Source organism: Lissotriton vulgaris, chromosome 3_1, assembly GCF_964263255.1.
Source record: "Lissotriton vulgaris chromosome 3_1, aLisVul1.2, whole genome shotgun sequence".
NCBI lineage: Eukaryota > Metazoa > Chordata > Amphibia > Caudata > Salamandridae > Lissotriton > Lissotriton vulgaris.
In genome coordinates, this window is record NC_141689.1 from 694,131,349 (window position 1) to 694,203,437 (window position 72,089).

Sequence of the window (72,089 nt, forward strand, 5' to 3'; positions counted from 1 at the left end):
GTAATTAAAAAAAGAATAGGGGATTAGGTTTCCTTTACTGCGTTGTGTTTCCAGCTTTCCAAGGACAGGCAGGAACCACACACACATCCTCCACAAGCAGGCTCTCTAATTTAAGTTGTGTCTGGCATCTGTGCACAGATTTGGATGGGCGCCAGGCTCTGGTGCCTGACAGTGCACTCTAACATCTAGTCCCACTCTCCAGATTAGGTAGATCTTAGTTCTTTGTCCCTATTACGCAGTGAGGTTCTCCTTTTCACAGCATCTTCATGTCATGTCACTCTGATAGCACCTCTTTTCCACATTGGATTGGCCTCTCCCTCAAGGCAGGTACAGTTCCTGCAGCAGGTGTAAGGTATAAGACCAAACACCCTTGCAGAGATGCTTAGTCACTAGGCAGCTGGCCTGTTTATTCAACAAAGCAGGCTTCCCCTCTGGGAAAGTAGTCCCACAGACCCCTCTGTCTAGCAGACTGTTCCTCCTTTTCATCAGTAAGTCTACAGCATTCCTTGGTTGTACCCAACTCGAAGGAAGACATAAATCCTAGATCTGATGCTCATCTAATTCACACTCATCCTACTGGATGAGTCGTGTTACTGTCCATGAGAACAGTAATAAAAGAGGAAGAGATGTCCTCACTCAGCTACCTCTACGTCTCGTAGGAGTAACTACTGTGGGGGAAGAATGAAAGAGGAAGCAGCAGGGGCTGCCCCAACACTTCAAAGGGGCACATTTCTCCGTCTTTCCTTTCACAGCCTAGTTCATTTAAAGGACCTCAGGAATATACCTATAATCTACATCAGGCTCTCTCCATTCTCCGCCTTGTGTTCCATGCACACACAGGGGATCCAACATGGATTTTGTCCCCTCACAGTAAGGCTCTACAGATACACTCTGTGCTTGCCATAATTTACACACACACATGTACAGCGTACTTGCACTCTCCATACATGTTCCCTTCCACTTACCCAAAGCCCCTCAGTCTATCTGTCAGCAGGCATCTGGCTTTATATTAAAATAAAGGGCAAGTCTGTGAGATTGCTGCTTCTAACCTTATTTAAACAGAGGCTGCAGTATATTAGACTTCATTATAGAGGCTCACTGCACAGCAGACATCCATAAACTGGAGATCAGAAAGCAAAAATACAAAGGGCCTAATCACAAAAGCAAACTTACATGTGAGTAAATTTACACATTAAAGTTTACTCATATACTTTAGAGTAACTTTTCTAGTTTTGGCCATTCACCATTTACCAGTGTAAAATTACTAATAAGTGCAGGCTTACATGTCTCCATCTCTTGTGACAAGTCAGTAAAAATGTGATATTCCACTATAAAGTTACTACTAGTAGTGACTTTACAACCATTCAACGTTCTGCATATTGGCAGAGACCTTCGCTAACAGGGCCGAGATATCTCTATGGAAAAGTACAGGGTAATTTATAAAAGTTTATTAAAGAAAAAAATTTTTTAATGTTAAATGTTGATGGAAATTAATTTTGTATATGTATTTTAAAAGTAGGACACTTTAAAAAAAACTCCTACAGCATTATTAACCTGAAGTGTGTATTTAATTATTTAAATATATCAAACTAAAATAGTTTTATAAGATTATTTTTAAATCCAACAAAAGTAAAATGTTTATATTTATCTATTATGGGGCCGATTCTGATCCTGGAAAAAAAACGTCCGTACGATTTTCATCCGGAGCCATCGCCGTACGATTCATACCTGTCTGCCGAGTCGCGTAGTACGATCCGTATTCCGTCAATCTGTCCGAATCGTCGCGATCCGTACGTATTGCAAGGCTGAAAAAGTGAACCGAACGACTCGTACACATGCCGTACGACCCAACGAGAACGATCCGGACTGGAGGACGCGATTCGTACGGTCCACGTCAGGTAAGGGCGGTGCTTACGGAAAAGCACACAATCCCTTACACACCGTACGGTGCGTACACCCCATGATAGCGGGTGTAAGGTGCGTACCCCTGCGATCTTGGGGTGTACGCACCATACCCCGCGATCACAGGGTGTACGTACTGTACACCCAGCGAGCATGGGGTATGGTGCGTACACCCCAAGATCACGGATTACGGTGCGTACACCCCGTGATCGCAGGGGTGATGTGATGTGTGATGTGATTGACTGTATCGTAGAGCTATACTGCTCACTGCCGCTTATTATTTATTTATTTATTTTTTTTTTTTTGGAAGACCTTTATTGCACATTGTTCATATACACAGCGGAGTGCCTACAACCCACTGCTGGGGCCGGCCGCCATCGGAGTACCACAGATATCATACAAGCTTGAGACCATACGCCAGAGGCACGTGTGCCGAAGTCCTGAATTCTCAGCTCATGTAGGCACCACAGTAGATCCATATACAGTAAGTTCAGCACTCCCCTTGAGTGCGGTCGTTACGCCCCCATGTGATCTCGGTCTAATTTTCAGTTTTTATAAAGAAAGATAATGCCAACAAATCCCACCCCCCCCCCCAACTTATCCTGATCATAATGAGTAGTCCAAGTCCAAAGGTCATAATGCGATAGGGTAAGCAATATTGCAGAGGTCTGACAGGGCATCCCAAGATAGGAAACCTTCACCACCCTCTCAGACCTTCCCAGAAGCCCCAGCGAGGAATAGTAAAGCATACCTGCGTGCCTGCCTCTGCAGACCAAGACACTCCCACTCACACGACCATCGTCTAGTCATTCCACACAGTACAAATACTGAACGCCATCTCATAAGGAAATCTCACTCAGCTCCATCCCCTCCGTCAGACAAAGCAGTAGCCACACTCTCGTCGCTGTCAGTTTCAGTCAAGGACAGCATGTAAAGTGTGAACGGAGCCCATACATCCCTCGGGCGGGCCGCAGCAGGCAATTCGTCATAGTAACAGTTCAGTTGGTCCCTGCAATAGGCCATATCCTTCAGCCACAAATATACCTCAGGCGCTCTCCTCCCTCCCCAAACCATGGCAACCCTCCTCTTGGCCAACTGAAGCGCCAGCACCACCAGTCGGCGCGACGGAGCCGCCACTCCAGAAGCAATGCCCAAAAGACACAAGCGCACATCCAGCCTCACCTCAATTGAAGTGATGACCGTCAACCTTTCAGTCACCTCCCTCCAGAAATCGTAGACACGGGGGCACCCCCAGGCCAGGTGTATAAAGTCGGCCTCCTCTGCCCCGCATCGGACACATTGAGCAGTGGACCTAAGGCCATATCTTACCAGTTGGGTAGGTGTATAGTACCATTGTTGCAGATATTTATAATGTAAAAGGCGGAAGTTGCCATTGATCACATACCCCCCGGTCATAGCACAGCATTCATTCCACTCGTCGTCACTCAGCGGTTCCGGGAGACTCCTATCCCAACGCGCCCTAGCCAGTGCCGCCCCCCCGCCCTCATCTTCTTGTGCAGCCTTGTATAGTTTAGATAATAATTTGGCCCTGTCCTTGACTGTATAGAGCAACTGCAGGGCACCCAGGGCCAGAGGTTCCTCCGGATAAGTAGGGTATAGGTCTCGCACGGCTGCCCGCAACCTAACATACACAAAGGTGGACATAGTGGCATTCGTCGATTGGGCCGTCATCTCCTGTGAGGAGAGAAACGATGCTCCCGGAAACAGGTCTCCCATAGTCTGTAGCCCAGCTTCCCGCAGGATCTGCAGCCCTCCCGGTTCTCCCGACACAGAAATATCCGAGTGATACAGTAGCGGCATAGCCGGGGCGTAAAGCGGCAGTCTGGCAGCCCGTTTGCCCAGGCTGTGCCACGCAGTCGCAGTGAGTCGCACGGTGTCAATCTCCCCCTTCTCAAACACCGAATGCTTATTGGCTATCATAGCCCTCAATGGGTACGGCAGGACCGCGCTTGCTTCCAGCGCTACGTGCGGAGTGTATGGCGGAGCAGCTATCCAGTAACTCGCGAAGTGCGCCTGCGCACACAGATAATAAAGCCTCATATCCGGCAAGGCAAACCCACCCAGATCGTATGGCTTGACCAGCACCTCCCAAGTCACTTGCGGTCTCTTGCCAGCCCAGGTGAGAGATATTAATAGAGACCTGAGCCTCGCAAAGAAGTGAGACCTCAGTATAACTGGTATGTTTGTGAAGAGATAAAGAAATTTCGGAAGTACTACCATTTTAATCAGCGACACTCTGTCCGCCAGGGTCAGTGGTAACCGAGTCCATCTCGCCACCTGATCTTCCAGTTTGGAAATGGCTACGCCGTAGTTAGCCCGTATGACTTCCTGACAATCCCTATGCACCCAGACGCCCAGGTACCTAACTGACTCCGTCGCCCATTCCAACGGGAATTCCAAAGGGACCCGGTGGGTCACATCCGTGAGAGGCAGCACCACCGACTTGTCCCAGTTAATGGTTAGTCCCGAGTGTCGGCCGAATTTAATGAACTCACGCAGTATGTTTTCAAGGTGGAGTGAGGGATCCCTGACGTATAGAACCATGTCGTCGGCGTACATTGATACAGCCAACGATCTGAGTGGAAACTTCAATGCTGCGTCCGCATATTTTTGCCGCAAGATACAGGCCAGTGGCTCCATCATGATGGCAAAAAGCAGGGGTGAAAGAGGGCACCCCTGTCTTGTCCCCCTCTGTATCGGAAAGGAGGAAGAGACATGCCCATTAACCCTGACTCTGGCCGTGGGCGCATTATACAACAGGGCGATCAGGGATGTGAAAAAGAAAGGTACCCCCATCCGATGTAGTACCGCTAGCATATACTTCCATGCTACCGAATCAAAGGCCTTGGCGGCATCGAGCATAACCGCCACCGCAGCCAGCTCCGGCTTTAGGAGATGTAGGGCGGCGAACAGGGTCCTCAGGTTGTGAGTGGTGGATCGGAGGGGGATAAACCCCGACTGATCAGGTAAAACCATGACCGGCAGGAGTAGACGCAGTCTCGTGGCTAATACTTTAGCAATGATTTTGACGTCAGTGTTCATCAGTGACAGTGGGCGGTATGACTCACATTTATCCAGGGGTTTACAGGGCTTGGGGAGCGCCACCAAGAGCGCCTCTCTCATGGTCCCCGGAAGCCGTCCACATTCAAAAGCCTCCTCCAATACCATTGCCAATCGTGGAATGAGCAAATCTGCAAAGGTTTTATAGAATTCGGCGGGTAAGCCATCTGTGCCAGCCGCCTTCCCGTTCGGGAGTGCTGCAATTGCATCTCTGAATTCGGCCTCAGTGACATGGTGCATTAAGAATTCCTGTTGGCCCCTGGAGAGCCACACTAGGGCCACATCTTCCAAATACTGCGTTATGTCTGCCTCCTCCGCCGTTTCCCTATGTTCATAGAGTTGTGCGTAATGTCTCGAGAAGCAGGCGAGTATACCACCCGACGTAGTCACCACTTCTCCCTGATCCTCAATTTCCAACACAGTACAGTGCCGTGCCCAAGGATCTCGGATTCTATCAGCAAGCCCCTTACCCGGCCTACCCCCTTCTCCATAGTACCTGGCTGTAGCTCGTTTGGACAGAAATTTCACCTCCTGGTCAGCTAACTCATTGTATTCCGTGACCTTCGCCCTAATATCCGCTAATAGTGCGATTTCCGCCCCCTCCTCCAGTCGGCGCTCTAGAGCCAGCAGCTCCCTTTCTAGTCTGGACATAGAGTCTCTGATGGACGTGAGGACCCCGGACCGCAACCCAATACACGCGCCACGCACCGAGACCTTAAAGGCCTCCCACACCGTGAGCATACTATCAACAGATCCCACATTGATCTCAAAAAATTCCTCAATCACCTGCCGCAGACGTTCACTCAACACTTGATCCGTTAATACTCCAGGTGAGAGTCGCCAAGTAAATGGAGCAGGAGCATGCGTAGGTATCCGCAGCATTAACTCAACAGGAGCATGGTCCGAAAGCGTGCGGGGCAGATGTTCCACATTCATCACCCATCCGCTCACATCTCGGGTCAACAGCCAATAATCCAATCTCGACCACGTATCATGCGCTGACGTGTAGCAAGTTCCCTCTCGCCTGCCAGGATTCCGCAGTCGCCAGACATCCAACAGTTGCAAACCATGCATTCCCTCACACACTGCATCCATCGCTCTCTTACGGTCACAGGGCCGATCATGCCTCCTATCCAACTCAGAATCCAGTGTAACATTCCAGTCCCCCCCACAGAGGATAGCCGAAGGCGGTAGGATATACAGCTTGTTCCAAAGTGCGACGAAAAAATCAGGGTCATCTATATTAGGGCCATAGACATTGAGAAGAGTGACCATCGTGCCACACAATTTACCCTGCACAATAATATATCTGCCATCCTGGTCCACCTCCTCATGCAGCACCTCAAACGGAACATTCTTTTTTATCAGAACCATCACCCCCCGGGCATAGGAAGAATATGACGTGGCCCACCTAGCCCCCGCCCACTGTTTGCCCACCATATCAGCTGCCGTGCCCTTGAGATGCGTCTCCTGCAGAAACACCACTTGTGCTCCGTGTCTGTTGAGAAAGGCAAGCATTTGACGTGTTTTCTGCGGCTTATTCAACCCTCGCACATTCCATGTAACACACTTTATGTTGCCCCCCCTATCCATCTCGCCAAAGGTGTAAGCAGCCCAGCAGTGATGTCGTCCTCAGCAGCCCCCCCTTATCAGACCATCCCTCCTCCCGCGCCAACCCGGATACGGCACCAGGAATGCTGGTAAGGTTCCCGTACACCCTACTGTGGCCCCGCTCGCCTCCCATGAAAGTCTCAGACTCATTCTCTTTGATCAGGAATAACAACGACAACCCAACAAGTCTCAACATCCCGTCCCCCAACCCGCCACCCACTTCAGCTCCCCCAATTTGCCAAAGGTTCCCCGCGTCCCCCCCCTTTGCAACCCCCAACAATGCAAACAACCACAGTTTGGGGATCTCCCTTATCTGGGGGCGTAGTGGCGCCCCACTCTCGCCAGAACTGACGAGAGCGCAGACCATTGTCGTTAACAACATCCCCAGAACCCCCACCCACACCCACGGTCAGAGCATCAGACATGGTATTATTCGTGTAACAGTACATTGCACCGGGCGCCCTAGAAGCGTCCACACCCAAAGCGCAGCACCAACAGCCCAGGGGCGCCACTGTATCCAGCGTGGGAACACATAATGCACAACTGGATCTCAGTCAGTCAAGTCGAACCAGTATAGAGCCCCCAGTGAGGCGATAAAGCGACAGCAACAGGAATGGCGGCAGCCTGAGTGTCGCACTCCCGCAACTTGCAAGGCAACAGTACCAAGTGGATCATGTGCCGCAGCGCCCCTGCAGCTCTCGTTCAGTAAAGAACACACCATATTAGAGGCAGCCCAGTGCAAAACCACGCAGTTCCCCCTACACCAAGGCTAGCAGTGCAACTCATTTCAATCCTCCTCTCCCAGTCTTTCGTCATCTCCCTCATGGCGCCCCGGCGGGTCCTTAGCACGTTTTTTCAGCTTTTTGGCATAGTCCATGGCCGCCTTGGGTGAGGAGAAGATCTTGTTATCCGAAGGAGGCCCAATCCGAAGGCGCGCAGGGTACAACATGGCATAAGCTATGGACTCGGCCCTCAGTAGCTGTTTCACCGCAGCGAATTCCTTTCTTGCCGTCTGAACAGCCATGGTGAAGTCGGGATAAAACTCCAGCTTATTGCCCTGATATTCAATGGAGCCCTTCTCCCTGGCAAGCCGCAGGATAGTGTCCCGGTCCCTGTAATTCAGGATCCTAGCCACGATAGGCCGCGGTGGCGCACCTGGCGGAGGCTTCTTGGCCAGAGAACGATGCGCACGCTCCACAATGAAGACCCGAGAAAGGTGGTCAGCGCCAAAGATATCGACAATCATGCGTTCCATGTAGTCCTCCATGCGCCCCACATTTGTGGATTCCGGCTGACCTGTAACGCGAACGTTGTTCCTCCTGGACCTCCCTTCCAACTCCTCATTTTTCGCTTGTATGACCGCCAGGACTCTTTCCATACTGAACACCTTGGATGAGACCGTGGCCAGGCCATCCTCCGTGGCTGAGACACGCTGCTCCACTTCCCCCATCCGTTCGTTCTGGCGGTCAAATTGTGTCGCCATTTGATCAAGACGATGATTGACTGATTCCATAGTGCCCTCAATGGATTGTAGAGTCTTCTGCATCGCCACCAGTGTGGATTCCAAATTAGGCGTACCCCCAGCAGCCCCACCTTGGTCAGAGTCCACGGGCGCCTGGGAGGATGTGTGCGCAGTCTTTTTCGCTTCAAAATTAATTTTAGGCTGGTTCCTTTCGGTCCTGCCCATGGCTGCGATTGAGGTCAAAGCGGTATCTGGCGCAGCCTTGCAGGGTGGTGTGTCCAGTGAAGCCTTTCAAAATGATGTTGTAGCCTCCACCTGTCGCCGCACGCCCTGGCGTTCGTCCAGTCCCAGGCCTACAGGCACCCCCGGTCTAGGCCAAAGAGATCCTCCACCCCAGCGGGCAAAGCGCGCCAAAACAATGTCTACGCAGCAACACAGGTCCGGTGTAGTCAGTTGCATACAGAGCCCAAAGCGATGGTCCAACAGCACCGGAGTGCCCCCCCACAGCGCCGATGTGAAGACGCTGAAAGAGGATCAACCGTCAGAGCTCAGTGTCCAGCAGCCATAGAGAATAAAGGCCCAAGATGGCGGGCGCTCCGCAGTTCCGCGACCCTCAACGCCTCAGGCCCTCCAGGGAGCCCGTGTGCCGATAAGCGCTCCTCCAGGTAGGCCAATGTGTGTTTCCGCCCCTGCTCCCGACCGTCCCGGCCACTCCGTACCCCAGCCGACCCTTCCTCCAGCCCCCCCGGCCCCGGCTCGCGCGGCGCGGGCTAACGCGGCCCAGCACCACCTCCGCAGCACCGAGCTAGCGCTGCACCCCGCCCCACTCACCAGTACCAGCAGGGCCAAGTCCAGGCCGTCCGGCGCATCAAAGCCGCTCCAGGGGGTCCGCTGTCAGCTCTGCCTCGGCGCTGTAGCGGTCTCGAAGCTCTGTCTCCCGGGCTCCGTTCCCACAGTCAGCGTCCAACGCCCAGGTCTCCTCGAGGTCTCCGCTCCGCAGCTACCAGGGCCGCCGTCCTCTGCGTCCCCGCCTGGGGCCGGTCCGTGTCAGGCGCTCTCTGCACAGCCACAATTCACTCGTAGAGCGTCCCAGGGGGTCTCCGTCGATAGCGAAATCAGCTCATCCGGGGTGCAGGACTATAATTCCGGGGAAAACAGGATAAATTAGCGGATTTTGAAATGGTCAGGACGGAGCCTCACACAAGCGCGGCCATCTTGTCCGGCGCCCTCTAGCGCCCCCCCACTGCCGCTTATTATTATTAATTGTGCATTGCTCGCATTGACTGTATCGTAGCGCTATACTCTTCACTGCTGCTATTAATTAATTGCATTGCTCGCATTGCTTATATTAATCATCTGTGCCTGATTGTTCGGGTGCCACTGCCCATATTATAGCGATATTACAGATTGTGCCCCAATCTCGTCCTGTTTCGCTTTTGTTTTTGCTGCCATCTTGTTGTTGTGCCTCCTAGCCCATCTCTCCACCCCGCTCCCGCCTCCCAGCTGCTCCTCCCTCCCACTGAAAGTTAAGGATCAACCCGTGTGGTTAAGCGCTGTGACTGTCCTGACTTGTTCATAAGCGGTCGCTCCTCACGCTCCCTGGTCATCTGGGTATCGTAGCGCTACACTGCTCACTGCCGCTTATAATTTATTGTGCCATGCTCGCATTGACTGTATCGTAGCGCTATACTGCTCACTGCTGCTTATTATTAATTGTGCATTGCTCACATTGACTGTATTGTAGCGCTATACTGTTCATTGCTGCTATTAATTTATTGCATTGCTCGCATTGCTTATATTAATCATCTGTGCCTGATTGTTCCGGTGCCACTGCCCATACTATAGCGATATTACAGATTGTGCCCCAATCTCCTCCTGTTTCGCTTTTGTTTTTGCTGCCATCTTGTTGTTGTGCCTCCTAGCCCATCTCTCCACCCCGCTCCCGCCTCCCAGCTGCCCCTCCCTCGCCCCGCCCCCCTCCACTATCCATTTATGTCAGAGCAACATATGTGTAGCGGTCACACGCAGCGGGCGCGCACTATGCACGCCGAAGGCACGCCAAAGGTAAGCCCGTCTACGCCCATCCGCTCCTGGACCACGCCCAGCGCCAGGCCCCCTGGCCCCCGCAAAGTCCACTCCACCCGCATAACGTACGATGTCGCAACCCTCTCTGCACTCTACTCCGGCCGTCTCCCAGACTGCCACCTAGCTGTCCCTGGACACACCCATGGACCCTTCACCTGCCACTCCTGTAAGTTCGACGGCATCAGGACCCACACTAAATCCACAAACGCCAAACAGAGCTCCAACACTAACCACCTGAAGTGCATCCTGCTCAACACCCGCTCTGTCCACAAACACGCCACTGAATTATGGAACCAACTAGACACCACTACGCCGGACGTCGCCTTTCTTACAGAAACCTGGATGAATGCCTTATCAGCGCCTGACATCGCCATAGCCATCCCGGATGGTTACAAGATCATTCGAAAGGACCGCATCAACCAAACAGGAGGAGGCATAGCCCTCGTCCATAAGAACACCATCCGCATCACAACCAGTTCCGACGACAACCTCGCAGCCGCCGAACACCTTCACTTCCAGATTCACACCGACCCTAAGACCACACTCAGATGCACCCTCATCTACAGACCACCAGGACCCCGCACACAATTCAGAGAAGACATCACCGACTTCATCAGCCCACACGCCCTCCCCTCCGAGGACTACATTCTACTAGGAGACCTCAACTTTCACCTGGAAAAGAACAACGACAGCAACACCACTACCCTTCTGGACAATCTCGGACTCAAACAACTGGTAAACACCCCCACCCACTATGCCGGTCACACGCTCGACCCAATCTTCTCCTCCAGCAAGCATATCTCCTTCAATCACGCCACAGGACTCCATTGGACGGACCACTGCTGCGTCCACTTCAATTACAGAAAGACCACGACCCACCACCACCCACAACAAATCCCCCATAGAAACTGGAACAAAATTACCACCGACCAGCTCACCGCATCGCTTTACCAAAACCCTCCCGCCAAATCATTGGACCCAAATCAAGCAGCCATCAACCTCACACAATGGATCACCCACAGCGCTGATAAATTAGCACCCTTGAAAAACAATCAAAACAAGCCAGGCATCAAAAAAGCCCCCTGGTTCAATGACGAACTCAAGAAATCCAAAAAGATCTGCCGCACCCTCGAGAAAGCCTGGCGAAAAAACCCAACCATAGACAACATGACCACCCTCAAGAACGCCACCCGCAAACACCATCAGCTGATCCGATCCACCAAGAAACCAGCATTCAAGAATCGACTCGACAACAACGCCCCCAACAGAAAGGAACTCTTCAACATCGTCAAAGAGTTTACCAATCCCAGCGCCGGCACCAACGACATCACTCCCTCTCAAGACCTCTGCGACTCTCTAGCCTCGTTCTTCCACAGCAAAATCACTGACATACATAACAGCTTTGACGACCAATCCACCCCCCTTACCTCCGAATCAAAGCCCCCCACCACCAACCTTTGCGCCTGGAACCAAATCAGCACTGAGGACACCATCCGCTTGATGAACTCCATCCACTCCGGATCGCCAACCGACCCATGCCCCCACCACATCTTCAACAAAGCCGACTCCATCATCGCACCCCATCTCCGAGATATCATCAACTGCTCCCTCAATACCGCCACCTTCCTGGAAAGCTGGAAACATGCCAAACTCAGCGCCCTCCTGAAGAAACCCACAGCAGACCCCACCGAACTTAAGAACTACCGCCCCATTTCACTCCTCCCATTCCCTGCCAAAGTCATTGAGAAAACCGTCAACAGTCAGCTCGCCGCCTTCCTCGAGTCTAACGGCTCCCTCGACCCATCACAGTCCGGCTTCCGAGCCAAACACAGCACCGAGACCGCCCTCATCGCAGCTACAGACGACATTCAAACACTACTTGACAACGGAGAAACAGCTGCCCTCATCCTACTGGACCTCTCCTCAGCGTTCGACACGGTCTGCCATAGCACCCTCATAAAACGCCTCAGCAACATCGGGATACAAGGAAAAGCATTGGACTGGATCATCTCGTTCTTCACCGGAAGAACCCAGAGAATCCGCCTCCCCCCTTTTAAATCAGAGGCCACTGAAGTCATCTGCGGAGTACCACAAGTTTCATCGCTCAGCCCCACCCTCTTCAACGTCTACATGAGCCCCCTCGCATCCATCGCGCGCCAACACAACCTCAATATTATCTCCTATGCTGACGACACACAGCTGTTCATCTCCCTCACCAAAGACCCAAACACCGCCAAAACCAACCTACACGAAGGGATGAAAGACGTAGCCGAGTGGATGAAGAACAGCCGTTTAAAACTAAATTCAGACAAGACGGAAGTCCTCATCCTAGGATCATCCCCCTCTTCCTGGGACGACTCATGGTGGCGCCGGCCCTGGGCAGCGCACCCAAACCAACGGACCACGCACGCAACCTGGGCTTCATCCTGGACTCCTCCCTCTCGATGACCAGACAAGTCAACGCCGTCTCATCATCATGCTTTAACATCCTACGTATGCTCAAAAAGATCTTCCGTTGGATCCCCACGGAAACAAGAAAGACGGTCACCCATGCACTTGTCACAAGCCGACTGGACTACGGAAACACCCTCTATGCCGGAACCGCAGCCAAATTACAGAAAAAACTCCAACGCATTCAGAACGCCTCCGCCAGACTCATCCTTGACATCCCCTACCACAATCACATATCCGATCACCTAAGAGACCTCCACTGGCTCCCCGTCAACAAGAGAAAAACGTTCCGTCTCCTCACCCACGCACACAAAGCCCTCTACGACCTAGGACCCGAATACCTCAACATGCGCCTGACCTACACCCCCACCCGCCAACTACGATCGTCCAATCAAGCCCTCGCCGCGATTCCACGCATCCAAAGATCCACCATGGGAGGAAGATCTTTCTCCTACTTAGCGGCCAAAACCTGGAATTCTCTCCCCACCCACCTCCGCCTTACACAGAACCACCTCTCCTTCAGAAAACACCTCAAAACTTGGATATTTGATAAATAACGTACCCCCCCTCCCTCAAGCGCCTTGAGACCCTCTGGGTGAGTAGTGCGCTATACAAATTTTAACTTGACTTGACTTGAGAGCTGGAAAGGATCATATTAGGGTTTGACACACTGTGTCTGGTAGTGAGTAAATCCAGGTTTTTAGTTGTTTCCTGAGACTTATTTCTGTGTTGGCAGCACAAAGAGATTAGGGTAGTTTATTCCATGCTTTCGAGCCAATCACAGATAAGGATTTGCCACCTTTCGTCATCAGCCTGAACTTTGGGACGGTAAGCAGATTTAATGATGATGATCTCAGTTCACGTATAGGATGGTATTGTTTAAAGTATTTTTTGTAGATAAGCTGGGTCTTGGTGGTGAAAAGCTTTGAAGGAAATTGTCAGGACTTTGAACAAAATGCGCTTTTGTATTGGGAGCCAGTGTAGTGCGTCTAGCGCGGCAGAGGCTGAAGATGTTCTTGCCCAGCCTAGAACTAGTCTAGCTGCGGCGTGCTGTACCATCTGCAGTCTATGGAGGGCAGATTTTTTTAGCCCTGCATACTGACTGTTGCAGTAGTGTAACCGGGATGTAATCAGTGCCACTGCAACAGTCCGTCTGGCACTCAGAGGGAGCAGTTTGAAAAATGTTCTCAGACCTCTGATAATATTAAAACAGTTGCCAGCTACTTCTCTGGTTTGTTGGTTAAAAGACACAGTGTTATCGAATTTAACCCCTAGATTTCTTGCTGCATTGATAGTATTGGGTGGAGCCTCTGCCTCCTTGGGCCACCAAGATTGAGGGGAGGGGGGGGGCGTTCCGTACCTGTTTCGGGGTGAACTCTGCTTTTATGGCTGTTTTCAGCTCCCATAGAAAAAGGGGCGTACGGTGCGTACCCCACACGAATCGTACTTGCCGGGTCAGAAAAAGCAGCCGCGAACCATACAGATGTCGCGTACAGCGGGTTCCGAGGGAGATTCGTATGGGGATTTGATTTGTACGGTCTCTGTATGATTCGTACGGAGTCCAGTTCCTGGTATGAATCGTACTTCGTCTTACGTACGGGGGACGTTGCAGGGTACGATTCGTACAGGAAAAACGCTCCGAACAGCTATTCGGAGCGTTTTTTCCCAAATCGGAATCGACCCCAAAGTGTTAAAAGTGACTACATGTTATGTACATGTTAATTTTAAATAAGTTAATTGAGTTTAAAAATATGTTTACATTTCTTATAAAATTAAAAGGTAATTAAAGGTATTTAAAAACAAAAAAATATTTTTTAGAATTTCTATTTAATTTTTGAACAATAAACTGAATTAAAATATATTTTTAGAAAAGCTCAAATAATTTAATGTAAACATTAGTTTCAATAGTCTTTCATTTTCTGTCCTTGCGTTCATTATTTTGTATGAAAGGGTGTTGCAGTATCAGGGGTTGGCCATATGTGGTGCTGGACTTACTCCAGCTCTGAGCTGAAGTACATTTACAACTATTTGGGGGCTTTTTTGTCTATAGTAACTATTGAAGTGCAGGTTGTGAATTGGAATGGGGTGGTCCTCCCTAACCCCTTCTTACTCCTCCCTAAACCCTTACCATTTAGTCATCAATATCCACCTTTTTCAGGCACTCTCTCATTACTCCCAAATTTACAGTTCATACTTAACCCCTTAAGTGCTGCTGACGGCCAATGGTCGTCAGCAGCGCTACCTCCCCAGTGCTGCGCACGACCATTGAACGTCCATTCAGCACTAGTTCTAATGGACAGCGCAGCACTGGGGAGAAATGTTTACACGCAGCTAAGGTGTTAAACCTATGTTTGTGGATGTCTCCGCAGTTGGGGCAGATATCTCTTCACATAAAAGATAGGACAGACAGATGTGTAGACCTCTGTACATAGTTTAATCAATATCATATGTTAGTTGTACCACTGTAGTACAACTAAACATACTATAAAATGTAGTTTGTGTATAGGCCCCTGGGAGCTTTCACAAGTTAGAACCTATTTTCCTATCACCATGCCGTCTGTTCTTGGCATTCCCATAACAGAGAATGCCATAATTTGTGAACGAATGAGTGATGGTGCCCAAAGGTCTGCTCCAGCAGTGCCTTTAAAATAATGGCATCTAATACCAATTCTAAATATTCTTGAATTCACTTCAGGACTCATTAATCCACTACCAGACACTGCTGCCCCTTTATCTCTCTTTTGTCAGCCTCTGCTTTCTACCTTTGTGCCGGTTTTTCTGTCCTTCTCTTTCTTTTTTCACTTTGTGTGTTTTCCCCACTCATTCTCGCAGTCAATATCTGATGAGGAAAAATAAGCACTGGTCCCTAAAAATTAGTGCAGGTGAGACCCACCAGCAACCACCGGTTCAGAAAAGCACTGACAGCACCCTATAGACATTCAGGCAAAGGCTCTTGCTGCAGAACACTCACAGGAGTCAGCAGAACATGGCAGTGTCACAGTGCAAAGACTATGGGGCAGATTCACAAGCTCCTCATGCCTCTTTTACGCCGCTATTGCGTCACTTTTGTGATGCAGCGGCGGCGCAAAAGATGCGCCATGGTGCGGGGTATTTACAACGTGACGCATCTGGGTAATGCGTCACTTTGTAAAGCCCTGCGCCATAAGGAGGCGTTCCGGCGCAGGGGGGGTGGGCGTTCCTGCGCAGGAACGCCTCCTAAAAGTGGCTGAGTGAAATCTACAAGATTTCACTCAGTCACTTTTAGGCCAATGCTACGTCAAAAGAAAACCCTGCGCCTGCTTGAAGCAGGCGTAAGGCTTGACGCAGCATTGGACAGATAGGGCCCCCAAGAGCATTGCTGGAGCTGTGTTGCGCTTGTGACGCAACTCCAGCAATGAGACACTTTTACGGCACAGATGCGTCACGCATCTGTGCCGTTATTTGCCCCATGGTGCGCCGCATTGTAAATGCAGCGCACCATGGGTGGCGGAGCTGCGGCGCACAATAACTGGTGCATCCCTGGGGATGCGCCAGTTATTGTACATCTGCCCATATGGCGCTTATCTACCAGCCTCTTGCACCTCCTGTTCGTCACTTTTTCACATATTAAAAGTGATGCATCAGCGGCACAAGAGGCTTGCAAATAAGCTCCTATGACTAAAAGATTTCATTATCAAACAAACACACTCAACAAACAATATACAGCACAACAATACTAACTGATGAAAGTCTTCCAGGCAAGAGCTCATTTGAACTTCAATGAGGTTGGTGGTAGCAACACCTCTGTTGAACAAGATAGCAATACCCCTTTCAGAGAAAGGCACTTTTGGCATTCATCTAACCTGTGAGTTATTAGAGAAACAATGGAAGCCATTGCTTGTTGAATGCTGCACAAGCACTTTGAAGAACATCTACTACAGGATAGTCATCAGCCTGGTTTTCAGACCAGACATGACAACAATCAAAAAGTGTTGCTTTGAGCCGGAGAGGAAGGCGGACCAACAGTCATAATTTTATTTGGACTTGATAGCCGCCATTGCCACGCTCAGTCATTCTATGCTTCTTGACTGCACAGAAACAGTAACATGGATTAAGGAACTTGCTAAAAAATGACTGCAAAGAAACAATACAGGGATTGGGAAACTTGAGAAATACTAATACAGTCTACTGTCAAAAAGAAAACAACTAGTCAGCTTTAATACACACTCCTACAGCCTCGTTGAAATGAACTGCTGGGCCCCTCAGTGTTCAAATCTGTGATCACTACTTCGAGCTGGCATATAGAGCACTCTGGTAGTGCCCGAAGGGCTGGTGTGGTATGTCAGTGTATGGACTGTTTTGTTGGCTGTTGTCCTATATTATGGTGTGCTGGGCCGGTTTTTACTGTTGATTTCCCTGGCATTCCCACAAGCATTGTATGCAACAAGCACAAATCCGATATTTTCCCTATGCCTTGCAAAACATCTATGTGCCTTGCCTTTACAAGTTTAAAAGTACCCCGATTTACAGAATGTGGGTCACTTTTTTTAACTATCTGATTTGCTAAAGGGGACCACTTTTATTTTGGTACCCAGGCCTATTTTCTATCTTGGTCCGTCCCTGACCACTAGTATTAAGTATTTATAGAGGACATCTAGCTGGATCACTTAAACACAAGACATATTTTCAGCTTTATGATTAGTATACTTATGCTTAGCTAGTGGTTAAATTAGTGAAGTGTATTTGAAATATGATCTCATACGGTCCGATTAAACTGCAGCATTGTCTGATGACCCTCAATGAGATCAAGATGCAAATATTTATAGTGTGGACTTAACCGCAAAGGTAATACCATCTCAGTGGCTTTGTCGGTATGCACCTGTTACAACGCATTTTTTACAACGCTCTACCACTACAACGCAGGCATTACAACGCATACCATTACAACGCATTGCGCTGGGGGGCGCTCTAGGATAAGAGGTAAGTTTAATTTACTATCCAACACCTTCCCTAGGGTCCACGGGGACTGGAGTTAGAATAGTAAATTATACTTACCACTATCCAGCACCCCAAAGCGCTATGCGTTGCAATGGTATGCGTTGTGAATACCGCGTTGTAATGGTATGCGGAGTAAAAGTATGCGTTGTAACGTCATACATCCGGCTTTGTCATGGGCGTCATTTAGGGGTCACCAGGGGTTGCTGCTGCGTCCCCTGGCATGCCCCTTTGCGACCCCTAGCGTCAGCAGTGGCAGCAAATCAGTGGAAGGAACAGAAGCAGCTCGTCCGTAGCCGGTGGGGGTTCCACTCACCTCGTTTTTGTCCATTTGTTATTATACTATTAGTGCATAATGTTACATTATTCGCTGTTAGTTTAATAGAATTGGAGTACAAATAGCGGGAATATGACTTTCCCTGGCAGCTGAGGTAGGTAAACAAAAATGTTTTTAAATGTATGTATGTTGTGTGCCTGCTTTTTTGAGTTGTGAGTGTGTTTATGTAAGAGAAGTGTGCGTATGTGTGTGCATGTATAGGCAGAGTGTGTGTGTATGTGTGAATGAATGCCTGTGTATGTATACGCATATGTATGTGTGAGTGAAAGTGAAAGTGAAGGTCAAGAGCATTTGGAGTTACTTCAACTACCCCTGGCATTATGGTGAATTGACGTCCGTCGGCTTTGTTCCCTAGAACCCCACTACTGCAGCATTAGCGCACCTGGAACCAAGCCCTGTCTCTTAACCAATGCATTTCAGAACTGGGGAAGGCTTGACATTCTAAACCTCAGTTTACCAAGGACATACTGTCCATCCTCTGACCTTCCTGTCAGATTCCCATGGTCTGCTCTGTCCCTCGAGATCTATCTACCCCAGTCAGGAAGGGCCACTGCCTCTTTGTCTACAGAGGATTTACCTGGAGGAACAGGGCCATGGCCTCGCTGAGAGATTGTAATAGCCAGGCCCAGAAGAACTCGCTTGGAACATTTTGTGGAGCTATGTAATAACACTGCTGTCTGTGACCCCCGGACCGAGTGACAGCCCTCATGAATGGGCTGCATTCAAAGATAGTGCAATATAAGGTGTGAACGGAAAGAGAGCAAACACATCTCTCGCCCGAAGAGACAGAAAATAAAAGTAATTTGTCTATTGAGCTGTAATATACGCTGTGACTTATTGCCACCTAATGCGTTCTCTAAAGTAGCACTGACGTGAATTCGTTTAAATCAGGTCATGTTAAAAAATATATTCATTTTCAACAAAAACGGTGTTCTTTATCAGGAAGAATCACCGTGCTTGAGGTTTATCACTGACAAGATCATTTTGCAAATTTGCAGCATGGCAAATACACACTGATTAGTGGGCTTATTAAAAGTCACTGGAATTTTCCATTACTTTACTTATGAGTTTAATGGATCACCGGCTGTTTATTTATTGATGAGATGCATCAATCACGGGTATGTTGTATTTATCGATTTAATTTATCACAAACTCTTCCATCAACTAATGAGTATAATTCATCACCCTTATGAATGGATAAAAGAGCATGCATAGATTTTAGCTGGTATGTCACTGATGTCAACAGAAATGGGGCAGGAAATCCATTATTTGTTTTCATTATTGTTGCAAGTATTTATTGTGTTTTTGTATCGCTGACCGCACCTCGCAACAACAGCGAGGGCCTAGACACAGCTAAGTGGTAGACAGCAAAAGAAATGTTATTGCTCCATGATTTAATAGCCCCTATTACCTGACTAACACCACATGCTAAAGAAGGCACGTCTGTTTTGGCACCAATGGCTTCTACTTGGTGATTACCTAATGTTTTTGTTGGCATAGTTGAAAGGGCTAGTGAGTAGTCATCTACTCTTTTCAAAATTGAATTTCTGATCATACAGAGGAGAACAGAGGTCCTCAGAACTGTCCAAGCCGCTCACCACCCACAGCACAATATGAGAGTCCTGTGTCACATTTGTACCACATAAATTGGTACACGCCTGTCTCAGGGCTCTCAACTCGACTTAGGAAGCCACTCAAATCCACCCTGCGCTGCTTTGAGCGGTCTCATAAATCATGAGTGAGGCGACGTTGCCCAAATCGTTGCGTCGCCTTACTCTGCACCCAGGATGCGTTACATGGACCCTGTGGTGGGTTTTCCCATGCAACAATTGAAACAACAAAATCTTCCCTCTTAATATTCAAATATCCGGGAATACATCCAGAATAAACATATGGTTGTCCCACAAACATATCATTTTTAAATTTTGTTATCAGAAATGCACATTCCTTTTATACATCATTTTTATAAATTAATTTTCAATATCACATATGTACATACCAAAAATATACACCAATATAAATATTAACACATCAATTGAAAAGAGCCCCCTAACATGAAAATGCAACAAAAAACATAATATGACAATCAGTAGGAAAAACACATGACAGACATCAATACAATTGAAATCAAGACAGCTAGACAATAATACACAAAAACAAATGCATACACACCAAACTACAATACAGTGATTATGCAATGAGTTGAATATACAGATCAATCAGAAAGGGAAAGCGCCGAAGCGCGTTTCTGTAGTAGAGAGTAGATAAGCAATTCCTTCATCAGGGCCCAGAAGTCATAACTGATACAGTGGCAAGAAAGTTGTAAAACTAGTGATTGGAAACATCTCAGCAATCTTCTAAAGCGGGATCCGGATAATTCCGAATCTGTATAGTGAATCCCAACGTCATACAGCCGGAGCCGCAGTGAGGCCACCTTTTCTGCATGACCTCGCGGGGGGACACTCACCATTTGCCGCCACCGCCGAGAGTCATACGGGAGCAGAGAGAGGCTCCAGGATTAACCGCCGCCACCGCCAAGAGTCCAAGGGCACCGGACTCCGCGCCGCCGCTCCGGGAGACCACAAATCCCGGCAGGCCTCGCGGCGGCGCGTGCAGAGTGCCGCGGCTCGCGCCCTCAGAGCGCCAAACGGAGGTTAAAGGAGGCAGAACCCCCGCGTCGCGGGACGCGAGCGGGACGCCCGGGGCGAAGCCCGGGCAAAGGGCGGGCCCTCTGTGGCCCTCCGGGGACCGAGGAGCCGGGCCGGGGCCACACCCCTTTCGCCCATCATTGCTCACTGCTCGTCTGAGTAGCTTCTAAATACGTGAGTGTGATCCTATTTCCTATATAATTACATCTTGTATTAATTGAGCTTGGAACTATCACCCACCATGACCACTAAAGTGGTTACTATGGACAATTTCCTTATTAAAAAGGTAGCGCAAATTAACAGCAACAGAAGGGCGTCCTTGGGATTGGAACATTCGCCTACAATCACTATCATACCTGACCCCCCAGTTACTGTTCCTGATACATCTGTGGCAAAGGAACACCCGGTCCTTGCAGGCAAAGTAACTACTGTAATAGCTATGGTCCATCCGGGGCAGCATGATGAAGTCCCACATGTTCAAGCCCCCATAGGGTTGGGCATATCTTCTACAGGAATAAATGAGCCTGCAACAAAAGAATCCCCTAGAAGATTCAAGAAAGCCCGAGTGAGACGAAGGGGGAAGCAAAGGAAGGCAAGCCATAAAACTACACAAGGAGGGGGGAGTGAGTCTGGAACTGTACCTTTATTCTCTGAGTTGGGGTCTCCCAACCTAGGAGGAATGGGGGATGCAACTTCGTTGACTCGCCTTACAGACTCTGTGATGCTTATTGATTTTTCACAACCAGGGATTACAGACAATATTGATAGTCTTCCTGTTGATCCCATTACAATGAGCAAACATCTTTTGTCTAGCACACCAACTAGCTCATCATTATTGGATTCATCTATAGGGAATGATAATATTAGGTTATCAGGTTCCCCAAAAATTCCTATTGAGTCATCTTCTAGGTCTTCTACTTCTCCCCTTACTATGAGAACCAGTAAAAAAAGGGGGGGTGAGCCACTGTGTAATCGAGCACAGAAGATAAGGAAAGGGGCAGCTCATTCCCCACAGTTACAAAGTGGTCAAATCTTTCTAGCTGAAGAGGCCATGATGGCCAAAATTGCAGAACTTATCAGGGGTGTGATGCAACCGATTCTGGATAAGACCAACATGATATGTACACATTTAGACACAATAGAGAAAAAGGTTGAACAGAATTCCTTTCTTTTACATGACCTAATAAAGGGCCTCCCCCTTGACACCGGCACCTATAATACCAGCAACTACAGCACCAGCATATGTGCTAAAAAAGAAACCAGTGCAAGAGAGGGTAAGATCTGGTAGCCCCATGATCACGCTATTAACTCCTACATCACAACTGCCTATAACTCAGCTGGCGGCCCCAGTAATTAAGGAGCAAACCCCTAAAGCTGTGGGACCTCAAAACCAAGGTGGTAGTAAGGATATATTAACAACTAAGTCGAGAAATGGGAATCCACCGACAATTGCCCCAGAAAAGACGAGTCGTATCATAGACTTACCCCCAGACTCTGCCCCTTATGTTATTGTAATGGCAGGGGTCCCAGAACTTCCTGCAGGTAAATGGGAAGACCATGCAGCTTTACGGAACAAGGTTACCTTTTGGCTCCGAGACAATAGACCGTTACCTGCATCCATCAATGGTGAAATTATAAGTGTAAGGCGTGCCAATTGGGTGGGTGTTAGACTGAAGGATAGAAGGGGTGATGTTGTAATCATTAACTTTAAGGATTATAGGGCTGTGAGGCACATTGGAGATTGGTTCGATGCCAGTAGCAGCGATGCCATCTCCACACATCTTTTATCCTATTTCTATCCCTATGCACCATCAAAAGGCCATAATAAACGGGGCTGGGATAGGCAGCTATTTAAGAAGCCATCCCATCAACAACGGGGGTTCAGAAATGTGAGATCATGGGATAGGGCTGGTCCAAGGGTGCCACCACCTTTGTTGGGCAGCTCTGCCTATGTAAATGCCCAGGACCCCCATATCTACATGCAGAGGCCGGAGGTCTTTTATCCCGGATATCAGTCACAAGATCATCAATACCCCACTTAAACAATCAATACCCACCATATCTGGAGCCTAACCCCTCGCATGGTAGACCATGGAATAACAGAGAATTTTTCCCACACATGTATAATCTACCAACCCAAAATCGCTTCCAGATATTCTCTGGTCTGGATGGGGTTGATTGACAGCAAGCTCAGATATCCCAAGAAAATCAGGCCGGGGAAAACTTTTTTCCCCCAGTTTTTCACGCTCTTACTAAGGGTAGGGTTCCCCCTAAAAACATTGAGGCTTCCTGCGAGTTACTTCAAGAATTGCCCACTTTACCGAAGACCTTTACCTTCGATAGATTGACACCATGCGACAGCGATATTCTGGAGCAGATGCAATCTATCGTAGATGTTAAAAATGGGAGTGGGGAACAGACAGGAGATGTCCCGATCCAGACAAAGAGTGATTCATGTGCACTGTTGTTTTGGAATATAGCAGGGTTTAGGCAAAAAATCACTAACCCAGCCTGGGAGTCTGCAATAAATGGCCAGGATATAGTGGCCTTGCAAGAAACATGGACTCAGGAATCAATCCATGTAAATGGTTACAGAACCTTCTTTACCCCAGCTGTTGGAGGTCATTTTGGCAGAGCAAAGGGTGGATTGACTACGCTTGTTTCAAATCAACTTAAAATTAAACAAGCTCACTGCCACTTAAATTCCAGCTATTTCCAGCTTATAACTTTAAGGAATTTTAAAGGAGCCGGGGTGTTAATTATAAATTTCTATAATAATGTCCAGAGGGAAGAAATGTTGGCTGTAATGAAGCAGCTCAAGGAGGAAGTTCAGTTAGAGGTAGATAAAAATGATAGAGAATTGGTAATTTTATGGGGGGGATTTTAATTGTTCATTATGCACTAAAGGGAATCAGGGTCTATGTGGCCTAATGACAGAGAGAGATATGTATTTGACACATTTTGATCATACTCTGATGGGGGACCTGCTTAATGAATTATTATTTATGTTTGATTTAGGGTTTGCTAACAAATCTGCCCTAAAACCCACACCCTTTGTACCGACCTTTGTTGGTAGAGGCTTAGCGTCAACCATTGATTTTATTATCTCCTCCAGTAATCTCAATCACAGAGTGTTGGGGGTTACGAATATCCAACTACCCATAAGTGACCATCTTCCACAATGCCTTAAGGTTGTAGATTTGTTCCCAGACCCATCGACGGCCGCGCCTCTAGTTGAGACAGCGGTTGATGTTGTCCTTGGGAGACAAAATGGGTATACACTATTTGGAGCAAAGTAATCCCCGCAACCTTTTTTAAGGAACTCTGGGAGGTGTGCTCAAATAGTTTTAGGATTTGTGACAACCCCAATAATGATCAAATTATTGAGCACTTTGGAATAATAGCTACAAACATAAAAAGTAGCCTACGGGTGGAGGCAAAACGTAGAGGTAAGGGACCCAAGAGTTGGTTTAATAACGCATGCACCAGGGCATTGAAAAATCCAAAACATGCAGTACACAGATGCCCCAGGGATATAGGTGAAATAAGAGAGTGCAGGTTCGCATATAATCAGGCCCTGAAAGTAAGGAAAACCGCGCTAAATAAGGAGGCAATAGATTCCCTCTGTGAGGCCTCGCAATCTAAAGATTCCGCTGCATTTTGGAAAGTAATTAACACCCCTTTCCCATATGAAACCCATACGGCGCGAATCGAGATTGCAATAGATGAGGATAAATGGGTAGATCATTTTTCTAATCTTTATAAGGCACAGGAAGATATCCATAGTGGAGGTCCTAACATTAGTTTGGATTTACAACAGAGTTATAACCTGGTTGTAACAATTGATGAGGTACTTCTTGCCTTGAGATCCACCAAAGGCGGTAAGGCTGCTGGACCTGATGGGATTCCAGCAGACCTATTTAAAGCTAATACTGAAATCTGGGGACCATTGCTGGTACAATTCTTTAATGCAGCTCTCTCAAGGGGCCTGAAAGAATCCTGGTTCACCTCTGTCATCGTCCCGATTTACAAGAAGGGGGACAGGAACAGTTGCGCCTGTTACAGACCAATCTCCCTTCTTGACTCATCAGTAAAAATTCTAGGACGTATTGTGTTGGCAAGACTCCAAAGCTGGGCAGAGGAAAATGATATCATCAGTGATTTGCAATTTGGTTTTCAAAAAGGGATTGGCACAATTGAGCAAGGATTAAACCTAATGCTTTTACAGCACAAATATATAAGGATAAAATCGGAACGTTTGTATTTTACTTTTGTGGACCTTTCATCAGCGTCCGATTGTGTATCACACTCTAAATTGTGGGGAATAATGAAAGGTTTGGCAGTGGACAATAACATCATTTGTTTCCTGAGGGAAGTTTACAGTGGAGCCACAGCTTCTGTTCGCTACGGTAGGGGGGGCGAATGCTCCAGACAATTCAGTGTGGGCCGCGGAGTGCGGCAAGGTTGCGTATTGGCACCTTTTTTATTTCTCCTTTATATTAATGGGCTCGAGCTTCACCTGCTGCAGGAGTGCAGGGACATGCCCAGGGTGGGGAGGAGGGCAATCCCTGCGCTCATGTACGATGATGATGCAGTGCTCATGGCACGCACTCCTCGGGCCCTGCAAAAACTAGTAGTTAGTTTTGAGAAATTCATGCTGAACCTAGATTTACTAGTAAACTGTAGTAAGACTTTCACAATGAACTGCGGCCCAAAATCAGGTAAACCGATGAAGCGGATGTTTTTAAACAATGTGCCACTGGATAACACCCCAACCTTTTCTTATTTGGGTATTTTATTCCATGAGTCAGGTTCTTGGACAAGCGCAATTAAGGCTAGAACTCTTTTATTTATGAAAACGATCATGGCCCTACAGAATTTTGTCAGAAAACTGGGCAGGAAACCGATAAAAGAAATGTTAACCATATATAAAGCTACATGCTTGTCTGTGGCTATGTATGGCTCAGGTTTGTGGGGATACGCAAATGTAGATCAAATCCAGCTGGTAGAGAACACATTTTTGAGGGGAGTCCTTGCAGTTCCACAGTGTGCTGCCACATTCAACTGTCACGCTGAACTTGGCCAACCTTACATAACGGACATTATCAAAATTCAACCTATCCTACTGTGGCATAGGGTATGGACCACAAATGAATGCGTTATGAATCGGGCCCTGTTACAGGACACCCTCAGTCTGGATCATGCGGACAGAGTAGAATGGCTGGGTTATGTAAAGTGTTTCCTGACCGAGATTGGATGCTATTCTTATTATTCGGATCCATCCTCAATGGATAGCATCTCTAGGAGTACACTAAAAACTATTTGCCTGGACCATCTTGTGGATAAGAGGAAGAGAGTCGAAATTTTGAAACCCTCAGTATACTCTCACCTTCCTACTCTTTGTGAGATTAATTCTGTACAGCCATATTTATCCCTGCCTATGACAAACTATGATCATTTTCTTTTAACTCGTTTTAGATTTTGTATATTTTTTAGATTAGTGTCTTTTCCACGCATGAACTCATGGAACCACATCTTGCCCACTTGTTTGTGTGATGGTACGTCACAACAATCAGATATTCATATCCTTTTTTTCTGCAGATTTTATAGTGCCTCCCGTAGAAAAATAATTGTCCCTTTCTTAAAAGACATGAATTTAACCAGATGCCGCCCAGCTTTTTTAGAAGTTCAGAAAATGGATACGGTTTTAACTGTTACTGTGGGTTTAAATTATTTAAAAAGTGTTTTTAAATTTAGGAAACAATTGTTAACTGAAATGGCCTAGATTTCCTATTGATCTACCTCACTGCACTGATAATCATGAGATGTAATTATTGTAATTATTGTAACCATTGTAATTTGTTTTTTGTTTGCTACTTTTATGGTTATTTGCTTTTAACCGAATAAAGTTTATTGAACTGAGCATGACCTCGGATTCCCTATACAGATTTGGATCCGGCTTGAGAATATTACTGAGACATGTCCGATCGATAGTTTTACAACTTTATTATATCTTAGATGCTGTTGGTTATGGCTGTTTGTATACAGTAGTTTGTGGTTCTTATCATGATGATGCTTCAGGATGTTTCCTCCTCTTGTTCAAGCGTTTAACCGTATCCAGGACGAAGACTATTTGCATTATATTGTTACTGAGCCCCATACACCACATATCCGGTGAAAAATGCATGGTATACAGATGGCTTGGTGCCACTGAATCAGTTATGATTTCTGCGCCCTGATGAAGGAATTGCTTATGTACTCTCCATCTTCCGAAACACGAGTCAGCGCTTTTCCTTTCTGGTTGATCTTTATATTCAACTCATTGCATAATCACTGTATTGTACTTTGGTGTGTAAGTATTTGTTGTTGTTTATTATTGTCTAGCTGTCTTGATTTCAATTATCGTGATGTCTGTCGTGTTTTTCCTGTTGATTGTCATATTATGTTTTTTGTTGGATTCTCATGTTAGTGGGCTCTTTTCATGGGCGTCCGCAGGGGGGGCAAGAGGGGGCGCTTGCCCCCCCCCTGGATTCAGGCCCGGTTCTAGAGGATGGGCCCACATACCTGGCCCGATTTTCCTACCTGAAAGCCTGCTACAGCGCCGAGTGTGACTCTCAGCAGGTCACAGAGTGAGGCCGGTTCATTGCCATGGGCAGAATGACAATGGGCCGTCAGAGGAGGCACAGCATGGAGCATCTCCGCCCATTCCAGGCCTCAGGAGGTAAGCAGCACAATTGGCAAGTCTTAGGCAGGGAGCTTTAGTCTCTCACAGCAGGCCACAACAATCAGATACAAAGCTACGGGGCGCGGGTGGGGGCGTTTGGGGAGCGGGGTTAGTGCAAACATTCTCAGTTTAAAAACTGTGAAGTGACAGATAGGATTGAAATGTAAACTTTATTATTAAATTCCATCCGTTTGTGCAATGGGGAGAATGCTGTATACAGCTGACAGTGAAAAAACTCTGCAAAAAACACAACTACATTTAAAGAACAATATGACTAAAAATGGAAAAAATATGAAAATTCGATTTTGACAATGTTGTAGTGAAAAATGTAATTTCTCCTCCAAGTTGTGGCCAAGGGAGACGTAAGAGCAGAGGAGAGATAAAGAGAGAGACAGAGCCAAAAGGAAAAATAAGAGACGTAGTGTGGAGTAGAGACAAACGGAGAGGGGGAAAGGAAAAAGGGAGAAATGATTGATGAGAGAAGATAGGAAAAGAGGCGAGAGGGGGTGACATAATTATAGATAAACACAATGAGGGAAGGAGACGGAGGGAGACAGAGGGCGACAGACAGAGGGAGTAAGACAGAGGGAAGGGGGCGACAGAGGGAGGGAGACAGATAGAGGGAGATACAGGGTGGGAGACAGACAGAGGGAGGGAGATAGAGGGAGAGAGACAGAGGGAGAGGGAAAGAGAGTGAGACAGAGAGAGAGGGGGACAGAGAGAGGGAGACAGAGAGAGCGAGGGAGACCAAGGAGAGGGAGACCGAGAGAGAGGGAGACCGAGAGGGAGGGAGACCGAGAGGGAGGGAGACCGAGAGGGAGGGAGACCGAGGGAGGGAGACAGAGGAAGGGAGACCGAGGGAGGGAGACCGAGGGAGGGAGACTGAGTGAGAGAGACAGAGGGAGAGAGACAGAGGGAGGGAGACCGGGGAGGGAGCCCGAGGGAGGGAGACAGAGAGAGAGGGAGACTGAGGGAGGGAGACCGAGGGAGGGAGACCGAGAGAGAGGGAGACCGAGGGAGACCGAGGGAGACCGAGGAAGGGAGACAGAGGAAGGGAGACAGAGGGAGGAAGACAGAGGAAGGGAGACCGAGGAAGGGAGACAGAGGAAGGGAGACAGAGGAAGGGAGACAGAGGAAGGGAGACAGAGGGAGAGAGACAGAGGGAGAGGGAAAGAGAGTGAGACAGAGAGAGAGGGAGACAGAGAAGGGAGATACAGGGTGGGAGACAGACAGAGGGAGGGAGACAGAGGGAGAGGGAAAGAGAGTGAGACAGAGAGAGAGGGAGACAGAGAGAGGGAGACAGAGAGAGAGGGAGACAGAGAGAGAGGGAGACAGAGAGAGAGGGAGACCGAGGGAGGGAGACCGAGGGAGGGAGACAGAGGGAGGGAGACAGAGGAAGGGAGACAGAGGAAGGGAGACAGAGAAGGGAGACAGAGGAAGGGAGACAGAGGAAGGGAGACAGAGGAAGGGAGACCGAGGGAGGGAAACCAAGGGAAGGAGACCAAGGGAGGGAGACAGAGACAGACAGAGGGAGACAGATAGGCGGGAGACAGAGGAAGATAGAGAGAGAGAGGGTGGGAGACAGAAGGAGGAAGACAGAGGGCGACAGACAAAGGTAGGGGGTGACAGAGGGAGGGAGACAGACAGGGAGACAGATAGAGGGAGACAGAAAGAGACAGACAGAGGGAGGGAGACAGAGAGAGAGGGAAAGACAGAGACAGAGAGAGGGAGAGGGAGACAGAGAGAGAGAGAGGAAGACAGAGAGGGAGGGAGGCAGAGGGAGACAGAGGGAGGGAGACAGGGAGACAGAGAGAGGGAGACAGAGAGAGAGGGAGACAGAGCGGGAGATGTGTGTATGCCGGGTCTGGTGGCTACATGGACGAAGGCGTCCGCTGCAGGGACCTGTGTTCAACCTCATGGTCATAGCTGTTTTTGTTGCTCTAGCCTCTCCCCACTCCCCCACTGACCCCGCCTCCACCGGTGCAGCCCTCGGCCACAAACCACACTTTAAATTTGGCCCCTGAGAGAAAGTTTGTGAGTTCCCATGCTCTAGAACTGCATCAACCTGATTTAAAATGTTTTTGTTTTTTTCCGGTAATTTTTTGTTTTTACCTCTGTTTTATTGTAGTTGCCAGGTCGTCTGCTGTGGCGCCTCACAAGATTTTTCTCTTCCCCCTATGGGTTTCTTTGTTTATTTAAACTCTTTGTCTTATTAGATTTTTTTAAATGTATTTAATACTTGTGCTCAATCATGTCGGAGGATGGTGATGAAGTTAAAATGTTGCCCCCCCCCCATGGAAACATTTCTGCGGATGCCCATGGATCTTTTCAATTGATGTGCTAATATTTATATTGATGTATATGTTTGTTATGCACATATTTGATATTGAAAATTAATTTAAAAAATACTGTATGAAAAGAATGTGCATTTTTGATAATAACATTTAAAATTTATTCTGGATGTATTTCCGGATATTTAAATATTAAGGGGGAAGATTTTGTTGTTTCAATTGTTGTATTTTCCCTGCTCTCTTCTCCCTACATAGGGATTTTCAGGGACCCTTTATTGTTTCTTTTGTTTTTCCCATGCAACACCCATAGAATATGCTGCCCCAGATTCACATGGAAAGAGGAAAATGCCTCTTAAGATTATTTTTGTGCAGGTAGATGCCCTTTCCTGCACAAAAACAATACTTCATATAACAGAGGCACCATGGCTGCGGAAATGGTGCCAGTGCAGGGAGAAAGGACAGCAATTGCTTATATATTCCTGCCCTTTCACTTTGGCGTAAGGCAGCGCAGCAAGATGCCCTGCTGGGCTGCCCTTTGCCAAAATCCAATAATTGTGACCCTTGATTTAAAACGTGGTTGCACATTCTGCAGGAAAAATGATATTCAAGGGCATATTTAGAATGAGCTTGTACCACAGTTGCGCGCTTTAAAAAAAAAGCTTTGGCAGTGCAGTCAGTACTCAATGTCTACAAGGTACGCATCTAGGCCAATGTGTCACTTTTTGTCGCCCTGCATTGGATTTTACTTATGTCTGGAAGAGCACAAGATTAAATATATGCAAGGGTAGCTTTCCTTTGTAATTTCCAATGTAAAACCAACGCAGTGTTATTTACGAGTTTTGGAAAAAAGTATGCTGCATTGGCAAGCAGCGCCTAGAGCCTGGACTGCATCAATATTCCTGCACTTCGGTAACCCAGGAATGAGAAATGATGCATTAGCTCTGGTACATAAAAAAACAACATATCCAAAGTATTTTGGCAAACCCTACTACACCATGAAACTGCTCGTACGTCAACTAGGAGTGAAGGAGTGAACACCCCCACCTCCACCACCACAACGTAAGCAGTGCAGGAGAAGGTAGCGTGTGTACTGCCAGATGACTACCCTCATTGTCATCAGGGATGAGGTGGTCATCACCTTCTAGATGTATGATGGCTCTGGAGGGAGTCCATCATACACCTCCTGAACAAGATAGCATCAAGGCTGCAGGCAACATATCAGAGGTCCACCAACATCCCTCTGCAAGTCAAGCTGATGGCAGTCCCCCCACATGCTTGCATCTGGGTCATTTCAGACCACCACAGCCAGAGTGGCAGGACTATCTCACCCATCTTTCTCTGCCTTCCTACCCTCCAAATTATGATGCCATCATCAGCCTGGCACCCCAGTACCTCATGCTTTCCAAAACACATCAACAACAACTGGACACAAAGCGCCGTTTCTATGCCATAGACGGTTTTCACCATGTTTTGGGGCCAATGGATTGCGCACATGTGTAACTGGTGCCTCCCACTACAACTTCACACCTGTCCCGCAATAGGAAGCACACATACTTCATAAACGTACAGGCAATTGTGGACTGTATTATTATTTATTAATGATGTGGCCAAGTACCCTGATGGTGCTCATGATGCCTACATCTTAAGCACTCCATTATCAATGAGTACTTCCAAGATGAGAGATATGGGAATGGCCTACTAGTTGGTAAGTACATCTGAAGTACATGACAGACCCAATAACAGTAAATAATGTATGACAAAATAGACATAAAAGTGTGTGCTACCTTAGACAGTATATCTGTGGGAGGGGTAAACTGCATACTTGCACTAATCATCAGTGCAACTCAAATCTGCAAGTCAACACATGTGAAAGCATGCTAAGCCATTGAGTAGGCCTATCAATGGTGGAAAGAACTTGACCAATGCAATGCTTGGACTCTTTCTTCCCTAATGGCAATTTGGAGGTGACAAAGAGCTGGTGTTCTGCTTTGTCACAGCAGTATTCAAGATGTCATTATCCTCCTCATTTAAATTGCACACCCTCTTCCCCTGGGAGTCTATCTAGAATACCTGGCTGGTGCTGGGGGTGTTGGGGTTGTTGCCTTGGCTGTGGGTCTCTGCTCCCTGCTCATTGTCTGCTTTCTGTGACTATATTTTCTTTTTTCATGGTTGTTTTATGCTTGACGCACTTAAAATAGAAGCTAGAGTGGCTATCGTCACTTTACGTGCCATAAACCAGCCTTATGTCACGTTGCCTGCACCTGCGTCAGTATTCATTACAACAGGCCTCCCACGAAAGTGTCAATTGCTTCTGTTGCAACATCTGACCTACTCCATGGTGCGCCGTCCCATAAATAGGACGCATCCATGGCGTTTTAAAATGCCATACCAAAGCACAGCCTTGATGCAGCGATGTGTCAGTTCTTGTAAATGAGGACCAATTTTTCTGTGAACTGTTTGAATTTGCCCTGAAATCAAATACTGTTTTCATAGCTGGTTAAGTCTGGTGAATAAACATTTAACACATTTTTTAAAGACAATTCTGTCAATACTAATTTAACACGGTTTCTCATTTAAACTCTGTTGCATCTAGTCCTTTTCCTGTGTCTTCCTTTGTCTAGTGGCTGCTTTTCTTGGTGTTTTCTCCCTGGAATGTGATGCAGTGATTGGTCTGTTTCTTGCATTTCACTTTTGTCAGAGAGTCTATCCTAGGAGACCAGCTGTACAACACCAAAGTTCCTGATGAGGATTACTAATGTACTTATCGGTCTAGGTCATCCCTATAAGAATATCTGTGTAATACACTGAGTAACTTTATGAGCAAGCCTACAATCATCTTTTGAGCATCAAACTCCTCTTACAAAAATGTGTTCGAAATTGTTCACATCAAATTTTCCCAAACTTGAAATGCAAACTAAGCTTACTTTGACAAGGGGCCATGGACGTTATTTAAGGATAGCCAAGGGTAACAGCCATGACCACTGTCTTTGTCCTTTACTATCCAACCTCTGCTCTTGCTACCACGGGTGCCTGTGAAGGGAAGGGAGAAAATCTACTGATTCTTTGTAGTTTCCTCTTCTTTTCCAATCTCTAAACCTTCATTAGTACTCCGAATTCTGTTACTGTGCTAAGTTTAGCAAGGCATCAACCATATGTTATGTTATGTTATGTATTGTCTTTTTTATAGTGCGGAAGAATGCATAGCATATTGGTGCTGGCTAGAAGTCCCCTAACCTTAGCCTCATCGATGCTGCAGATATTCTTCTCCGGTGCTGGGCCATAATAGAACTGGGTGTGGTCATGACGAGCACGAGCACCGTGCCACATGACAAGCTCAGCATCGAAGGGGTTAGAGACTTCAACAAACTGAACAAAAAGAACTACACAAAATGGCCAAAAAAGGACCTAGGAGGCCTAACTGTCAGGGTTTGATGGGGCCGTAATTTATTGCGGCAAAGTGAAGAGAACGTTTTTGATCTTGCGGCAGAAGGCAAATGATTGTTTTCTGCCCACATTGTAAGAGAGAGTTTTCCAGAGCCTCAGCACGACTATGGAAATTAATGATGGCCAAAAGTCTCAAAGCAGGTCCTTTGTAAGGAGATGCCTATTTATAAACTGCATTTTGTGGTACTTTATTACAATGGTATTATCGATGAACTACAAGATGCTATTCACATACCTACATGGGGAGGGCTATGTCTCTTATATCTTTTATGTGCTGAGGGCCCAAGACAAGTAAAAATCAGTTTCCATAGTAAATGTGTGAGGGACAGAGGGGAGTGGCTGGAAATGGGAAATATGGACTACTAAAGGGGTGGGGTTCAGGAAAAAGTAAAGAGGGGCTAAGGGAGGACGAGTGAGGGGGTTAGGTAGGGGCATGGACACACACAGAAAAGAGTTTCCAATTTCTATTCACAACCTGCCCTTCTGTAGTTATTACAGCAAATGCTGACACCATACACCTGTAAACGTACTCCAGCAAAGAGCTGGAGTAAGTCCATCACCACTGGTTCTGAAAATAATGAAGATAAGAACTTAAAATAAAAGCTCATAAGAACTAATGTTAACATTAATTAACAGATGTAAACAATTTAAAAATATAAATTAATATTATTTATTGTTAGAAAATGACCTAATACTAGACTGTTTTATGTTTAAAAATGTATAAAATAACTTCCAGTAAAATAATTTATTCAGATTTGATTCGTTCTATCCATGACTTAAAATAGTTTTATTACATAATAAAAATATTTTTTTACTATTGGTGGGAATTTCTTAAAGTCTAAACATCAGAAAATTTCTTTTAATATCTATATTAATGCTGTTACATTTATATTGTTCTACATTTAAAATAAATATATGAAAGTGATCCCCCAAAAAACTATGCATTTCTCAATAAATCCATAGTAAACCCTAACACATAAAAAGCTAAACAATAGTCCCTGCCTATATCCAATCTTCTTTCTCCACAACACATAAATAATAGCCTTGTGAGAGTTCTTCAAAGTGGAAAACGAGTGCACATCCTGTACCTTCACACCTATACTCCTCTTTAGGTTCAAAATCATTGTTGAAGTGTCATTCCTGCATTACTGCACCCTTATAATCCTTCCTCTTCCTTCATTTATTTTTTGTATTTGGTTTCGTTTGTACTCCACGTCCACCCAATACTACCCAAATTGACTCCGAAAAGAGAGCCTCTATGTGACCAACCTAAAAAAAAACTTATTATGACCATACATTTCAAATAATTACCTTAAAACATTATTATTCGCAGTTAGCTTCTAACCGGATACCCCTTTTGGCAGCATTCGTCTTTCAATTGTATGTGTGATCTAGGGGAAACGGGACAATGGTATGACTGTCAGTCTAATGATGAAGTTGTCTCTCAATGCACTTTATCCCAATCACACTTCATTACTGTCACCACCCTTGTTTAGAAAAAGTAAAAGGCATAAAAATATTCCAAAAGCCTTCCATCATATTCTATTAGTGAAGCGAGACCTGCCCCTCAAATTTCTTTGCAAGCCCTCCTTCCCCCTCTGCAGGCCATGACTCAATCCTGTATCAAAACTAACCTTTCAGTTCCCCCCCAGTATTTTCACCACAAACTTGTCCGCTATTTGTACATTTACTCCTCCAATCAGGAGAGTGGATTTTCAAGCCTTCATTATGCTAATCTCTGACTGCTCCCTCGGTGGTCCTCCCCGTGTGTCCAGCCAATCATCATGCAGTATCAGAAGCAAAGTAAACCGTCACTACAATGTGGTTTCCTCTCAGGTCCTCAAAATTGCCGGAACCTGATTGGATAAAGAAACTCCATGTATCTACCAATGATAACAGTCTGCAAACTCTCCTTGACGCTAACCCTGCCGCACCCTTTTAAATATGTTGAAAGCTATTTCAAGTACACATTCACAGTAGGGCGAAGCTACTTCCTGCAGTGCATTACAATAAATTAAAATTGTATCCACTTCAGTGCCCTAGTCCCAATTCTCACCAATCGAAAGTGGACTACAAGTTCTTATTCAACCGCATCAGTCTGTTACAAATATGCCGGAACCGTCCCTACCCCATATCAATATAAAGAATCATTCTTATTATGTTGGTTAAGTCCGATTATGTCGATTTGCATGGATCAGCTATATACCATGTCTTTCTCATTCCAAGTAACTCAAGCCACAGCATGGGACATATGACCCTGACCACATGCGATTACAGGTTGATATTAATCCCATTTGTGGCCCTTTTGCCCCATGCTAACTAATTTCCCTGATCAGGTATGCAAACCACTATCATATGAGAAATGGGAATAGTCCCCACCTAACTCCTGGTCCTACTCCGCAGCTCTATTCCAAGCAATCAGAATATCTCGTGTGGCTTTACAATTCATGCAAACCGTGGCATCAACACCAATACCATAGGAACACGACCCGTACTTTCCATCACAATTCGCATGGTTCCCTCATTTTCCTGAGTTTCACAATAAATACAAAAACAAAAAAAGGTTCCTACATCTCTGCCATACACAACCTACCTCATCTTAGATCTGAACCTCCTAGAAACATTCCCTTGTTTCAAACGAAACTTACTGCAGTAAACAATACAGATATATTCCATTCATGCCTCTATATTCTCTGACTACAAAAGTAATTAAACTCATTATCGCTATTCAGACCTACTTCAATCAACCTCAGCCTACTGATCCACTTGGCCTCTTCTTGCCGTAATTTTAGTTCCCAGGTCCCTCATCTAAAATTTGGGGTGATTTGTTCGATGCCATGAAATTTTTATACGTAGCAAGGCCGGATCTCTCTCCTTCATATGTTGGTATATAAGGGGCCTAATATCATTGTTCAATATGGCACTATACTCTTGAATTCTGATTTTTAACGCTCTCTTAGTGCTTCCAACATACACTTTGTCACAGGGGCACACAAAGCGGGCGCAAGCGCATGTTGCACCCCCGGGACACTTTATGTAATATGGCCACAGGTGTGTTAAGACACAAGCAAAGTCTGTTTGTGCTGAATTTAAAACATGTCAGCAAGGCACCAAATTTCGTGATCGGAAACATTTCAGGGTAATACAAAGGAGAGAACTGATGTTCAAAATAACTAATAAAAATACATTTTTCACAATTGACCCTTAGAACATTAGTTCTGAACATTTCAGTATCATTTAACCCAAAACATCAGTGTGTGCTTAGTTGCATTGTACACTATTTTGCGCTGGAGAAAGTGTTCATCTATTTGCATTAACACAAAAACTTTCTCCTATTGAACCATTGCCATATTAGTCTGCTGCTTGAGTGTTGGAGAGGGGCGGCAAACTGTTCAGGGGTGGCTCCTCCATGTGTCGCCCCACAGCTTTCTCGCAGTCCGAGAAGCAGTAACATAAAATGGTGTAAATAACATTTAATGTAACTGCTTCTTGCACTGCGAGAAACCAGTAGGGTTTGGTTGGGGGCGGGCAGGTAGGTGGTCCTGCAACAGGGCAGGGGAGGAGTGGCTAGCCCAATAATGTGGGCCCTGACTGTTTGGTCGGGCCTCTGGGGGCAGCCAAACAAGTCATGTGCGCTCTGCCATTTTTTGCAGCCTACATGGAGAAAATGGCCTCCACATAGGCGCCTAGCTGGGTGCCGTCCCCACCAATCACAGCGCTCCAATTGCAGCATTATGATTGGCTTAGGGGAAGGGAGGGAGGCACCTGCTTCCTGCGCAGAGAAGCAGAGATGAAGCAGGACCGGATCGGGCCTGCTCAGGTAACTTATTATTTTTTTTATTTAAATGAAACCCCCTCTCCCCCACATGACCCTTCCCTATGCGACCCACGTACCCCCACCCACGAGTCATGCCGGCCGCGACTGAAACTATTGCCAGTAGGCCATAGCACATTTGCGGGCATTGTGAGCATAAACAACATCCCAATACTATACCCCCCAGTATAACCTTCATCATCAATAATTTCCAACCCCAACAAGTGAAGGAGGTAATACAATCCCAAAGAGAGGAAATATCTTCATTGGCAAACGCATGTACCTGTTGTGCTTTTTAATGCTTGTTCTCATTAGCCTGCTGCATATTTTTGGACTTTCCGGTATATAAATGCAATATTCGGTATGCAGAACCTTACATAATCTGCCACATTCTGCAAGCAGCATATCTAGAACCATGCGGCTTTGGAGAACTACAGAATGCAAAGCGGTCCTTTTTGCTGTTATATTTTCTAATGGTGACATTGTTTCACTTAAGGTGGCCTCCAGTAGCCGTCCCAATCTTTTAATACAATGGGAATTTATAAGTACCCCAAGCAGTGCTAGTATTCCTAATCCTCAGTCATACGCTTCCTGTCCAGCTATTTCTGTTTGATCTATTGAAAACATATTTAAAGTATGCCTTTTGTTATGACCAACAAAATTTTGTAATTTTGCGTACCCAAGTTCAGCAGCAATTGCTCGAATGAGGGAAGAGCCAATCCCAAGTAGAAAGATACCCCCCACCCTGATAGCAGCCATGGGTAAGTCTTGGAACCACAGACAACCTTGTACCCTGTTGCAGATACCCCATGGTGTCTGCCACAATGTGCATGGTTGGAAAGAGGGGTCCCATGGGTACCCACATGGGTCCCAACCCGAGGCCTCTGGGTGAAGGTTGGCCTGCTACGGCCCCCAATGTCAGTTTCCGACAGCTGTTCCGTGTCAGACAGATCGATTCGGAAAGTTTGTCCGGATCCGACACCGTAACATACGTTGGTCAGATACGCAGTCCAAAGACCTGTACGATTCGGCTCCGACTGACTCAGAGTCTCCGAATGCCGGTCGAGACAGATTCGGAATGACCGAACGGTTACCTTTCCATTGTAATCGGTCAGAAATGTTTCTGAGTCGGTCGGAAGCATAGGTTCTGACACGCGTTAGGAAAGTTTGAATGCCGATCTGAGCCTTTCCGAATGACATCATAATGATGCCCTTGGTCTCTTAACGATAGCACTCTCGAAGTTGGTGCGTGTTCCGTCCTAAGCACTTTCCTATCTAATTTTCCTTAGTCACAAATTGTAGCGGGGTGCAATAGGTGTGCTGTGTGTAATTCCAGTAATGGGCACTTTCTTGAGGCTTCAACCACTTCCTTCCAAAAGCTGCTCCTGCCAAAATGGTGGTGCCCTTTTCACATGAAACAGGTGGACCCAGTTCTTGTGTCCCTCACATCTCACTGCAGTCTGGGTTGGAAGAAAGACCTAAACAGAGCCTTTGCACTGTGGCTACTGGCTTGTTATTCTTAGAAAAACCCTGGTCAGTACCCTGTCCCGGGCTTGATGTCATGCACTTGTCCTTCCAGGGGCGGGGACCAGGTGTCTCTGACCTGTTGGTGAATTTCAGATAGTCTGTTAGTGCTTTATAGTAATCCAACAATGCAGGAAGTGACATATCATGCCATCTTAATGGAGATGCAAACCCATGGACATTGGCCTGCCTACCCATCACCAATTCATAAGGCGATAATCTTTTCTTTGCTGTTTGTTTGTACTCAGGGAGAGCAAGGCTAGGGGCAAGGCATCCACTCAACTTAGTTCTCTAGCTGCACACATTTTTTATAGTTCTTCAGTGTTTCATTACACGGCTCAACTAAGCCTGCAGCTGCAGGATGATAAACTGAATGGAATTTTTGTCTTATACCTAAACCTTTACACACCAAATCCATTATTTTATTTGCAAAATGTATTCCATTGCGACTCCAAATGGTCCCGGGCAAGCCGAACCTTTAAAAGTACCAAAGCTGCATTATCTTTTAATCGAAATGCCTCCACCCAATTGCTAAAACTGCATATGAGATCTAGCACATAGCGCTTCCCATTGCTGGGGGCATCTGGATAAAATCCATCAACAAATATTCAAATGGATATTCTGGCATGTGAAAATGGCCTGTTGGGACTACAATTTCTTTTCCTACATTGCGCTGGGCTCTTATGATACCATTCCTGCAAAAATGTATACCACCTTTCTGACTGTATTGTTTTGCCATATTATTTAAAGGTTATATATAGCGCTGACTAGACCCGGAGGTATCAGAGCGCTTTACATGAGTAACAGATCATAGTTGCAGGTTACATCGTTACAGAGGTTACATAGTTTTTCAGCATGGCAACATAGTTACTTGAAAAGGTTGTCATAAACAATAAAAAGAATGCGTATCAAGAGAGAGAGAGAGGACCAGATCCCCAGGGTTTATATATGATTAATCAAAAGGAGACTAGCTCATCTATTACGAAATTACCAAAAGTAAAGGACTCAAGTATGTTTCGTCAGGGGGTAGGAACACCTGGTAAGTGTGTTCATGGAGCCCTCACCCACCAACCTAGTTGGTGGCATGCTTCATCATCGGGCCCACCCAGTGACACCTAGCGTGTCCCGGGTGTGCTTCGGGTGTGACGGAGGCCCAGGTATTAAAGTTTAATTTACCCTTGGGTACTGGGACCCCCGCCAAGCCGTTTTAAAATCCCGATCTTGACACTCTTAACTGCACACTCAGCGACATACCTGCTCCGCTGTAATCAGGCGTCGAAGCACACCCGGGACACGCTAGGTGTCACTGGGTGGGCCCGATGATGAAGCATGCCACCAACTAGGTTGGTGGGTGAGGGCTTCATGAAGCGTCAGATGTTCCCGAGGCGAGCGGCCATTTTAGAGATATCAGAAATGCCAGGAACCGGGAACCTGAAGTCATTCAAGTGGCATCCACGCCAACATCAGCGTGTGGAGCGAGATTCCAGAATGAGGCCACCAAATTAAACCAGTCCTCGGATCGAGAGCAGACAGCTAAAGGCGTCGGAAGTGCAGGAGCCAAAATCCCACAGGCAGCCTAGGGCGAGAGCAACTGTGGGCACCAGAGACTCACCGCAGATGCCCAGAGCCCCACAGCCTCTCTCAGTAGTGGCTGAAAGCACACCTGGGGCCCAAAGAAGCGAAGATACCTCAGCGTGGTGGCAGCATGGGTTAGAGTAGTATTTACACAAGTTTAAGATTAATAAGTAAGTGCGTCTACTATAGATTCTAGTGGTTGGAATTACATATATACAAATTGCAAAACACTCAAGATTACAATTGAAAGCGATTAGGGTTGGACAATTATATGTTACAAATTTACAGGGCCTGGCATTTACAAAAGTATCAGAGAGAAACAAGTAAGAATAGCAGATAGGGACAGGAAAGAGAGAGAGAAAATGGAGATCGGACCACAAGTATAAACAATAGTCACAAACAGGGAACAGATCCCTGGAGAAGGAGGATAATCGATAGGTCGCCCAGCTGGACAGAGGGACAGACCAGTTCACAAGATGGTGGACCAAGGACAAGAGCGACAACAGGAGACAGACCCAAAATGCCGGGGGGCGCACAAGATCCAGTCCAAAAGTTAGGAGCCAGACAGTAAAAAAAAGGAGGAGAGGGCAGGCGGTCTCCGAAGCACAACTGTGCCATCTATGTCCATCTCAATGCCGGCGTCAGCCCGGGCCAGTGCAGCGCAGGACACGGCTGCGGGCAGGGCACAGCCTCGATCCTCCAGCACTAGGACCAACACCTCGTTCTGCGCTCGCGGGTAGCTTTCAAAGCGTACAGCCGCCTCCAGGACCTCCTGAAGGATCAGGGCCGGCTCTCACTCCAGGCTGCCAGTACCCGCAGTGTGCATGAAGGGTCTCAGCGAGCGTCCTTGGCGTGGAAAGGGAGCCCATCGAAAGTTGCGTATCAAGGAACCGCCGTGCTGTGCAGCTCAGGCAGCATCTCGCCGATCCAGCTTCACAATAGTAAGCAGCTCCAGGGGGACACGTCCTAAACGGCATCAGGGTAGTGGGCAAAGAGAGGGTAGGTTGCAATATTTCAGAGTACTGCAGAGTACTAAGCAGTTGTACACCGCTATCTTCCCGGTGGGTGGGTAGAAGAGCACAAATATCTGACAAGAACACCAGTGGTGTGATTGCAGGGAGAGCACCCTTTTGTCTGCCCTGAGATGTAAAGATGTGAGCCGGAGCACCGATCAGGTTGTCTTGTGTTTGGGCCACTTAGCCCCACACGATACAATAAACTCTTTTCCATTGGGCGCATGTATAATGGCAAATGTATTCCGGCCCGCAGGTAGGAAACCAGACTACGTTTGTTCAATGCACCCTGTTCTTGGGCCTACCATAGGGGTGCCTAATATGCAGAAAAGGGAAAGTTTAGGGACTGGCAAGTGGGTGCACTTGCCCAGTCAGCATGGCAGTACCAGACTGCGCACAGGCTCTGCAATGGCAGACCTGAGACACATTTTACGAGGCTGCTTCTGTGGGTGGCACAATCAGTGCTGCAAGCCCACCAGCAGCATTTGGTTTACAAGCCGTGGGCACACTCAGTGCACTGTACTACAGTCTGACGAGCAAACCAAACCAGCCAATCATGGAGTCACTAATCCATACATCAATTTACCATAGGGAGAGCATATGCACTTTAGCAATGCTCAGCAGTGGTAAAGTGCCCACAGTCATAAAACTAACAAAAACAGGTCAGACAAAATAAAGGATGAAGGCAAAAAGTTCAGGGATGACCCTGCAAAAAGGGCCAAGTTCAACACATACGATATTTGAATTTGTCCCCTACCGTCATCTCTTTTGACCACTAGTAAAATAGGGCTGTTACATACATTTCCAGATACACATCATATTGTTCCTTTATCCAATAAATCCAATAACTCTTTAGTCCTGGTTCACCTTCCTGTGGAGAAGTGTGGCTCACTGGTTAGAGCGGCAGACTCTGAAGCAGAGATCAGGCCCGGGACCAGGGTTCAAGTCCCGACGCGGCAGGGTCTTGGGTTCAATGTCCGCGGACTCGATAATTCTCGCCTCAGCGCCTACTCTAATCATGGGTCCCACGCTGCAACTCTGGGCAATAGCTTGCTTAATCTCCACAATGGCCCCAACAACACTGGGATGCTTGGCTTCACCTTGGGGGTGCCCAGGAGGGGCATCTCACAGGGAGAGCCAGGAAGGGTTCCACAGCGCCGGGACGCCCCGTTGCTGGGGCAGCTGTGCGCTTTACAAGTATACTACATTTACATTCCTTTGATATTTTGTACTGAGGTATGCGAGGCAATGCAGCACTTTTCTTTACTTGTATATGTCCTGGGTCTAATTGCATATAACCGGTGTCATTTGGTCCTTGGGCCCATAATTATGGATCCATGGTCATCAATTCATGGAGAAAACCGTTTCTTCTTGTCACCACATAGTTCTTAGTTAGTGCATCTTTTTTGCATTTCAGGTATACACCATCTGGTGAACAATGTATAGTGGCATTTTTAGAGCTTTTAAGCCAGAACATTTAGGGATCATTTGTTAGTCAATACAAATGGCATTTGTCCTGTCAAAGGACCAATAGTAAAATGAAGTGGCTTTGATATGGGGCATGTCACAACGGTATTAGAAAATCCCACTGTCTGTTTTCCTGAGTGTCTGTATCTATTCGAAACTTATGCTCTGCACCAGCTATTGTCATTTTTACCTATGGACCATACTGGTCTATAGGTAGTGGTACTCGCTCCTCTCTCTCTCAAGCCTCCCTATTCAGTGGACTCCTCACAATACTCGTTATCCCAAACTTCTTGTGCATGAAAAGCATTATTACGTCCATCACAATAATTAGCACTTGTACCATGCCCTGCATTTCCTGTCCTTGTCTGTCCTCGGCCTCTACCTCTGCCTCAGCCTCTCACTAATTCTTTTTGTAGCCCTAGTCCTCTTCCCTGAAGCAAAGGACATTCATTCTTTCAAGGCCCTTCTAGCAAATGATAGGCAAACGGATTATAGCCTATCCCAGTTCTCTGCAGTGGGGGAGGGGATTGCTCTCGGCCCCTCCCTCTACTATGTTCTCTTGCGCTCATATTACTTCTAAATACCACCAATCTGCCTCTTTCTGGATAGGCCTACTGTATCAATGCTTTCGTTTTTAACTCTAATTTGTTATCTGTTTTTTTTCTTTTTCAGTATTCATATTTTATTCCAGTTAAAAATTCTGCTGAACTCTTTGCTATCCACAAACTTGCATATATATTTATGCTGTCTCCCAAATCAGTGAATAAATTATTAACGGCCTGAATGGCAAAAATCTGTTGCCTGGTCCTGCCCACTGTGAGCCTTGAACTTTTCTACAAATCTACTAAAGAAACCGGTTACTTCCTTGCTCTCCTTCTGTTTAAATGCTGTTAATTTAGCCCAAACAACCTTTTCTCTAGGCAGAATCAATTGCAATCTTCTAATCAATAGTTGAGGCAACTGTAAAATACTTTGCGGCTACAAATTTCCTGTGTGTCAGTTCTTATCATCTCGTTCTAAGTTAGCCAAACTATGTTCAGTTGGGCGTGGTCATTCAGTCTTACTTCATTCTTCTTACTTCAGTCTTACTTCATAACGATTTCAGTGTACAGGTGGCGGTGTGTGTGTTGGACGCTAAATTGACATATTGTTTTAAGCTGTACCTTTGCTGATTTTAAAAGCATTTATGTTGAAATTGTAACTTTGCCTATTTTGCACATCCACTCTTAAGTCCGCGGCTGATTTTAAAAGCGCGCCGGAGTGATCACTTTTAAACGGTCATTCTTACCTTTTGTATACTCGCACTCCCTGCACTTGACTGCCCTCGTGGTCCCGGTCCGCCCCGGCTTGTGCCGTTTGTTGCGGAGGACCAGTCCGAGGTGCGCACTTCCGGGAGGCTGACACCACTTCCGCCCTGCGCTAGTCCTTGCAGGTGAGCGGTCTAGTGGTGCCGAGCCCGCTCCAATATTTAAATCGGCGCCTATGCTCCCAGCCCCAGTAACGATTTCAGTGTACAGGTGGCGGTGTGTGTGTTGGACGCTGTATTGACATATTGTTTTAAGCTGTACCTTTGCTGATTTTAAAAGCATTTATGTTGAAATTGTAACTTTGCCTATTTTGCACATCCACTCTTAAGTCCGCGGCTGATTTTAAAAGCGCGCCGGAGTGATCACTTTTAAACGGTCATTGTTACCTTTTGTATACTCGCACTCCCTGCACTTGACTGCCCTCGTGGTCCCGGTCCGCCCCGGCTTGTGCCGTTTGTTGCGGAGGACCAGTCCGAGGTGCGCACTTCCGGGAGGCTGACACCACTTCCGCCCTGCGCTAGTCCTTGCAGGTGAGCGGTCTAGTGGTCCCTCGCCCTTAGTACTTAATGGCGGAATGGAGGAAGCGCAGCGGACGAGCGCAGCGGGAGCGCCGACTTCGCGCCGAAGTCGTGCACAAGTCAAGCCCGTCTGCGCCCGTCCGCGCCAGTACGTGCCCAGGGCCCAGTCTCGATGCTTCCAACGGTGTCACGTATTCCCGTACTGCTTTAGTGCGGTTGCGGGGTCCCCCATGTACTTCGCACCTTATGTTTAACTGCCACAATGCCCCTATCTTATGTCCTTCCTGCAATCTTTCACTGGAATCCTTTCCCTCGCAGATAGACTCTATGTCTTCTACCTTTTGGAACCCTGCCTCTCGGTGTAGTTCTCTCCCTTTTATTTTGCCCAATCCCGGTCCCTTGTTGAAATGTATTAGTATTAACTGTCGTTCTCTCGCAAAACACAAGAGAGACATCTTCGATCTTCTACAGACAGTTAGCCCAGCTGCCATGTTTTTAACGGAAACATGGTTAAATGACAGCTCTAGCCCTGACATCGCCATGGCTCTCCCCAATGATTACACCTACGTTGGGCGAAACCGGCCTCTTAAAGAGGGCGGGGGAATTGCCATCATTTTCAGGAGAGAATTCTCCTGTAAATGGGAAGACCTTGAATTCCCTAATTGCGAAGCTAGTCTTTTTAAGCTATCACTTACCCCACACTTCACTCTTACCGGCACGCTGATCTATCGCCCCCCTGGCGCAGCGAGCAACTGGGCTTCCTCCCTCCCGGATCTTGTTGCCCCACTCCTGGCACAATCCAATAATTTTATGGTTATTGGAGATCTCAACATCCATTTTAACTCTGCTTTGTGTGCCATTTCCACACGTTTGTTACAGGATCTGGCAGCTTTAGATCTCCATCTCCACAATTCTGACCCCACTCATAAGGCTGGCAACCTTTTGGACCCTATTATTTCTAACCTTTCGACCATCTCATATCAATCTTCATTGCAGGTCCCCTGGTCGGACCATTTTATTGTAAATTTTTCTATTGAAATGGCTTCCCCTAACTTGTCCATGCCCACTTACCCCCATAAAGACAGCAGGAATTGGAAACGTCTTGATACAGATAAACTTAATCTGTATCTTACTAATTCCATGCCTCTACGGTCCACTCACCTGTCTACCAAGGAGCTACCTTCTGTTAAACGTTGGTTGACTAATGCTTTAGATTTCTGTCTTCCAAAGCAAAAGAACAAACTACATATTCTTCATCCACCTGCTCCCTGGTTCACTGACGCTCTCCGCCTAGAAAAATCTAAATGCAAAAAATTGGAACGCATATGGCGCTCCAATTATGATGCTACTCTGAAAGCGGAACATAAGGCCGCTCTTAAAATCTACCACGCGTCATGTGATAGCGCCAGAGCTTCCTTTACGTACACCACGCTCCTTGTGGCACAGAATAGACCTAAGGCCCTGTTCAAAATCGTGAAGGAGCTGTCAGGTGCATCTACTGTACCCAAGGCCCCTATTCTTGATACCCCCCAGTGTGAAGCTCTGGCCAATTTCTTTGTCGAAAAGATCGAGAAGATCTATGACTCCTTTAATTCCTCTCCCGCTGTGCCCACTCATGTTGTTTTACCTGCATGTTCTCCCCCACTTGCCACCTCTGTCTGTCGCACTTCCTTGCTTCCCCAACTCCTTGCTTGGGATCCCATCTCCCCTCTGCTTCTAGAAAAGTATTTACAGGACATAAAATCTTGGTCTCCGCTTGACCCCATGCCCCCTCAAATTCTGAGCTTTCTGGACCCTACTCTACTCCTTATTATCTTGGAGCTCTTGAATGCCTCCCTTTCTGAAGCTATCGTACCCAACGAATGGAAGCATGCTATGGTGGTCCCACTATTAAAGAAAGCCAACTTAGACCCTAACAACCCATCTAATTTTCGCCCTATTTCGCTACTCTCATGCTTCTCTAAAATTCTGGAGAAACATGTTAACTCTCTGCTTAATTCTCACGTGGAAACCTCTAACTTTCTTCATGGTTCTCAATCCGGGTTCAGGGCTGGCTTCTCGACTGAAACCACTCTCCTTGGTGTGTCAGAATCCTTCAGGCAAAAAGTGGACAACGGGGAGACCGTGGCACTCATTTTGCTTGATTTGAGTACCGCATTCGACACGGTCTCCCATTCTATCCTGTTGTCCTCCCTGAGAGAGGTGGGTGTCGATGGTGCTGCCCTGGCCTGGATCGCTAACTTTCTATCCAATCGCACGTTTCAAGTCTTTTCCTCTACTTCTGTTTCCTCTTCTTTTCCCTCCAATCACGGTGTTCCACAAGGTTCTATTCTCAGTCCTCTTTTTTTTAATTTATATGTGAGACCTCTTGCTTTTCTGGCGGAACAGGCAGGTCTCTCTATCTATTCCTACGCCGATGACACTCAAGTCATCTACTCTCTCTCCACCAACAAGCACCTCCCTTTTTCCTCTCTTCAAGCTGGACTAAAACAGATCTCGGCATGGATGTTGGAGCACAAATTAAAATTAAACGGGGAGAAAACAGAACTGCTTCTGTTTGGCTCAGACATCTCGCTCTGGGGCCCACAACATTGGCCGCCGGAGATGGGCCCTCTTCCCACTCCTACTCCTTCTGCCCGGAACCTGGGGGTCCTCCTGGACAACCAACTGTCTTTCAGGCAGCACGTCGTGAAAGTCTCTGCCACCTGTACCACCATCATCAGGTGGCTTAGGAAAATCTCGTGGATGCTGCCTGCTGACACTTTGAAATCTGTAGTCCAGGCTCTTGTCATCTCACGCCTGGACTATGGTAACATCTTACTTTTGGGCGCCTGTAAGGAGGTCACTAAGAAGTACCAGGTAGTACAAAATATGGCTGTTCGCCTTATTTGTAAACTACCCGCCAGATCCTCAGCCTCTTCCCACATGCGTAACCTACATTGGCTGCGGATCGAGAGCAGGGTCAAATTTAAGGCATTATGTTTCATGCATAAAATCATGACCGGAAAAGCTCCTCCTTACTTATCTATTCTGGTGCAGCAATATCTTCCTCCGCGCACACTTAGGTCTTCCACCCAGAATAAGTTCAGGATTCCACGCATCAAGAGAGCAAAAATGGGAGGTCGCTCATTTTTTCTGCTGGCTCCCTCTCTTTGGAACTCTTTACCCCTCCCTCTGCGTTCTGAAATGTGCTTCCTTACTTTCCGTAAGGGAATCAAGACCTGGCTTTTTAATATGTAAGTTCGCTGATTTGACTCCCTCCTCATTTGGCATACTGTTTTTTACTCCCAGCGCCGGGAAACCCACGGGTAGCTGAGCGCTTAAGAAATGTAATAATAAATAAATAAATAAATAAATAAAAATCCCATATTTCACGTGGCACGACATAACCAAACATGCCAATATCTTTTAGAGTCATGGGGGCAATATTAGTGACTTTTCTTAAATATTCATAGAATCTCTTGGGGTCTTTCCTAGGATTAGGGAGGTCCTTTTTTATTACCATTAATTCTGTCTTTGTTCTTGCTGTATGATCAAACTGTGGGACAAGGTTAACCCGCACAGTCAAAAAGGGCAACAGATGTATTTCCCTCGTCTGCAACATTTTACATATATTAATATCTTCCTCTCCACTATGATGATCTAAATCTGTAATTTCAAAGTGTAGATGGGAGGCACATGCGTGCCATGCGTAACACCGCTTAAAACAATCTTCACATTTGCGCTCAGACATGTTGGAAACATCGCTATTTCTCTATTAATTGTCTTAATTCTTGTATGGGCATTTCACTACCCTCTGTTTTTCTTCCTATTTCTCTAGATAAATCAATTAGGCGATGTGCCATACATTGTAGAACATAATATATAGTATTTGGGGGCATGGGGTAAAATGTATTAAGTACATTTTCCTTTGTTACTTTCCCTTTTTCCATCCATTCATAAGCCATTGCCCTAAATATTTTCTTTTCATATTTTTCTAATTGCATATGTGTGCTCATTGGCATGCTTTTATCCAAAGAGGATTATTGCATAGGGATATTATATTTATTTGATGACCACTGTAAATGTGATGACCATTTAGTAAAATCAATAGCCTGGGAGGAGACAGACCCCCCAACTGCCTGAAATTGGGGGTATTAATAATATTGGACCCTATCTGGGGACTCTCTGATATTCCCGTATTGGGAATATTCTGGATAATATTCGGCACTATGGGAAAGGGTAGAAGAGGTGCCAGAGGTGCGTTTGGAGATATCTGCACCGGGGGAGGTATTCGCTGCGGGGGTAATGGGGATGCAGTTTGTTGGGCCATATTATAAGGGGTGGTCTTTCTAAAAGTTCTGTGAGGAAGGAGTCTTCTTCATTCTGGCCCATTTTCCCCATTTACTATACAAAATATTTTTCGGTCTTCATTTTAAGTTTCCTATATTTGTTTTTCCAAGTTTGCCTGTATTAACTTAGCATTGTACTCAGATGCTTTTGTTTGTTCTAACATTTTCTGTTGTTGCTCTCTATCTAGTTCTCCTTCATTGCTAACATGCACGCATAATTTTCCTATATTTTGAAACTTCCAACATTGCAGGATGTAGCTTTCTTCAACAGATATTCCACTGTTCACGCAATAGCTCCAAAACTCCTTTGCTAGCTCTGTTAGGTTCTTGGAGTGTGGTACACTTATCTTGGTGCCAAATCTCACTGTTGGTACATTGTCCATACAAAGCATCACACAGCATCTCATCATTCCCTGTGTAAAACTGCGTACTGCAAAGGAACCTGCTAACAGTTCTAAGCAATTGATGTGTAATTGCCTCTCTTGGGTTGTCCAATGACCCCCGGTGGAAGAGTTCCCACAGCTCACTCCCATTCCTTCTAAACTCACGTCTGATTCTATTACCAGTTTAGGTTCCTCCCCGAAAATGGCTTTCTTGTTCCATGCTTCCGCATTTTTCATCCTCCATAATAGGTCTTTCTTTGATTAGTGATCCAAAGTCATCATTTGCGAATAGGACAGATTTTTTAATAAGCATCTAGTTGTGAGTCTTTGGGGGGCTCAATAGTATAGAGGCCTTGGAATATTGCCTGAATTGTTGAAGATAGCAGGCCCAGAATCCTCACTAATGTCCTTAATGATATCACTTTTTCCTTCAGCACTTTCCTCAACTCCTTGCACAGTTTTTTAAACTTTTTCCCTTAGTAGTCGGAGTTCTTTTTGAACCGTGTCTACAATTAAGTCCAGAAACTAAATGTCTTGTCCTAGAGTTAAGCAGGATTTATTTTGAATCCTAGTTTTCCTGGTAACTGAATTGTCCAATCTGTGTGTTGAATTACAAGTTCTCTGGACTGTCCCATTATTAGGGAATCATCCAGGTAGATTATTAGTCTTACCCCCCTCGTCCGAAGCCAAGTCACTACAGGGCGTAGGACTTTTGTGAAGCACCAAGGTGCTGTGGAAAGACCGAAGGGTGGCTTGAGAACTCCCAAAGTCTGCCTTCTCAAGTGAAACAAAGGTATTTTCGATATGGATGCCAAATTGGAATAGTTAAGTATGTTTCTTTGAGGTCTAATCTTGTTAACCAGTCAACTTTTCTTAAAATATCCATTGATAGGAAAATCCCTTCCATTTTGAAGTGTCGCTAGACCACCCATTTTTTATCTCTTTGAGATTTATCACAGGCCTCACACCTTTGTCCTTTTTCACTACTAGGAAAATATTGCTGACGAAACCTACCCCAGAATTGTATGCATCCGGATGGCACCCTTTGTTAGTAAGTCCTCTACCTCATTTATCACTAACTAGCATCCCGCCCCAGCGTTGCCTGGGGGCAATGAGGCTTCAGGGCCAACCGCCCACCCAGGCCCCCGCCCGCCCCGACATTGTCCGTGCATGCCCATACACGGACCAGGCCCCCCTCCCACCCCGACTCCCTCCCGCCCCCCTCCCGCCCGACTCACTCCAGCTCCGACATTTTCCTTTCCTAGCTGCCTCATATTTGAAAAAGATGATGACTGCTGCCTCTTCCAGCTGATAGCACTGCGAAGGTCCTTCTTTGAGCACCTGCCCTACAGGAGGACCTTTGCCAAGACACCCCAGGAAGATTTCGCTGACGTAACTCTGCCTTCCTCTATCTCCCCAAAAACAAAAGCAGCTGGCTCCGGCTAAACTTCGGGTGCCGTGCTCTGCCTGGAAGTAGGAAACTCGAATCTATACTTTCCGTCTGAGGCTTCAGCCTGGCTTCCTATTGAGAAAAGATTTCTATTTAAAGCTCTGTGCTTCTGTCGCCTGGCCTCCTCTCTGTGCTCCCGGCTCTTTCAAGATGTCTTTCTGAAGTGTGATCATGTGCAGACGCGTTAGGAAGGCCATCAACATGTCATCTGTCTGCCTCACTTCACCCCCCCTGGGACGCCTCCCCCTGCATCACACAGTCTCGCACTGAGAGTTTAGGAAAAGCTCAAAACCTTTCCCTTTCCTTACCTGTGCCGCCGCTATTCACTGCACAGCCGCTCGTCACTGCACCGCTGCTCCTCCTTCGTCGTCATCACGCACGTCGCGTCGCGGTCATCATGCACGTCGCATCGCGGCCAGCGCTAGGTCCCGGCCGGCGCTACTTTCAGGGGACTACTTTATTTTCAAACGTAATTTTTTTAATTTACTTTTTTATTTTTATTTATATAGCCTATGTCCATCTACACACCCTGACATTTTCATAGATCTGTCGGGTGTGTAGATTGGCGCTGTGGTTCCCGAGTTTACCTGGCCAAAAGGTGCAAGTTCTCTCTTTATAATAGTAGTATAGACTAGCAGCCCGCCCAACGTTGTCCGGGGGTAATCAGGCTTACAGCGTAGGTTTCCTCCCTGTGCTCCAAAGTTTAACTTTCCTTCCCGGGCTCCACAATCCAAGGCCCCCTAAGCCCCTCCTCAGCCCATCGCGAGCGTCCGGTGGCAATGAGGCTTACAGCCCGCTCCAGTCACCGCTGTTCACCTCTCCTCCCCGCTATCCTGTCCACCGCTCCAGTTTACCGCTCCTCCCAGGCCGCTCCAGTCTGCAAAGGCAATGAGGCTTACAGTCCGACAAACTTTACCGGTCCTCCCCCAAAGTTTACCGCTCCTCCGTTTGACGTACCTCAGCCCGCTCCAGTCACCGCTGTTCACCGCTCCTCCCCACTATCCTCCATTTTACCGTACCTCCCAGCCCGCTACAGTCTGCAAAACTTCACGCTGTTCACCACTCCTCCCCGCGCTCCTGATGATGTCAGCACGTTAGCGCACACGGCCGACGTTACTTCGAAGGGTCTACTTGTTTTTGTAAGGTATATTTTTTAAAGAAGGTATATTTTTTTGGGGTATAAAACCTATGTCACTCTGCACAGCCTGCCAATTCCAATGATGTATTGGGTGGTTTGATTGGCACTGTGGTTCCAGAGTTTACCCGCCTCAAAGGTTCCCAGGTCTTACTTTATAATAGTAGTATAGATTTTGTATCTTTTTGCAAAAAGATCATTTCCCAGGGTGTGTTCAACTGGATTGGCCAATTCCCACAGAACTCGGCCAACCTGACCCCCCCACCCTTATACAGGTATCTAAAAGGTCTCTCGTAGGACTTACCTGTTGGAAATCCCCTCTGCCTCCGCTCTCCTCTGGAAGTTCTGCTGCAGGAACTCTGTCTCTGGGTGTAGAAGTTCTGATAGTTCCCAAAGCTAGATTGTTGGTAGAATCTGCTCCCACGTCCCATAAAGTGTCTAAAGAGGTTTGACCTAGGCATAGGAACTGCCTCTCGTTCTCCTGGCCCTTCAAAAAACCCTACTGTGGAAGACTTTTATAAACACTTTTTGGAATCTTTGTATGGAACCAAAAACCCCTATGTACTTGGCCATGTCCTTCATAAAATTGTCCCCGAAGAGATGGCCCTGAGTGAATGGGCCCCCTTCCTTGTTTGCCAATTTAATAAGTTTGGGGTCCAATTATAGGAGGCTGCTCTTCCTCCTTTAATTAGAGTAGCTGTGTTTGCATTTCCTAAGAGGCAGCTAGCTCTCTCGCCCATTTGCTTAATTCTTTGGGGTCGATCAGAGTTTCGCTTAGGTAGGTAACCTCTTCCATTTCAAATATTTTGGTCAGGGGTCCAGTGATATCCAGCAAGCGATCTTGGCATGATTTTAGCCCCATATCCAGTCCTTTTCTTGGATCCTAACCCTCCTTATTAATGAAGGCTACCACCTTGGGGTCCACTTCTGGAGACAGGGTTATTTTGTCGGGTAGGGATGGTCGAGGTCACTCTGTCAATAGGTGACAAGGGATAAGGGGGTCAGACATACTATCCGCATAATGGGTAAACAATACCCATCTTGGATCCTGGGGCCTTCGATGCCTCTCTGATGTCTCTTTTTCTGATTTTAGTTTCTTCCTGGCAGAATCAAATTCTGATGAGTAGGATAATTCAATTTCCAACCTTATTATCACTGTCACAAAAAATTGGGACAGCTGGGCATCTGGCTTGCCCTTCCACAGTGTCAGAAACACTGACTCCCATCACCGGCTCCCACCGGCATCAATCCCTCATCCATTACTTTAAATGTTTTACTTTTTTAAGCGGATTGTCATCTGCCATTCTTTTTTTCTGGGTCTTATCTGCCCACCCAGAGCACTGGTGTTGTTCAAGAATTTCTAGACCATTTTTTGTAATACTCTCTTTGTATTGATGGTTTCAACCAGCGACCCCCATCAATTTGCCTATTGCCCTATTAACAACTTCCTCAAGTTTCCCTTCTATACCACCCTCCTGCTGTTCCTCAGACATCTTGATATATTAATCTTAAAACCCTTAAAACAACTAAATTAAGGCAAACTATCTTTGTTTCATGTTAAGTAAGAAGGAGTCACTAGGGGGCAACCTTGATTCAAACGCGATGGCTGTGGTTATGTGTGAAACAGTCAAACATATTTTCAATAGTTAATGCCCAAAGCTACAAAATACCTTCTTAGGTAATGGGAATCCGTGTTTTTTAAAGCCTGCAGATGGCGGCTGATGCATACGTGTGGAGCGACACCTAGTGCTTTTCCTCTGAAGTTTATTTGTCAGTGGAACAGCTGCTCATAGTTGAGCACCCCATGCCGAAAGCTCAAACAGTGTTTGTTTTTATAATCATCACAAATAAAATGTATTAGAAAAGGATCATTTCATAAAGACTAAGGAACAAGTGATAAAGTGCCATAGAACCGACAGATACAATACCCCTGGAAATCCTTTTTCCATTCGATCAAAATATAATCCCTTTCATTACAGAGACAGATATTATACATTAAAAAAAGATTGTTTCATGTGGACTAAAGTCCCCGTGATAAAGTGCCATAAATCCAAAGATATGTTACCCCTGGAGATCCCTTTCCATTTGATCAAAATACTTCCAAACTGTAAAGCATTTTCTAGTAGCTCCCACCCTTTTCGCATAAGCTTCTTCGTAGGTTTTTACTCATTTCATTTTGTTATACCATTCGAGAAATGTCGGGCTTTAGTTGTTTTCCAATTCTGGAAAATCAGTGTACATGCCACCAAGAAAGAGACTGATAAAAACATTTCCCTCCCTCTGGTTAAAACGTGAATTTGGCTCTGTTTTGACAAGCCAAACAATGCCACCTCTGGCTCAGGTTGTATTTTACTCCTGAGGGCACGACTAAGCTCAGCAAACATTTTCACCCAAAACTGGTTCAACCTTGAGCATGTGCAAGAAACATGTAACCAGCCACCCTCCCCGACCGGCTGGCAGCGAAAACACTTCTCTTCAACATTGGGATATATTTTATGCAAAGCATATGGGGTGTAATAAGCTGTCCATCGGGACAAAATCGCCATTCTTTTAAAGTTTGCGGCTCTCAAAGCCTTACTGCTGTGTTGGGAAATAGCTTGCCACTCTCTAATTAAACAATTGCAAGACAATTCTTGTTTTATTTTTTCCAGAAAAGTGGCTCCCCTTGATTTTGAAAAAGTGGATACCAATTCCCTATATCTCGCAGTTTAGTTCTAAACACAGCAGCACAGACCTAGGGGGTACCTATTTTTCCTGGGGGTATATATTTATTTATCAGTGATCTAACCTGGAGGAAGCTAAAAAAGAGTAGCCTGCTCTGTGTACCGCATCTAGCCGGAACCTCCTCCCATTTAATACATCTACCTCCTATTATAAAGTGTCTTAGCTCCTTAAAGCCTTTTAATTCCCAAAGTTTAACATGGTTATTGCGAATTTAAAGGCCCAAACTTCTGGCCTCTGTCAAGCCCAGATAGGCCTGAAGAGACAATAAAGGCATGGTAGCCTCAGATATTCGATCATCCGACGATATTCGATCATCCGACGTGGAGCATCAACAGTTGCTGCTCCACGTCGGATGATCGAATATCTGAGGCTACCATGCCTTTATTGTCTCTTCAGGATATAAATCTGAACTGACAGAGCTTCTAAATTGTGTTTGAACTGAGGGACCTTCCATTTACATCTTATTTCTTTAAAACAATTCTATGAGCCCTGAAGAAGGCTCATTCATGAGACGAAACGCGTTGGCTAAAAAAGAGGCAAACTTGCTGTAACACTGGAATGTTTTTTTTTTATCTACTGTTGAACACCAAAATAAAGAACTGAAAATAAACTATATTCAAGTACGGGCCTGTTCATTTGGAAACAACTTTAGTTTTGATTGAGGAACAACAGAGACTATGGAAGATACATTTTGATGGGTGCTCATTCCACACTTTTGCTTTGTATTTTGGGTTTTGCCCTGAAAGGAACAGACAGGGTTGTGTTCCTTGGTTTCTTGAGCACCATCACAATACCTCAAAGTCACAGACTGTAACAGGTGCAGGTTTACTGCCTCAACCCTTGTGTGTATAAGTATATTTCTTTTAAATAAGCTTATTCAAAGTTGGGCACATTTACAAATATTGACCCTTCATGAAAGTTAGTGACATTTTTCAGTGTCTGTCAAGGTGCAGTTTCCCTTCATCCAACCCCATTGCCTGCAGGACGGACAGCACTCCAAGAAGTGTAATATTTGTTTTCCCTGTTGTTACTCAGGGCTGTGCTCAGCCCAGAGATGCAGCAGGGAAATGCAATAGCTATTGCTTGGCAGCTGCTTCATCCCAGTGGTACACTTATAGTAGCTACAATCCAAAGTCAGATTTGAGTGTGTATGCTGGGACTGCATGCATCCATTTAGGATGGCCCCTAGTTTAGCACGGAAGAAAATTGTGGATGGCAGAGCTTCACCAGATAGTATAGTGCCTGCATTCCTGTGTATGGAGGGTGAAGACCCAGTCACTGCGGTGAGGGAGGAATGAGACAGACAGACAGGGAAACCCATAGAAATGATTGAAGGCCTTGTAGCAATTGATATGCTGATTAGATTTCCCTAAGCACTGCCATTTACGAGATGGTATGGTGAAGGGGTGGGGGAGAATGCAGATTCTATTGTTAAGGTTGAGGATGTTTCTAGGCAGGGCCTGTCTGTCTGCGATTACTACTTACTGATGACAGCCAGGTGTGGAGTACTCACATGTCATTGTACCCATATTGTGGGACTCTTTCTTGGAGCTAGCATCATCACCTCACTACCTGCTCTAAGAGACATCACCTTGAAGAAAATGGCATTAGAGAAACAAACACCCCCAAGCCAGTTTCAGAACCTTAGACTGTGGATTTGAATCCCCTGTCTGGAAAATGAATCGAAGAAGACCCTCACTTTCTTTTGCTTCCTTTTTCTTGTTTCCTTTTTATCGCAAAAAACATAGTATTTCCTTCTGAAGAATCTTAAAGTACAAATATACTATTCTTCGTGCTGAAGAGTTAACAGTGTCTTTATATAAAACCTGAGAGAACAGGCGAGCAAGACAATAGGCTCAGCAAGAGTTGATAACCATAATCAAACAGTTGATCGACAGGTTAAGCCTCTCTGTGTCCCAGAATGCTTTCAGAGAGGCTAGAAGAACTAAAAAAAACTATTAGCCAAGTGTACACCCATTATTAACAGAAGATGATGAAAGGCACAATACTCACACATATTTTGCTAATGGCGAAAACCGTATTAAGCCTGAACACAACATTTGGTATCTGCTATTCCCTGGTGACAAGTCCACGCACTGCCTAACTACTCCGAGGCCAATGCAAGTTCCAATAACAAAAAGGAAAAACTACTCCTCTGTGGGAGTGTATTCAATTGCAAACGGTACTTATATGAAACGTTCGAACCCTAAAGAAGCTATTTATAGCTTACATTCGATGATTACCTAACTTTCAAGTTGCAAATGAAGATACTGTAAGGGACCTATTAGGACATCTCCAATCTTCTGAATAGGAATTTAAATGAATATTTATAGCCTTTCATTCTGACACTTGATACTCAGAAGGAGTAACTTTGAGAAATATAGCATTTTTTAGCCTCCAAAAAAAAAAGCATTGCCATTGTTCAATATCTACTTCAGGACATCAACTGCACAGCAGCACACACAGAAGTTACATAGAGCCATTACTGATTTCCTATATGCCGGAAGAGACACCTTCCTGCGCATAAAAAATCATTCTCCTGCATCTCAGACACCCACACCCTTACACTATGGTTTAGGGTTGCCTGCATTGGTGATAGGCAGCTAAATTAGTGGCAGCGCAGTGGGAAACTCAGTGCTGCACCGTATTCTTGTAAACGGCAGAAGTCTGAGTGTAGGGAATTCTTCTTGCTTGCCTGGTCATCCTGTATGTTTTTACTTTTGCTGGACCCTAATTTTCTGCTGACTTTAGAACTCTGTGAAATTTACCCCTGCTAACCAGCAGAAAAATACCTGTGTTCCCCACATGGTTGAATTGCTTTATTCATAATTGGTACATGTATTCGGTTTGAGTGTACTCAGAGCCAGGAAGTTAAATGCCACTCGTGGACTACAGCATCAATTGTGCCGTACAATGGCAGTGAAAACATGGCTTCAGGCCTACTCTGTGTAGTCTGATTGTAACAGTGTCAAAACTGCAATTCTACCTATCAAAATAAAACCGTTTGACAGGTCAAAGCCTCCCTTTTCAATATTAATAAGTCACCTCAATGCAGATCTTGTTATCCACAAGGCATGGTGCAAAGTATTTAAAAGTAGAACATTTAACATTTAACGTTAATATTTTATTTTCATTTATTTTATTTTGAAGGTTTTATATAGCACGGACAAGACCCATGCAGGTATCAGAGCGCTTTACAACAAATAAAGGATGTAGAGGAAATAGACATATACATACATAATATTATTGGTTATATTAGTTCAAATAATGGTAACTGCTCCAGCAAGCCTGCATCTAATAGTTCAAGTTAATTTGGCCAGGAGAATTGATTTCACTTCATTTTCAAAGGATGCTCTGTGAGGGTTCTGTCTTTGTTTTGGGGGTAAGGCATTCCAAATCCTTGTGGCCATTCCTGAGTAGGAGTGGTTATAAGTTTTGTTTTCGTGAATCATTGTGGTTTCAGTAGAAGGTTATAAGAACTCCTGTTGGTTCTGTTACCACCCGATGGTACTAGTTTCTCTGCAAGGTAAAGTGGTGTTTTGTGATGCAATGCCTTGTGTGTCATACAGGCAATTTTCAAATGGATTCTGGCATCAAAGGGTAGCCAGTTAAGAGCACGCAGGTCCGGGGAGATGTGACAGTTTCTTTTGGAGCCTGCTATTACTCTGGCGGCTGCGTTGATTGATGCTCTTAGTGAGGCTGTCGTTGGTCTGGAAAAGCAGCAGAGAGCGACACTCCCATATTCCACTATGGGGATTACTAGAGTTTAGACTGCCTATTTAAAGTCATTTACGGGTATAAAGTGTTTCAGTCGTCTTAAGGTGTTCATTTGAAAGTTTGCTCCTTTAGTTGCTGTGCTAATGTGTTTCTGCATATTAAGCCATAAGGAATCGCTAATGTCTTTAACAAAAGACAACACATTTTGTATCAATGGCTGGAGGTAATGGTCAACATAGTGTGAGGTGTTTTCTAAACAGCTCCCATGGGAGGAAACAATGGGTCTCCCCGTAGGGTTTTTGTCTTCTTTATGTAACTTAAGTAAAAAATATAGGGCCTACAGTCAAGGAAACATACATTTAAAAAAATCAAATTCTTCCAACTCAAGGAGGCCCTTCTCTTTAACTTCCAAAGTTGTTCCTGATATTTACTATTTGCCAATTCATACTTGGCTTTAGTGCTTCTTTCATATTGTGTGGTATCGTTAACCTTGCTTCTACCTTCCTCCGGGTACTTTTCTTTAGATAAAACCACCACTTTGCAACCCTAATCATATTTTCTTACAACAATAACTTCGTCATTTTATAAATCCTGGATAGCTTTAATATGAATACGTAATGAATTGTTATTTCCAAACTTTTTCTTCCTAGACATTTTTTTAAACTCATTGATGATCCGCTCTTCAAACACATCAATAGCTTCATTTACAACTTGAGGTAAAAATATAGATTTGGGTTTAAAACCGCTGTTGTGACTCAGGTCTAAGCAGATGCTGTCATAAATTAAATTAATATACTGATCATGGATTAAATTGGGCCCCCCTTCCAGTTCATGTAGGGTGTATAACATCTCTATGTCACCAAGTTGAATCTTACTTGGTGATTCACTTACATCTTTTTGCTCCACATTAACTCTAGTTTCAAGTCACTTTTTCAGTCTCAATGTCCGTGTGAACTGAAATAAGTCTACGCGTCCTTGTATATAGTTAAATTCTGCCAAGGGACAAAAAGATAATCACAGGGACAACACCTCAGTCTCAATGTCACTCACGTTCCAGTTAGCTAAATGAATAACTATCTTGTGATCCATAATTTTACATTTTTCCGCCCTCTCGTTCTGCTTCCTACCGGGCTTGCTACTTCTTCTCTCAGTCCTGCATTCAACCTGACGTCGCCGCATCCTCCTCGACCTCTTTGTGCTGGGACCCCCTGCTTGTTTTATGCTGATATTCGGCCTTGGGCCATCATTGAAAACTCCCTTAAAATTAGTTTTTTTACTTCTGTTGGTTTTAGATCAGTAGTAATATCATTGTTCTCCACAGTACTTTCATTCAGCTCATTTGTTTGTTTCCGAATGCTCCCCATTCCGACCCATGTTTTTTGGTTCCCAATGAACATTTCTGACTGTGCAAGTGATCATATTGTTTTGCAAATGTGAGAATTTGCCCCTTCCCGTAATCAACCTGAACACGTGAAAACTTTCTTTGTTTCTTAAGTTTAATTTCATCTTCAATCTTTTCTAATCTGGATTCCATTTTAGACCTATCCGTTTTAAATTCTTCATCCCCGCAAACAATTTTTAGTTTGCTTGTCAGTACTTCAATTTAATTAAAGATCCTCTCGCAATCTTTTTTTGCATATTTCACCAGCAATTCAAGCATAATCGAGGAGCATCTATGATTATTGGCTGCCCACTCTCCCACTAGCTCAGGGTCGGGTCACTGAAGGTAGGGGTTATAAAAATGCTTAACCCTCTGGGCATGTGTCGGACTTCTACATATTTTTGTAGTGCCGTTGCCTCCCACCATTCATTTTGCTCCATTATCAGCAGTCTCCAAAGTTTGTCCCATGTTTATTTTTTAGAAACATTCGTGATTGTAGAACTTAAAATGTCAGTGTGTTCATCTTCTGACAATGCCTTGTTGTCGAACATTTTACTTGCAGCTTCACTTCTTTTGGCATTGCTTAAGCTGTCACAAAGGGTAAACTCAATCCTTTTCCTTCTTGACTTTTCTCAGATTGCCAGCGTTCCTAAACACATTTTCTCAAGTATTTTTTAAGTATAACTATAACTGCTGAATATCTATGGTTTCAGAGCCTAACTATAAATTCCCTGTAACCTTTGGCTTGGCTTCTTCAATGAAAAAAATAAGTATATATATATATATATATATATATATATATATATATATATATATATATATATATATATATATATATATATATATATATATATATATATATATATTCAATGAAAAAACCATTGGTTATAGAACATATATAGTTAGGAATTTGCATTTACAAAACTTTATTTTACTCGCATAAAACCATTGAAATTCCATATATAGTTAGATGCGCTAACTATATATCGCGCACCCGCAATCCACTGCTGATGATGTCACATATTACATCATTCATGACATGGTCAGTGACATCACTGATGACATCACTGATGACATCTCAAATGACATCACTGATGACATCACTGATGACATCACTGATGCCATCATCCAGTGACTGTATGTTTCTGTAAAGTTAAAATATGTCTTACATATTGAAGAATGAGTGGATGTATAAATGTCTGGATGAAGGATTTAGTAGGTGCATGACTGATTGTATGAGGGAGTGATTAAATGTGTCTCACTGAGTGCATGGGTTAGTGATTAAACTGTATTAATTTGTGCATCATTATATCTGTTGTTCTGTAAACTGCTGCATGTGTTGATCAGTAGCTATATGAATAACTATATGGGTTATTGATTGATTGTCGAAGTATTTGTATGGGAGACTGAGTGTGTGTTTGGCTGGCTAGGAGATGTATGACTCTGTGGAGATCAATGTGTTCTTGTATCAATGATTGCATAAGAGAGTAAGTATGTGTTAGTATATGTTTGAAAATGTAAGGTACTCTATGTTTAACTGTATTGATTAGAAAATGGAAGTGTGATTGATTCTTTACAGGACTGACTAGGTGTGTGAGTAACTCCATGGATGAGTGGCAGAGTGTGAGTGTCTGTATAGGTGTATGAGTGCATATGATAGTGCTGTAAAGATGAGTGATTGTATGTATGAATGATTGTATGGGTGAATGAGTGAATCTGTGTGTAGACATTGGAATCAGTGAGTGTGTATGTAGTAACTAGTATTGGTGTGTCAATGGTTTAAAAAAATTATATTCTGTATTTTACACGGGATGTAACAGAGGTTATATTAAAGTGTGAGGAGATGCATTGTATTGTCACATGAATGATATCATCAGTAATGACATCAGTGATGTCATTTGAGATGTCATCAGTGATGTCATCAGTGATGTCATTTGAGATGTTATCAGTGATGTCATTTGAGATGTCACCAGTGATGTCATCAGTGATGTCATTTGAGATGTCATCAGTGATGTCATCAGTGATGTCACTGACCATGTCATGAATGATGTAATATGTGACATCATCAGCAGTGGATTGCGGGTGCGCGATATATAGTTAGCGCATCTAACTATATATGGAATTTCAATGGTTTTATGCGAGTAAAATAAAGTTTTGTAAATGCAAATTCCTAACTATATATGTTCTATAACCAATGGTTTTTTCATTGAATTTTCAAGGTTTTGTAAATGCAAATTCTTAACTATATATGGACTATAACCTATGGTTTTTTCTGTGAATTTCATTGGTTTTTTAAAAGCTAACATCTGTACCTGTAAAATGTATTCTACTTTAAAACCCAAAATATATTTTAGATGTTTATTGATAATTTTTATTGAAATATTTTTTTTCTTCGCTTCCGGTAAGCGAACTGAGAAGCTTTCCGGTAGCTCATCTTGATGCCGCGATCTAGTACGCGAACCGGTAAACATTACGTTAGCGGAACTGTGACGCGTCGCGGAAGCGCGACGTATCATTGTCGCGTAATGCGTCTTATGACGCGCCGCTTTTGCGCTCCCGAAAGTGCTCGGGACCGCGAACCGGAAACGATGCGGGACGCGGCGCGCACCGCGTAACGTGAGCGGAACAAGTCATGTGACTTGTTTTTCAAAGTTTTCATTGGTTCATTTCACTTTTGGTTTCCAAATGATGTATGACTAGGTCATGTGACCTAAAAATAACACTTTTCATTGGTTCCGAACTTTTGCTTTTCCAAAATCACGTAAACCCCTTCTTCTTTCCTCACTCTGACTTTCATCTTGGTGAGAGAAAGACCATTTTCCATTTTGATTGCAATGGCTTCTATCTTTGCTTCAGCTGGTGGACCCCCACCACCACCTCAACCTCCTCATGACAAGAGAGGACCACCATCTCAATTCATCTCAAACAGAGAAGAGGAAGAAGACGACTTAGAAGAAGAGGACAATGATGAACCTGAATTTATTCAGGAGTTGCCCCGTGTTTCCAGAAGGAAAACAAGTTTCATTTGGCAATTTTTCACAATTCCTCGAGGGCAGAAGAAGGTTAATGCCAAATATGCCACCTGCCTAATTTGCAAAAAAAGATTATCTCGAGGCACAGAGAAAAAGTATAGTATGGGCAACTATACTATGCATCGCCATATGGTCAGGTGGCATCCATTAAATTACAGCCGGGCAGAGTTAAGGGATCTGCAAGATAATCCCCCAACAACTCCTGTGGCCAAATCAACTTCTAATATATCTTTGACTGTAAGAGAGGCACAGGAAACTGTGCCAAACATACAGCCAAACTTCAAGCACATGAAGTTAACGTGCATACATTGTGGTGCTTTGCTCTCATGTGGCAACATGAGCGTAAACTTAATAAACTTGGTGTTTGATAACCATAACTGCCCTAACCCACCCAAGCAGTAATTTTTTCTTTGCTCCTGTTGAGCCCTTTTCAATGCCTGTTTTTTTGTTGTTTCCCCTCCATGAAAAACACAAAAAAAACATAAAACTGTTCTAAAAATACAAAAAAAACCAAAAAATGTTCTGAAAAAAAAAAATTAAATAAAAGAACAAAAACATAAAAAAAAGTTCTTTTCAGAACTACCTCCCCTTTCAAATAAAATTGCTAGAATATTTAGCACTCTAGCAAGCTCTATTTCTTTTGGTTCGCTTCAAGTTCGCTGCCCGGTTCGCGAACTTGAAGCGAACCAAAAAAATATTTTTTTTAAAAAAAGAAGAGTTAGTATAAGGGAAGTAAACAGAGAGTAATGTAAAAAGAAAGACAGCTATAGAGAGTAAATCAGAGATAGTGTTTAATAGATCTATTTATTAATTCAGGATGACGATAAGGTGTGATGTCTCGTGAGGTTTGTTTAAGGTGAGACCTACTCAGGGTTACAGATCAATTTTACACTTGTTGAAGAATACAGAGCAGATAAAGCATGTGAAGGCCTACAAATGAAGTAACTCATGTCCTCTTATTACATCATTCATGACATGGTCAGTGACATCATCAGCAGTGCATTGCGGGTAAAAAGAGTAGAAAACATTTACCTTATAATTCTTGTTACCTTTTTTAAATATTTTTTCATACTTTCAATCTGTAAAAGAGAAAACAAACATTTCCAAAAATATTACTACATGTATTTAAAAATTACAAAAGAAAAGGGAAAAGGTTCAAGAAGAAACACTTTTTCAACAATTTTGACATTTACAGAAGCCTCTGCTTCTCTACGTCCCCTACACAATCCTAAAGATATATATTTTAAATAAACAGTATCTTCATGCTGATGAACTGAGACCTATTTTGGAACATGGTACTTCTTTTGCACTGCTGATGTCTCACAATAGTGATGCAATAGCAGCGCAAAAAAGATGTAAAGCCATCATAAAATTGTCTCTAATATTTTAAATGATAGTTTCAGGATGCAAATAAGATGTGTGCTTTGAAGAGCTTTCTTTAATGTGAGGCCTATTCCTTTTTTTAAAAAAAACAGTACCCGGAAATACAGCACTAAAAGTATTAAAATTGACACTTACAGAAGACTCAGTTTCTCCATATCTACCTCACATTTCTAAATGTATATCATAAGTACAAACAGAAGAACATTAATTATACATGTTATATGGTTTATTTTTGCTGTTCTCAGAATGTATCAAATTTCACTTAAATCAGTGACTTGAACGTATTCATCATGTAACAGCGGGGAAAAAAAAACACAATCAAAATGACTGTGTTTAAAAAACCCATACAACCTAAGAAATCTGATTTCAAAACTCCTTAAAATTAACTTACTTTCAATGACGTCGAAGGATCTCCTATGAACAGCATTCACTCTGTTGTGCTATAAATATTTTCAGCCCGCCACTTTCTGAAAGAAAACCTCCATCGATACGAAAAATATGTTACATAGAAGAAAAGACTTCTCTCATTCTATCACATGTTTCCACTAGGCCAAATCATGTTGCCGCGATTCGCTACTCTTGTAATTCTTCCAATCAAATCCCGACATTTTCTATTTTCGCAACTTTCAAAAAGAATACATTTAAGATTATTTTCACAATCCTGGACTACTAATATCTTACCCTTCTTTGTCACTCATGTTCTCCTTTTCCTATGACACTGATACTGCTTACTATGAAGCAGACTTACTTGCATCAGGTTTATATAGTTGGATTTTTAAATTGACATTATAATTAAAAGTTTTGGACCAATAATCTAGACAGCATTGCAGACTTACATTCCCTCTACTTCATGAACCTTTTGCAATTCTTCACAGGAAATCCCGAGATTCTTTCATTAAAATTTTGATTTTAAAAACACCAGGTAAGAATTTTTAAGGTCAAACTGCAATTTTTTTTTGAAAGTTACAACTGAATCATTGCAAAATGACCAGCCGTTTCGAGACTTTAAATAAGCTGTATAATGTCCTGATGTTGTTGAAGGACCATCGTGATAGAAAATTGCTACAGTTACAAAAGTCCTTCCTGATATTGAAAGCTGAGAAGCCACAAATTTTTTTATTAAAGTTGACAATTTTGATCCATCAGGCCTACATCGTTGAATCATTAAAATGACATACTGTCCATATCTACGTATAAATAATGTTGACATCATTTCAGATTTACATTGGCTACACTCCATGTTGTGATCCGCTGCATTTACTAGCTTATTAAAGGAGACTGATTTACTGTCTGGCAAAGTTAAATATATAAATCTTTCTGAGTCTACACTAGTAGTACTTGATACCCTACAATTCTCGCAGTCATGCTGCCATTGATAAGAAAGCCCAAACAGGTGATCTACATCTACACCCTCATCTTGCAATACATCAAGCATATACATTAAAAACTCCTGACAATCTTGCTGATTATTTTCAGAGAAGTCTGTTTGCCCTGAACATTCATCTAACAGATAACGAACTTCAGACACACTTTCTACTTTTGTTCGATCACTGCTACATTTCTCGAAAACAGAATTCAATAAACAGCATAAAATTTGTTCTGAATTCAACAGAATCTGTTCTTTTAAACTCTCTAGTGAAAAGAGAACATTAACCACTACATTTGCATAGCAGTTGACACCAGAACTGTTTTCAAATTGAAAACCGACAACATCTTCAACAGAATCCACTTTCTTTCTGCTAACAATTTTCGGTTCATTGACTTTTAGTCTTTTTGCAACAACCTCCCTACTATTACTGCTATTTCTACGTTTCCGGCCTACCACACGTTTCTCAAACAAAGGATATTGAGGCAAATGTGGCGCATACTCTCTTCTTAACCTATTGTATTCCTTAACACAATCTAGATCCGCACAAATGTTTGTGACATCACAGTCAATCAAGTACAATCCTGATAAAGTTCTAACTCGTGACAATGCCACATATGCCATACCCTCCTTGAACACAGAACTGCCAATATTCACCAATGCACTGTCTACACTTAAACCTTGCGATTTATGAATTGTTACCGCATATGCCAAGCAAACAGGAAACTGTTTACGGCGAACATATAAGTCTTTAACAAGCAAAAACCTAGCAGAACAACGACCAATTAGCTGTACTTCCTCAATGCCATCAAATTTAATTTTTAAAAATTCTATTCCATCTCTATTTCTGTACTTCTCAAAATCAACAACATTACCCATTGATCCATTTACCAGACCTCTTTCAACATGTAAATTTCTTCTCAAAATGATTCGGCAATTTAAACACACATTCAAAGTCTTTTCAAAACCCGCTGTTTTAGATATAGTCTTCTCTAATGAATCCAATTTTGATTTCAAATTTTCAGACAAAATAATTGTTGATCCCATGTGCTCTATTTTGTCAATAGCTTCAAGTTTCACAATCTCTTGCTTTTCTAAATTCAACATTTTGTTGTTGAAGATGGCACATTCTGCAAGAGTTGGCATCAAACATATTCCGGATTTCTTCTCAGTAATTTTCTGAAAAATATTCTCAGCCACAATCTCTTGTTCAGGATATAAATTTGAAAGTAATCGTGCATTCAAAGCTTCTTTTCCATGCTCGGTCACTTTTCCAATTCTAATATCTTGTAGAATATTCTTGTAATCTTCATCTTTTGCCTGACGCATATTTTCATGCAGTTCAGCATAATTGAAGTTTAACCATATATTGACGTTGCCAATGCTCCCTAGGCACTTCCTGGTATCTTCATGCGTGAGTATTTTGAACACAGGTTCTCCTTTTACTGGTGTCAGCTGCAGAAGATCTCCGAAAACAATGATGTGTTTGCCACCAAATAACACATCATATTCAGTTTTAAGTACTTCTTGCATTCTCAAATGCACAAAGGCAAGCATGACATTGGAAACCATGCTTACTTCGTCAATGATAAGTAGTTTCATTTTCCTCAAGACTCTTGAAACTTCACAGCAAGCATCCCCAGATAACTTATGATATTGTAATTTGTTGTCATGCTCCACCGGCAGCATCAGTAGACGATGCAAAGTAATACCTTTAATGTTATGTGCTGCAAGTCCAGTGGGAGCGGTGACAACACAAGACAGCGATGACTCAGTCCTTTCCTGCAGATAGCATGAAATTACTTTAATGAGGAAACTTTTTCCAGTTCCCGCTTCTCCACTGACATACAGTAGGACAGGCTTCAACGATGTACATGAGCACTCTTTCTTCTCATGACTTAATCCATGCTCAATTTGCTTGGTAACTTCATCATATATTTTCCTCTGCTCAACGTTGAGTTGTTTTTCCAAGTCTTCTAAGTTAACTGAATTCTCCTGAGCATGTGCCATGGCTCTTTCCACTTCATTCATAGCAGTGGCAGCTTCATTTTCGATAATAGGTCCTCCAAGTGGATCTTGACTCAATGAAACAGAACTCTGACTGTCCTGAGAACTGTCTCTGGCAATCTCGGCTGCAATCGTTGCTTCCTGCTCAATTTCCAAAGTTAGCATTTCTTGATATTTGGGAAAAGCAGGACATTCTATGCTATCCTTAGCAGCAGTGAAAGAGTCTTCGTAACAGAGGAAATCTCCAAGCAGTTCCTCTTCTGCACGCCAAGGCTTGAAAAGTTGCAAAAGTGCTAAATAGAAAAACTCCTTTTTTTCTGAAGATTCGCCACTCAATTTTCGATGGTTTACTAATTGGCATTTTCTTTGCTTGACCAGGCATCCCTCACTTCCAATAACAGCATACACTCCTTTCTCAATATCTTCTTTGATGTTCCTCTTGAATATATAATTTTGTAGAACCTCATATAGACAAACATTCTCAAGGTGACTGCTTCGATTTGGATAATATGTATCCAACATGTTGGTCTTCAAAATGTCGGTACTGTTTGGTTCCTTTTCTGCCAAATATTAAATTTCCCGGACAGGTTTTAGAACCCGATTTCGCGTTGCAGCAAGACCAAGACTCGCCCAAACAATACTCCTGGATTTGGCATAGAGACTTGCTGAAGACAATCGATCTGAACATTCGTAAGCTCCGATTTCTCGATGCAACAACATCTTCAGACTGAAACTGTACAACTTCTTGCTGAGGCTCTTTTCATGGGAAATGTCCTCCCACATATCCTTCAGTTCTGTCTTTTCTTTTTTGGTGATGTAAGATGTCACATACCGAGCCACAGCCATACAGTTGTCACCCACAAACTGTATATCCATGTTAGCATTCCACATGGACAAAATCACTGGGTTGTAGTCGTTGATGTACTTGGACTCTTCGTTCCTTTTCAAATTGTATGTATTTTTGGGTGATTTCCTCGTCACATTATGTCGCAGTGAAGACATCAAACTGTTCACTTTTCCTTTAGAAATCACCGGTCGTGGAAAGTTGAAACGACATTTGGTGTAGAACTTGTCCTTGTTTCTGAATTTACGACGACAGTACTTTTCACAACGATGGCTTTGGAAACGTAGAACTTGTTCTCTTAGGCTTTTCTTCTCCGTTGCGTTTGGAACAGCACACGTAGAATACTGTTCTATGAAATTCATCACTAAGTCATCCGGATCTGTTCCAAATTTAGGTGCATCCTTGATCCACAACAACATATGTATATGAGGAGCACCTCTTGCTTGGTACTCCTTTCTCCAGAAGAAATCCAACACCTCTCCAAGAGGTGGATTCTTCTTATTTGTGATGAAAGACATCATAGCTTCAAATCTATGATTGAAGTACCTGCATACATTCACAGGATCCAAAGAACACAGTTCTCCAGGTGTCTTGAATTCAATGTTTTCAATATTTCCATTTGCCTCTCGTAGAAATTCAAGTAAGTCTTCCCAGCCATACTCGGCACAGCTCAGAGTGAGGAACCATGTCGGAGTTCCTAAGTTCCTCAGCATACATTTTAAATCACCATGACGACGGTACCAGTACTCATTAGTACCACGCTGACACGCCATGAGATTAATTAAGTGAGAATCCAAAATACTGTCTTGGACATTGACTTTATGCATAAAGTCCCTTGCCGAGATATTTCGCATCTGTATACCACTTTTTAAGATGTGGTTCACTGCATATGACAGTCCAGACAGATCGCTTTCAAACAGGAGATGAAACAAATAGGGAATGCATTGACGAAACCTAGGATCGTCTGCATACAATCGTAAAGTCCGGTATTCAGACGCAGGAATTTGATGAGGTCGCTCATCATATCTTCCTCCTCGACCTGTGGGAAATAGCTGTGGGAAACACCGAGCTTCCAAACTTTCCTCCCAAACACTAATGGGACTCCCTTTAGCTTGTTTCATTTGAAACAACTCAATAGCATTCCCCATGACTTCCTTGGAATGCAAAGGATGAACACTATAATGTTCATATATTTCTTCACTTTTAGAGGCTTCTACTTTCTCAATTTGGCCAGCACACAAATCGCTATCCTCTTCATCACTTACTTCCTCTTCTGCAACATATACATTCTTATAGTACTTATTATTTGTCTTCAAATACACTGTTGCCTTTTTGACTTTCCTAACATCCACTAAATCTTGCCATATTTTCTTATTCTTTGTCGGAACCCCATTAACTAAGATAACCAGAGGTTCCTCTTCCACTTTTTCTATTCCAATTGTGTTAATGTTTTTGTTCAAATCTAGAGGCAAATAAACAACTCTTCCCTTTAATCCTCTCTGTAAATCTGCTGGAGGCAACTTCCCTGTCTTTGGCTCCATTCTTACAATAGCCTGAAAGGGATGGATACTTTGAATCAAAATACATTCATAAGTATTTAAATCCTTCAATTCAGAAGGAATCTCAACCAATTCCAGATTATTATGAACTGCCCTAGCAGGCATCTGGTTTTGGTTTAATTTATTACAACAATAAGTACACACACGTTGATCCGATCCTAAATCAAAATAATTTTCTACCATCAAGTATGTGGCAAAATCCTTCCATTCACTATTATTTTCCCTTTCACTTTTTGCATATAAATCCACTACCTTAGTCTGATTCTTATAATAAGTGCGTCGACAACATGCACAAGTGAAATTAGGCCTCTCACTTGATTTCATCTGAAAAGTGGCAATTTCCTTCTGAAAATTATCTGTACTGGAAACCTGTACATTATCTTCAACATTACCCTCTACTTCAGGGTCAATTTGAACATTCTCATCTTTACTACTAAAGTAACAAAACTCAATTTCTTCACAAATATTCTTCACATCTATTTCAGAACCATGCAAAAGAGCAGCACATAATTGTTTAAGCATAATTGCTGGACTCTTAGCATAATACAACATTCGCACTAATTTTCTCACTTTATTATGATGCACTGCTAGCATCCTGAAATGATGAAAAACACTCTGGCATACTCTCCTGGAAAGACAAGCCAGTGAATGACCACGCAAACCTGTCATTTGTCTCACTCTGCAAGGATCTAAATCTTGCAACAAATTCATTTTCTGCTTCAAACTTTTCTTATTAAATGTCCGTATAAAATCACAAAGCAAATTGATGGAAACCTGTCGCACACTGCAAATAGAACTACACTTCCAAATGTACACAGGACCCTTAGGACGTCTTCCTAAAACCTCATCACTTAGCACCTCTTCTGTCTCTGTTGTCACAAGTTTTTCTTTTTCAACTGGACAACCATCCTTCACTTCATAAGCTCGACCACTGGTGTCAACTGCAAACATCAAATCATTATCCTGAAAATAACTCTCCTCATTAAAAAATGCCTCAGAACTTGAACTATGCATCCATTCTCCGGAAAAAACTTCACAAAAGTTACTACGATTTACTACTCTCTTCCATCTACTGTTTGTTTTAAAATCAGAAATCACCTTGCTTAGTTTCCTAATTCTATTGATTACCAAAATAAACAACTTTCGCTTAATTTCAAAAGCATGATCAATAATTTTCTCTACATTTTTCTTCTTCTTATAAAATGCCGCTTTCTGTTGGCCTTTTTTAATATTTCTTAATAAATTAACTATTATCCTGTTACGAAACATTCGTTTTCGAATGTCACAAAACTGTTGTTTCCTTCTACTATCATTCACAGAGTTATCTCTTCCTCTACCAGTAACATTTTCGATGGGTCTTTCCTTTCCATTTAAATTACTCTTCTTTTTCTGAACTGAAACATTTTGGCGAAAAATACTTTTTTTACTAAAAATATTTTTTAAGAATGATTTTGTGCTCTTACCCGGAGCTTTCTTGGTGTTTTGATAAGTATTTGGGGAAGAGGACTGCTGCAATAAAACATCATCCTGCTGTCTTTGACGTTTTCTAGCCTTTCTAATTCTATTTTTCGTAGGCATTTTTCAAATTTAAAAAAGATCTGCAGTTGAATCTGTGGAAAAATATAATAAAAAATGTTATTAACCACTATTACCAAACAGTAAATGAATAACAGTCATCAAAAACTTAACGCCCTACTTATTATTTAACATAGAAAATCTTTTGCACCAGCACTGCATCACAAGGACATTTTCAGTAATTTCCTCTTGAATGCAGGTATACAATTGATTGATGTCCTGTGTTTAAAAACGATTTTTTGAAATCAATAACATTTCTGGATATGTACTGCTAGAGCTTTATAGGTTGCTTTGGGTCATATTTATAAGGCATATGAGTGTCTATAATGTTATTTTTCCTTTTTAAATGGAAAGCGTTCTTCATGGTGCAAGTTTCTTATAAATACGCTCCCACCTGCGAAACGGAACTTTGTGATGCGAAGGTGATTGGCTCCCCGGTGTCTGTCAACATTCTAAACAGACCGGAGCGGCCGCCATCTTATCTCTCGGTAGGATCGAGAGAGAAGAAGAGGTGAAAAACGAAGGGGAAATTTAATGAAAGGGGGCAAGGTATACCCCTCTTAACCCCCTAGGAATGTTGTTGGGGTTTTTAAAGGGTCCCGTGGGGAAAATAAAAAATATATATTTTTCACGGTAGAAGCTCTTTCCGAACACCGAACTGGGCCGCAAATTGCTGGCGAAACAGAAATAGGTATAAGGGGGTGCGGGAGACCATTTTGTGCTTCGTTTTAATTAAATACCAACCCTCCCGATTCAGGCGTCAGACTACTGATTTCAGTGCTACTCTCCCGCCTCCCGATTCCTGCAACAAAAAACGCGGGGGGATATTACAAACCACTAGCGATAACCTCTTTAGAGACAAAAATTATCGCCGCACATCGGCGATTTTTATCGCAGATAAACCTTGCTATTAGCAAGGTTTATCGCAAATGCGATAAAAAACGGCCGCAATGCATGAATATCGCTGAAAAGTC